The sequence below is a fragment of the Primulina eburnea genome, chromosome 5, assembly GCF_022965805.1.
Source record: "Primulina eburnea isolate SZY01 chromosome 5, ASM2296580v1, whole genome shotgun sequence".
NCBI lineage: Eukaryota > Viridiplantae > Streptophyta > Magnoliopsida > Lamiales > Gesneriaceae > Primulina > Primulina eburnea.
The window spans coordinates 11,581,348-11,653,436 of NC_133105.1; the positions used below are offsets into that span (position 1 = coordinate 11,581,348).

General features: G+C 35.6%; 2 protein-coding genes across 3 annotated transcripts; one reads left to right on the forward strand and one right to left on the reverse strand.

Annotated features, from left to right (window-relative positions):
• Positions 1-34,007: 34,007 nt before the first annotated feature.
• Positions 34,008-35,563, forward strand: LOC140831754 (uncharacterized). Its single transcript, XM_073195499.1, has 3 exons — positions 34,008-34,636; positions 34,750-34,857; positions 35,230-35,563. The coding sequence occupies exons 1-3, from the start codon at positions 34,040-34,042 to the stop codon at positions 35,386-35,388; spliced, it is 864 nt and encodes a 287-aa protein (XP_073051600.1). The 5' UTR covers positions 34,008-34,039; the 3' UTR covers positions 35,389-35,563.
• A 262-nt stretch (positions 35,564-35,825) lies between these two features.
• Positions 35,826-51,001, reverse strand: LOC140833008 (uncharacterized). 2 transcript variants are annotated; one of them, XM_073197368.1, is made up of 9 exons: positions 50,551-51,001; positions 49,919-50,063; positions 48,573-48,892; positions 47,785-47,866; positions 47,407-47,701; positions 45,496-45,554; positions 40,861-40,950; positions 40,252-40,343; positions 35,826-37,515 (listed from the first exon to the last, which is right to left on the reverse strand). In XM_073197368.1, exons 1-9 carry the CDS (start codon positions 50,961-50,963, stop codon positions 36,264-36,266), a joined length of 2,748 nt encoding a protein of 915 aa, XP_073053469.1. In that variant the 5' UTR covers positions 50,964-51,001; the 3' UTR covers positions 35,826-36,263. The 2 variants fall into 2 exon arrangements, with proteins under 2 accessions (XP_073053469.1, XP_073053467.1); XM_073197366.1 differs by having other exon boundaries at positions 47,785-47,862; positions 48,569-48,892.
• Positions 51,002-72,089: the final 21,088 nt, after the last annotated feature.

Consider the following 72,089-nt stretch of genomic DNA (forward strand, 5'->3'; position numbering starts at 1 on the left):
ATGTAATTTTCTTTTGAGATACTTTTACGCGTCAAGTCTTTTTGGAGGCTCAGTTAATATTTTCGAAAACTTTCTTAAACAAGAAATTTTTTCTATATTCTAATGGGCCTATTATACTAAGGTTATCAGGTCCAATTGTCTACCTTATTATTACTACCTAAAAATTTGAATTTCCAAGCCTTAATTCCCCTCAAACTCATGCACACCACCAAGAGTCCTAGGTTTTCTCCCTAGAAACACACGCGCACACACCTACACGTTTAAGCCACTTTCACGTCATTTTAAAGGATAAAGACGCAGCAAGATCTTCCTCGTCTCTCCGGCAACATTCCTTCACGTCTAGACTCGAATTTTCATGCGCAAAGGCACGTCTTATTCCTTTTTTCTCATCATTCATACCATATCATGTGTGAATATATTTGTTTGCATAAAAAATCTGATATCCGTTTTAATATTTTCGTTTTTATGATATATACATGAAAAATATTGGGTTTCTTGCCATATAATTCACAATATTGATTTTGTACAAGGGGCTGCAAGGTTAGGGATGATAGGGGCTCGATTTAGGGGCTGTTAAGGGGTCCTAGATGGGGCTGTACAAGGCTCAAATGGGAGGGCTAAAGGCTGAACAAAATTTGGGTTTCTAAGGGAACTAGGGTTCGGGTTTGGGCTCTTGAAGTGTGTAGGCCGCGGGCTGCAGTTGGGCGTGTCCTGGAATCCTAAGAGGGCAGTCTTGTGGTCCTAGATGGGTTGAGGGGTGCCTGGTGCGAGGGCAAGGGCGTTGGCCACATGGCTTGGCTCCGCAAGCATGGTGCCACGCGCAAGATTGAATGAACCATGCACGATCGCTAGGGTTTTTCCAGAAGCATGCTAAGAGTTCAGTCAAGTCCTAGGAAGATCGGTCAGGGTCTGGTGTTATTGGTTTGGGGGTAGGATCGAAGGAACTTGGGATTTGTTTAGGGCTAGGGTTTGGTTGATATGTGCGGAAAAATTCAGTAGGTCTCTATGCATAACCAATGGTTCTAAATGGTTTGAATTGGTTGAAAAGATGATGGTTAGGTGTTAGGAAGCTATGGTTAAAGTTTGGTAAATTTTGGTTAAGTTTCAAGATGATTTGGGTTAAAACCGGGAATTTGGTTCAAGTTTTAAAATAAATTACAAATTTAGTCAAGGGGCTTAAGTTATGTCTAAGAAATATTTATGGGTGTTTTTAAGGTATTATGGTAAGTTTGGATGGATTTGGGTCGATGTTTTAAGGTCCATGGGTAAAATAGGAAAGTTAGGGTTTCAGAGGCAAAACGGTCATTTTACCCCTGAAAATTGTTTGGAGCCCCGAAAATATCCTAAATGCTGTAATGAATGTTAAAATGTTTATTTTTAAAGGATATTGAATTTTATAATGGATAATGATAAATGCTAAAAAAACATATTGCATACTTGGTTTAAAAGAAAATGATATTTATGCATGTATTTTATAAAGTGATGGAAATGGTGAAAATGTTTTGAATGAAGTGACTTGATTGTGACGGTAAGGAAACGTGGATTCATGAGAGACAAAGCCTCAGTGGAACCCGTTTATGGGACAAAGCTTCGTGGGAACTCAACACCGAATTTCAATAGGCCAAGGCCTATTAATGGAAAAGTGGTTGCTAGTGTCTCCGCCAACTATAGGCCAAGGCATATAATGGAAAAGTGGTTAATATTGCCTTGCAGCTTGGTACCATGATTACAGCAACGATTGATCAATCGACCGAAAGTTGAAAGGATGATCACAATTAATGAACTGATTTTACCCCTAAAAGGACATGTATATGTATATGATGAAAGGAAAATTAAATGATGAAAGAAAAAGTTTAAGTTTATGCATGTTCATGTTAAAGCTATTTATTAAAAGTGTTTTTCACTGTTGCATGTGGGTGTATACATATTACTTGTTATAACGGTTAAGGCATGCTAAGTCATTAGACTCACTAGGTGTGAATGATGCAGGTAAGGATATTTATGTTCAGACAGGAGGGTTGGACGATTGAACTGGCTGGCTGATGGTGAACTGACCCGATGACCTTACTAGTTTTTCCGCACAGTTATTTATTTTACAGTACTTGAAAAAATTTCACAACTTTTGGAAGTAAGAGTGGTTTTTGAGAGAATTTATGACGTTTATGCTACTTTTGAAAAATGCTAGTTCTAGGTTTGGTTTAACGCTTACGATTTTGTGACTTTAACATCGACCGCATCGCCCACCACACTGTTCGGCCACCAGCCCACCTTCCCACAACCATCTTTTCGCTCAACCACCGGTACCATTCCACCGCAGCATCTCACACAGCCGCCACGCCACTCTCGGTGATATCTTTCCTACCCCTCTCATATTTTGATTATTTGTTGTTTATACGGTGTCTTGTTATATTATTCGTTTCACTAGAAATTGGATATCACTGTGTGAGCCTATTATTACTTGTTGTATTTGTGCTTGTGACCCATTTCTATTATTGGTTGTGGGAGAATCGTGTGGAGTAGTATAATTTGTTGATAGAATGTGTCGAGGTTTTCAAGCATCACATAAGAAAGTCGGCAACACAAGTCTTCATCGGGGTGAGCTCACGATCATACCAACACACCTTCGCCGGGGCGAAAAAGGCTAGAATGGAAAAGGGGATGAATGTCTTACCACCTGCCGATTCGGATTTGCATGGACATTTAACCTTCACTAGGAAAACTGAAAAGGATAGGTATAAGTCACTATGCCAAAAAAAATCATCCACTGCAAATATATTCATCACCCGACCTTGGAGGTTTTAAGTATTCAAACAGAGGTGTTTGAGTTAATCAACAATACTAGGTGGGTTCCTTACTTTGCAATCACTTGTCCTGCCTATATTGAACTTGTGGGTGAGTTTTATGCAACGTTCGAATTCATAAAACCTGACAACTTCACGCTCTCCAGCCCAGGGGTAGTTCGATTTTGGTTGATGGGTAACACTTCTAAATTCTCGATCACTGAACTTAATTTTGCTTTTGGTTTTATCATGGAGGACTTTGCAAACACTGATGATTATTTGACTAATTCATGCAATTTTCATGATCAATTTAATCTCATTGCCTTCTATCGAGCTTGTTCCACACAAATGCCTATGACCCAAGTAAATCCAAAGATTATCATCTACATAATCCATCATGGAAATATATTAATAGGTTCTTTGCTTTTAGTTTTTCGGGTTGTAAGTATTCTGTGGTTGTGTTGACGAAAGCTGATTTTTTTTCCTGTGGTGTATACAAAATCGAATTAAAGTGAATCTTGGCTATTGGTTAATTTTCCAATTCTTTGGTGTGGTAGTGCATAAACTTCATCTTATTCTTGGTTCTTTGATAACTGCACTTGATGTTAACTTGAATTTAATTGATCTCAATAATAATGATCTTCACGTCGCTTGTTCTATGGAGCCTTTGGATAGGCGTTGTTTAGAAAATATGGAAAAATTCCATGGATTTTTCTCTTTTTGTCCACCAGGTACTTCTGTGGTATGTTCAGCCATACCCATTATAATCAGATGACTCGCCCGAGCCTTTGGATTCATGTGAGCCTCCACCCACTTCATCCATACCTCCTCGCCGACGTTTTGACATGGAACTTGATGAGATCACGCAACGTTTGAACCCTATGGAGCAAAATCAATTGTAGTTTTATAAACACATGGGATTCGATCCACCATTCCCCCCGCCACAACAATAGGAAGCTTTGCTCTATCATACCCAACAATTTCCAGGGGAGTTCTCTTACTTCCCTTGCGTTTTTATTGTTCACATTGTGCATCTACTTTTTTGTATTATTGAGGACATTGTCACATATTGGTGTGGGAGGGGTATATAGCTTTATTCTAGTTTCAATTTCTTTTCTTTTTTTTTCCCCATTTTTTGCATGTTTATTCAAAAAAAAAAAGAGGAGAGAGTACGGCAAAGTGTAGTTGTTTGATCCATAAAGCATTTAGTGTTTATTCGTTAATTATTCTCATTTGAATCTTGAATGCTTCATATGCGAATCTATGAAAAAAACTGATGTTTTCTTTGTGTGCAACTGATTTTGCATTCTTACTACTGCATATATGAGGAGTAGCTCTTGATGATGTGTTGAAATGATAAGTGTATGGGGTCTATCACACATACTGTTTTCTTTGGTGAGCTTTGAGCATATGACCTCATATCATGCTCTATTTTATTTGATTGTGTGTTAGTGACGTATTGTTGATTTTTCTAGATCTTGCATTGTTATACATGTCTTTGTTGACACATTGTAATTGATTGGGTGCAGAAACAAAAGTAAATGGCATTAGGTTCAAACCATTTTCTTTCGCATCATCAGTGTCGTTCTTTTGAGCCTACCCTGATTCATTTACTTCTAGTGAGCCAAGTTCAAGCCTGAGCCTATTCGTTGGAAAATAACCACGTTACAAGCCATGATAAATCCCTTTTCTTTGTTTGTTCCTCTATTTGAACCTTGATTTGGAAAATCATACAAACTTTTTGTATTTAGCATTGCTTTGAGCCAAGAAAGTGCAAATTATTGAGATCGAGTGATTGATGCTCGAAGTCGTCGTCTCAAAAAAAATTCTTATGCAAAAATGAAAAAAAAATTGAATGAATGAAATATATATATATATATATATATATATATATATATATATATATATATATATATATATATATATAAAAGAAAAAAAGGAAAATAAGAGCAATGAAGAAGAAAAAATGCTCTTGGATGTTATAATGGGATTGAAGATATTAATGTTAGCTGAATGCAATTGTCTCTGTGGAAAGTGTGTATGTGTTTTCCAGTCCCATAAACCGTTGTACTTCTTTCCTACCTGACATGTAGCCATAGTACAACTCATTTATAGTCCTTGTTTGTGCATTTCAATCCATTCATTTGGTGGAGAATGTGATATATTTGCAAGCTTATGGTAAAAATTTTCAATGTTTTGATATGAGAGCTCCTTGATACATACCTAGACATTTACGAGTGAATCCTGTGAGGAGTGTTTGGACTCTATGTATTTTTATTTCTACACATTCGGATGAAAGCAATTGCTCATGATATTGGTATGTTATATGCTTAACAATTAAATTACTTTGGTGTATGAAAAAAAATATATTACGGATAAGTAAATGAAACAAAAAGAGGATAAAAAGTTGAGATAATGGATATAGCTCTTGTGTGCTAGAGGACAAGCATTGTTTAGGTGTGAGAGATTTGATAGGCTCGTAATAGTTTGCATTTTTGTTGTCATATCTCTCATTGTTACCACTTACAACGTGCTTAATTGACACATTTTTGTGTTATTTTATTGAGAAAGAAGTTTTCTGCTCTTGTGATAAATTTGGGCTAAAAAAGATGATTTTATATCAAAATTATAGATGGCGACATGATCTTAGTGAAGAGTTGAAGTATTCATAAGTGGTTTTTGGCCAAGGCGTGATCATGCCTTGTGACTACTCTTCAGCTGGCTAGTGAGAACCAATGAATTTTTATATCAAGAAAGAATACTAGATAGAGTTTTTTTCCATAAAAAAAACTCGATATTCTTAGAGGATATTTTCTAAGTATCTTTTAACTTTAGTGATTAGGTTATTATTTTAGATTATTGGACATTTATACTTTTGGACTCAGTTTTTCTTTTTTGTCTACACAACTCACGTGAAGGGAGACAGCAAGATAAGATTTACACACACACACACAAAAATAATTCTCCAATCAACAAGAACACACGTGAAGAACATGAAAAAAAGGCACAAGGATTTTCTCCTAATTTTCTCCACGATTCTAGAACTTTTCCTTTATTTATTTTTATGGAGATTGTAAACTGAGCCATGCTTGGCTAATTCTATAGTCTGATTTAAGGGTTGTTTTTACTGTTTAATTTATCACTGTGAAGTATTCGTTCTTAGATTTAATATGCTTGTTATACCAAATATTTGTCGATTTATGATTTAATTCTATGAATATTGTATATCGAATAATCTGACAATTTAATTTGATATAATAATTTCTACAGCTAACCATGAACTCAGTTATCCATAATGTTCATGAATGATTGGTACACGAATAGAATTGTGACGACCTGTATTTCGTATTCAATTTTTTCTCGGAATTATTAAAAATTTTCTCTTTAAATAAATAAACTTGCAACGTATAAAAACTTTCGTAAAATAACCCAACGGTTTAACATAAACATAGCAGCGAAAACTGAATTAATGTTTTAAACAATAACCTAAAATGAATAAGAGTTATAATAAGAGTTTGAACATAAACTGAATAACTAAACGTGAGGTCCTCGGGTTCGTACTACCGTCGATCCAAGCTAACTCATTGGTCTCCGCCCTCAGCCTCTGCATCGTCAGTACCTACATCAATCAAGTCTAGTGAGTCTAAAGACCCAGCATGCATATATCGTGAATAACGAATAAATACGTAATAAGATCGCATGCAAAGTAAAAATATCGTAAACTGAATCGTAACGTGATAACATAAGCATGAGTAAATATAGATACATGCACATCATAAAAATCGTACGTAAAAGCTTTGCTCACTATGAGCCATATCATATCATATCGTAATTTTTTCTGTAGAAATAATGTGTCAAAGCAAGTGGCCCATTACATAATCGCCTGATCAGACTAAACCACAGTATACTGGGCGGTAGAGATCACCACAGCCCTTGGACTGGATGTCCGTACCCGTACATAATCCTAAACCGGTCTTAAGTCACCGGGTGGAGAGGTCCCCGGTGACGCATCCCGGCTTCCAAACCCATACTACTTGGAGAGATCCCCGACTGCGTGCATCGGCTTCCAAACCCATAACATAAATGGCCACAAGACAGATCGCATATCTAAAAAATAAAGTGTTGAAAACTAAGTTTCGGCGTTTGACAAAAGTGCGAACCTTCTGTTTATATAAATAACTGAACACGAGAAAAACTGAACTACGCGAATAAGTCTAGCTGAACTTTACTCAACTGACTGATCTCTTTCCAACTGATCAGTTGATTTATTCAGTTGAGAATATAACAAGTGTTTTGCCCAACAGCAGATCATTCAGCTGAATCACGTCAACCGACAAATAGTACAACAGACTGCAACTAGTAGTGGAATGCCGCATTTCAGAGTCTGCAGTGTACCAGTGTCAGAAGAATATTGACGTGGCAAATCAACGGATATAAAATTCAAATAACATTTAATTGTTACCGTTGAAAGGGAAGCCTATAAATAAGTGAAGAGGCCAAAGAAGAAAAGAGACGAACTATCTTTCAAGCTTACTATCACTCTGCTGAAATCACTACGCTCACACTTACTCGCTTATCAGTAGCATTCAAGGCTACATTCTTGAGCTTGTTAGCACGATTGTAATATTTGCTTTATTCGTTAAGTTGTGCTTCATTCAATCGAGAACTATAAAAGCCGTTTGTAACTAAGAGTTTCAGTGTTGGCTGTCCAAACTGAAGTGGGTCGGTACAACTGTTGTATTTGATCAAAGTCTTTTAGTGGAAATCCTATCCTCGTGATAGAAAGGGTGATGTAGGAGTTATTCTATTCTCCGAACATCCAGAAACAAATTGTGTGCATACTATTTCAGTTATCGTTTTTCATTCAGTTATTCTATCTTTCAGTCAGTTTACTTCCGCAACTATTTTTAGTTAAACTGATTGTCATCGACTGACAAGATACCGAGCATCAGTTTGTCACTAAACTGAACTCATTTTTCGAAGAAAATATATAATACGTGAGTGTTTATTCAACCCCCCTTCTAAACACTCATCAGCTTTTCAACCGATCCTTTAAAGTGATATCAGAGCAGTTGTATCTTGTCTAAGAATATCTCAACTAAAATAGTTGATCATGTCTTCCTTCAACAAGATCCCTATGTTCTCCAGAGAATACTTCGATGATTGGAAAATCAGGATGCAGGCTCACTTAGTTGCACAAGACGATGATATGTGGTACGTCATCACTGACGGACCAATGAGGATTCTGAAAGCCAATACAGAAGTCACAATCACAGATGGGGCACCTCATAGAATTGAAAAGTCTAGAGACGAGTGGACTGCTGAAGACAAATGAAAAGCAAATCTGGACAATGTAGAAAAAGTCATACTATACAAAACACTGGACAAGGTAACGTTCAGTAAAATCAAAATGTGCAAGACAGCCAAAGAGATTTGAGAGAAGCTGATCCAGCTTTGCGAATGGAACGAACAAACCAAAGAAAACAAACTTTCTGTTGCTGTTCAGAAGTTTGACAATATCAAATGAGAGCTGGTGAAACGATGCATGAATATGATGAAAGAACCAGCTGCATCATCAATGAATTAAACGCACTTGGAAAAGTGTACACGAACAAAGAAGTTGCCTTGAAGGTAATTAGAGGTCTTCCCAAGGAGTGGGACGTAAAGACCATGGCAATGAGGGAATCCAAGGATCTGAACAAAGTTGAACTTCATGATCTATTTGATGATCTGAAGGCATATGAGTTCGAGTTGCAAACTCGAGAAGGAGAACCCTCTACTCCAGCAGCCACAACTGCCTTAGCTGCTGTTAGAGCATAACCAACTGGTTCAGTAGAGAAGTTTGCTGACCAACTAAGCAATGCTGCCATGTCATTGTTCATCAAAAAGTTCGGAAGATTTATGAGGAAAAATCAGGGAAACTTCCAGAATAAATATCAGAGAGGCAATTCCAAGGAGGAATCAAACGCTTGCTACAACTGTGGCAAACCTGGTCACTTCATTTCTGACTGTAGCAAACCCAAGAAAGACAGTCAAGGCTCAACTGAAAGAAAGAAAAAATTATATGTGCACAAGAGGAGACCCAAAGAAGATAAGAAGTCCTTCCGAAAGAAGCATGAAGTGCTCTTAGCTGAAGAGAGCAAATCAAAATGGGCTGAAACCGACAGTCAAGAGTCAGAGCCAGAGACCTCATGCAGTTCTAGTGATAGTGAAGAGGAAGTGAAATGTCTGATGGCTGATGATACAGAACTGGATCAAGCAGTCAACAGGTATTTGACTTTAGCTCAACTGATTTCACCAGAGAAGAACTTATTTCAACTCTGCATGATATGGTTAGTGAGTATCATAAGATTTCCTTATCTTTAGAAAATCTAGAGCAAAGCAAAATGATCCTATAGACAACAAAACTACAACTGATGCATCAGTTGATGTGTTAAGTCTTAAAGGAGAAATTGCTGAGCTCAAAGCTGAAAGAAGCAGGAATCAATCAATGATTCAAAATTTGATGCCTGAAAATTCAAAGCAAACTGAGCTTCTTCAGGCTTGGAACAAATCATCTGTTGCATTAACTGATATACAGAAATCACATAAATCAGTCACTGATAAAACTGGTTTAGGGTTCAACAACCAAGATGAAATGGCTTCCAATGGTACTCAACCAAAACTGAATAAGGATAAAGGGAAATACATTCACTTTGTCAAATCAGTTATGGTACAAGAACAAACTGAGCAAAGTAAACTGGTTGAACAGCCCAGTGAAAGTACAAACAAGGCTAGAAGATATGGTATTGGTTATAGCCCAAAAGCTTTAGCTGACTCAGGCAGTCAGACATCAAAAAGGTTCAAAAGAAATTATTAAAATGGCTACTCCAATTACTATAACAACAAGCCTGTTCAGAAAAGATATCGGCTGAACAATCAATTGAACAAAGCTAAATCTCATGTTGTCTCATCTGCACACTACACACCGAGCACACACAGATTGAGAAAAACCATCTGGAATACGACAACTGGACAGTCAGTTAGACTGATAAAAGTCTGGGTTCTTAAAGGACTAATCAGTTTTGGACCCAAATAGAAAAGGGTACCAGAATCATATCTTGTGTGTGATTGCAGGTAATAGGTACATGCAAAGAATCAATCTGGTACTTGGATAGTGGTTGCTCACGACATATGACGGGAGATGCAAACTTATTATCTCAACTGATCAAATACACTGGACCAAATGTCAGTTTTGGAGATAATTCCAAAGGTAAAACAGTGGGTAAAGGTATGCTTATCCATGATAGTTTTACAATTAAAGATGTTTTGCTAGTCAAAAATTTGAAGTATAACTTGATAAGCATCAGTCAGTTATGCGACAACAATTTCTCAGTTCAGTTTGACAAACATACTTGTTCAGTTAGAGACTCAACTGATGAAGTCATTCTAACTGGCAAACGTTGTGGAAATACTTACAAAGTAAGTTGGATTGAACAAACTTATGCACCAGTTTGTCTTTTTACTTTCAAATCTTCTGAAAACTAGTTATGACATAAGAGACTGATCCACCTGAACTTTAAATCCATGTTATTTTTGAAGAAAGTGTACTAACTAGAAATCCAACTGATCCAGTTGAGCTATCTGACAGATTTACAGATATCAGTTTAGAGGATAATGATGAAGAGGATAATCATATCATTCGGAACAACCTCCAAACACTAGAACCAGAAATCATAGATCAACCAGCTGATCATGAAACTATTCCAGAAAATAAGTTGAGAGAGACCATTGAGAATATTATCAACTGATGCAGCAGCAACTGAAACAGAAGCAGTTGCTGGTGCAGCTCCAACTGATACAGAAGCAGTTGCTAACATGGATACAACAAATGCTGAATTCAGATCGAAGAAATCACATCCTCCGAAATTGGTGATATGTAATCCATCTGATCCGGTAAGAACAAGAAATCAGATGCTAAATCTAATTATTCATTCAGCTTTTGTATCACAATAAGAACCGAAGCTCTTGCTGAACCAAACTGGGTAAATGCAATGCAAGAGGAGCTGAATCATTTTACTCATAACAATGTCTGGAACCTAGTTCCAAGACCAGTTTCAAAAACTATTATAGGTACAAAATTGGTGTACATGAACAAGCTGAACGAAGACTGTTCAGTTGTGCGCAACAAGGCAAGATTGGTAGCACAAGGTTACAGGCAAGAAGAAGGAATGACTATGATGAAACATATGCACCAGTTGCAAGACTGGAAGCTATCAGAATATTCCTTGCCTATGCCTCATTCAAAAATTTCAAAGTCTACCAGATGGATGTAAAGAGTTCCTTCCTGAATGGCCAGCTACAAGAAGAATTCTATGTTGAACAACCCCCAGATTTCATCAATCATTTATTTCCTGATCATGTCTACCATCTGAACAAAGCCTTATATGGTCTTAAACAAGCTACAAGAGCTTGGTATGAAACTCTCTCAAAATTTCTAACTGATCATGATTTTTTCGTTGGATCAGTTGATAAGAACTTGTTCAAATTTTCAAAGAATGGTCATATTCTACTCGTTCAAATTTATGTTGATGACATTATATTTGGGTCAACTAACCCCAAATTGTGCGAGAACTTTGCTAAGTTGATGCAGGATAAGTTTGAAAAGAGCATGAAGGGTGAACTGACATTTTTCCTTGGGCTACAAGTGAAGCAATTGGAGACTGGGATTTTTATCAGGCAGACAAAATACACGAAGGAGTTGCTGAAGAAATTTGGCATGGAATCGTGTTCAGCTGCAAGCACTCCCATGAGCTCATCAGTTAAACTGGATACTGATCAAGGGGGGATATCAGTTGAGGCAGCACTCTATAGAGGTTTAATATGTTCATTATTGTACCCAACTGCTAGTCGCCCTGATATTGTTTTTGATGTCTGTATGTGTGCCAGATTTCAAGCAAATCCTAAGCAATCCCATTTTTCAGCTGCCAAAAATATTTTGAAATATCTTAAAGGCACTCAAAATGTTGGGTTATGGTATTCTAGGGACTCATCTTTCAATCTAGTTGGATATTCAGATGCAGGATGTAAAGTACAAGTGGATCATGTCAGTTTCTAGGAGACAGACTGATCTCTTGGTTCAACGAGAAACAAACATCCATAGCAACTTCCACAATTGAAGCAGAATACATTGCTGCTGGAAGCTATTGTGCTCAACTGCTCTGGGTTTAGCAACAATTGAGAGATTATGGAGTCGACGCTAAAGAATCGCCCATATTCTGTGATAACACAAGCACGATTGCTATCACCTACAGTCCAGTTCTTCACTCGAAAACCAAGCACATAGATGTCAAACATCACTTCATCAGAGATCATACCTTGAAAAATGACATCAGACTGGAATACGTCTCAACCGAGCAAGAAGCAGCTGATATATTCACCAAACCATTGCCAGAGACTAAGTTTTCTAACTTTCGAAATATACTTGGTTTAATTGATTTATCTTAATGAGTTTTATTGCTTATATATCTGCGGTTAACTAATTTATGTCATCTATCAGTTTGCTATCTTTATGATTCAGTTAGTCATTTGAATTTCAACTGATGAGATTAACTGTTGCAGGAAAATAAAATGCAAAGGTAAACTGAAATATCATTGTATTCACTTAAAGAAACTAGTGCGAATTACATCGTACAATTCTTCCTGAACAAAAGCTCTCCACTTATCTATCCACCGTCTTATATCTCTAGTGGAAGTCTTGTGGAAGCTATCAGACTCAGCTATGAGCTCTAGGATCATCCTTTCCTTGTAGAGCATCAGCTGGTAGATATTGTCTTGCTCGAAAATGTTCACCGTATGAGCTACGTGCAAGCGCTCCCGGTATTTCTCCAGTTTTTCAACCAGAATGGGGGTGATCTCATTCTCCCAAAGAACCTGGAGTTCCTGTAGCTCCTCCCAATAGCGAAGGATTTTATGGAAGACTTCATCTTCCATATCAGCATTTATTTGTTCCAAAGCTGCCTTCATGAATTCTTCAGCCATATCTGGATTCCTTGAGCTACTCGTACCTGCCATTTGTTTAAGCTGCTGAATATTATTAGCTGATATGTTTGAAACTAACTAAACTACTCTTATTTATAGCGCATGGTCAAGGAAGATGAAAGGACAAAGTCATTATAGCAGACGATTAACCTTCTAAGCATAAGATTTAATTTGATTAAGTTCTCATAATATGCATCTATTTAGGGGGAATATTGGTTTTAAGAGGTTAACTGAGAAGACAGTAGTTAGTAAATCTTCAACTGAAAGGACACAGTTTCACAACTGATCATTCTGTTGGTTATGTTACTAATCTTCTCACGTAAGTTAACTAATTAACCACATTATATTCCAAATAAAATGAAGTGACTGATTGCTATCTCATAATGAATAGCAGTTTCAAAAACGTGGACGCATTTAAACCGCTTAAATTGTACACACGCTTACAACACACGTACACACGTTTTCATCCGAAATTTTTAGGGACTGACACGTGTCCCGAATTTGAACAGTCACGTACATATGTACCATTCCCCGCTTCAATTCAGTTTTTCCTTACGCGCATAACAATTTTACAAATTCATACACTCAGAGCTCGTTTCTTGCAAAAATTTCAGATGCTCATATTATCAGCAATGGCAAACCAGATTCCCGCTCACGTATTGAACGCTATGGCTATCAATTTTGGATCAGTTCTGTCAATCGGAGAAGCAGATGTCAAGAATGTCTTTCTGAAGCTCGAATCAGCTGGGCTGAGGACATTCTTGGGGCAATCTTCACAGGAGATTTACCCAAAGGAACTTCAAGACTTCTACTCCAATGGCTACATCAATTCTGAAGAAAAAATCATTTCTACTGTCAATAGTCAGTTGTTAACCATCTCTGAAGACTCTTTTGGAGAATTTTTCTTGTTGCCTTCTGATGGATTGGCATACCTTGCTGATGTGAAAGCATCTGATGTTGAAGAGATGCAGACCCTACTCTCTGCTGATGGACGGAAAATCAAAGTTTTCGACTGAAGCACGAAGTTCAGTTGCTGGCTGATATTGTTGCCAAGGGGCTACAGGTGAATGCAGGATCTTTTGCTGCACTAACTTTGGAGAAATTCCAAGCCATCACTGTTATCATGGCTGGACGACGACTTAACTGGAAGCACCTTATCTTCAACACCTTGAAGAACATGTTTCTATCCACCAAGCAGTCCAAAGGTTTTGCAGTGCAGCTCAGTTATTTGATAAAAGTCAAAGGGTTGGTGGCTGATGATTCAGAGAGATTATCGAAATTCAAAATTTTCAATGCCAAAAACATTTTGCCACCAAAGACTAAACTAGGCTTCTCTCCTGATCAATTCGTGAAGATCAAAAAGGAGATTGGGACGCAACAGGCCGCTCCCAAATCATTCAAGAAAGCCAAGATTTTGAAGACTACCAAGCGGAAATTGATTGTGAGTGAATCTGATATAGAGAAGACTCTGTCTCCTCAAATCATCAAGAAACCACGGACATTGAAGACCAAGCCTGCTGCTACAGTTAATGTCATACCAACTGATAGTATGATGGAATCAACAGCTCAACAGCCAATCCAGGTTGTTCCGTTAAAAGCAGTCCCAACTGCATCCTCAGCAGAGGATCAGTTACCCTTGTCCACCAATCTACCGCAGAAGACAATCACTGAACCTAGTGATCATACCAGACTGGCTGGAGTCAAATCTCCTTTAATAACTGTTTCTCAATACATTCCTCTACCATTTGCTAGACCTACAGGGGTGGTGCTCAGAGAGGGAGTTGATGCAACTACTTCTAGATTAAACATCCCTCATATTCTGACTGACCCCAAGGGCAAGAGTAAAGTACAAGAAGAGCCCAGACCAATTAATGTCATTCAAACTCATATTGATCTTATTTAGCAACAGGTCAATGAATTTTCAGTAGAGAAACTCAAAATCTATGACGAATGTATAAGATTCCGAGGTCATGTTTTCGCTAAGGAGCTCCAGAAGATATCTAAGCTGAAAAGATTTATTGAGCTGGAGAAAGTGGTGTTGAAAATGGTCAAAGCTTCCTCGATCTCTCAAGCTTTGGAGAGGAAGAAATATTTATTTGATCTTACAAGAGAGAAGAAGCTGCAGAAGATTGTTGCTGAGCTGCGACAAAATTTCAATCCCTCAAGTCCAACTGCATTCAACGATAAAGCAGTATATGCTCAAATGGAAGCAGATTTTATTGGACTGCAGACAGAAATTAAACATTGGGAAATGGATCAAGAATTAATCGTTCCAGCAGTGTCTCAAGAGTTTGTGACTGAAGAGCTAGCTGAGCAGTCAGCTGGGGAACCATCTAAGGACTATGTTGCTACTTTTTCGCAAAAAACAGCTAGTCCTTCATCTTCAGTTGATCCATCTTCATCTTTGTCAGCGCCTTCTTCCAATGATCCAAATCTTTATTCAGAAGCTGACTTGACAGTAGCTCATATTGATGAAATTATTCAGTCAGTGGTTCAAGAAGCTACAACAGATGAACCTATTTCAGTTGATCACTCCGCTGATCAACAGGTCAAGAGGTTCTCATTTCAACTGAAGAGCCAGTTCCGCCTCTGGTCACTGATGAAGCAAATAATCAAAATGTTGTGCCTGCTCAATCACCAGATCATCAAATTGCTGCAAATATGGAGGCTCAGTTGCTCATTTCTTAAAATATTTTAACTGACGAGCCAGCCCAAGTTTCAGCTGAATATCAAGCAGAAGCACCAGTTCATGATCATTCATCTGTCAATCCCGAAGATTCTCATCTTCAGCAGGAAAGTTCAGTTGATGCTCTGAATCAGTCTTCAACTCATCCAATTCAAATAGAAGTAACTGAAACATATGTTCCCGAACAGACTGTCTCTGAAACGGTATTATCTAACAGGACTTTGGTGGTTTTTGATCAAGTCTATCAGGAACCTGGAACATCTAGACAATCACCTACTCATTCATCTACAGATCTTGAAATAGTTCTTGAAGAAATTCAGGAGATTCAGAACAACTTGAATAAAATGATCACTGACATGTACAAGATTCAGCACACTCAATTAGAGCACACTCTGAAGCTTGAACATTCTGAAGAATTCAACTCCACGAAACTGAAGGCAATTCAAGAAGCTGTAACCTCTCTATCTCATACAGTATAAGAAATTCAAAAGAACAAAGGTTTGGCTAAGAGTCTCTCCATAACTCAAGACTCTATCAGCAAACGAGTTGACGGTTTGGAGACGCTCGTATCCAGAAATATGGACTCGCTGCAACCACAATGACTTCTGTTGTCTCCAGCATTTCCACTATTGTCAGCGTCCTATCAACTGATGTTCGGAGATTATCTGTTAAGATGAAACTGTTTGACAAAAAAGGAGAAGAGATTAAAGAGATGCTAGAACAACAAAAGAAAAGCAGTTAGTTTCGAGTTGCTACTTTTGGAGAAAATATCAGTTGATCAAATTCTTATATTATCTAAATGAGTTCAGTTCTTCAGCTATTATTTGCTTAGTTTTGTCAAACACCATAAATGGGAAAATTGTTGAAAACTAAGTTTCGGCGTTTGACAAAAGTGCGAACCTTCTGTTTATACAAATAACTGAACACGAGAAAAACTGAACTACGTGAATAAGTCTAGCTGAACTGTACTCATTTTTCACTAAACTGAACTTATTTTCGAAGAAAATATATAATACGTGAGTGTTTATTCAACCCCCCCTTCTAAACACTCGTCAGCTTTTCAACCGATCCTTTCATAAAGCATTTTCATATTTTGCACGTAAATACACTTACAACCCTTATGCTTGGCTTAGTTGGATCGTTTTCCAGGCTCGCTGTGACGTAAATTATCGTGGGACTCGTGGAACCCTAATTTGACCTAAAATGCACCCGAATGAATTACGGTGACTTAGGGACTTCCGAACTACTTGATACTCGAACCGTACTTAACCAACTTAATAAGTTATTGAATGTAATGCACAACAATAAAATATCATGTCTGAACCACAATCAATGAAATTGATGATATACGGCCATGCATGCATCAAAACCCAGCCAAGCTAGACCATGAACTCTAATTTCAACCATGTCTCCGAACCAACCCGAACCAACATCGAACCAACATCTAGACATGATCAAAATATGTTTAAACTTACTGTAATTACACAAAATTTTACTGGAAATATGAATTAAGGTTCAAATGACCAAAATCGTGAGGCGCTCTTACGAGAGTCACATTGGCACTTCGCACCGTAATTTCTTGTTCGACTTCTAAACTTAACCAAATCATGAACGGCCAAAAACACGACCTCTATAACACATTTGGGCGTGTCTTAGTCCAGGGATAATGTCCACAGGCCAACAAAGTACCAAGAACAAGACCCCAAGGGCCGAAGCTCACTGCTGTCAAGAACACACACTGGAGCAGCTTGTCACTTGCTGTCAAAATGCTATTAAAATCTTGACCATGGATCAAAACAGTGGTCACAACACCTTTTTGACATGTTGAGGCATTGGTTAGTCCTTATCTAAGGGCCTTAGGCCAACCAAGAACCAACCAACCCCCTTAGAACAAACCAAGGACCACCCGAGAGCTTACTGTCATGGGACCGTGACCTTCCTAGTTTGATTGCTGTCAAATAATGGATCTGATGGCTTTGAGGCTAACCATAGTCCATGCTAGACATGTTAAGATGTTGTATGAGTCATGGCTAAGGGCCCTTGGCCAACCATGAGCCATAAAAACCCATAGACCAACAAAGAACCACCCACGCAAATGCTACTGTCAAACACGACCAACATGAGTTGTTTCTGTCCAAACGATTTGGGACATGGCTCAAGCCACTTAAGGCCAACTTGACCACGTCCTAGGCTTTCTTGGGAAGGGTCCTAGCCAAGGCTACCGGCCCTAGGCCAGCCATGGCTCGAACACTATCCTACACAACCCATTGACAGCAAAAGAACCCCTAATGTGACAATTGTTTCTTACCTACTGTTTTGAGCACTTAACTTACGGTTTTGGGGCTTGAACCCTTGATCAAACTTGACCCTAATACACCCTAGGACATGACCATTAGCAGCATTGGGAGCCTAGGAACCGAGCCAACCTGCAAATCAACAAAACAAGCAAGGAACGTGACCTGCACAGGATGGCCGAGAATGGCCTATGGTTCTCAAAAATATTTTCTTGTGGTTTCTTGCTATAAAATCGAAACCATGCACATATATCATACTAAAAATATGTAGTACACTTGATTGATGAGAAAAAGGAAGAAAATACACATGCCTTAAGTTGTTTTTACAATAAACAACATGATATGTCGGACCGGGAGACAAGGCAACGGAAATGAAGAAACCTTGTTATTGTTGATGTCTTGGCCGAGAATGGGAGCTGCTAAACCTCTGAAATTTCGTGCTAGAAGGAGTGAAGAAGGTGGTGAAGGCTTGTGGTTAAATAAGGTGGTGCATGGGTGAGTAAATGATGTCAAGTTGGGGGGAACATGCATGATGAATGGGTGTCCTTTGTTTTGTTGTTGGGGGAGTTAAATGGTTTGGGATTGTGTGGAGTGTAAATGACCGAGAGTTGGCTTTCCAATTAGTGTAGGATTTTGTTTATGTTTTGCTAAGTAGAATCCTATGTTAGATAAGCTTTGATTAAAAGGTTAATTAAGCATAATCTTGATGAATTAAGAAGCCTACAATTAAATTGGCGATTAATTAATTATAGTAGACTTAAATCCACTTGATTTCATTAAATTAAATTATTTCTTAGCTCGAATAAATTTAAGAATATTTTTGGATCATAAAATTCATCTCCGATTTCCTATCTCCGGTCCGGTCTCGCGTATATATCTAAAAAGCTAAAATTTGAAATATGTGATTTAAAATCATTAAAAATAACATAAATGATTTAAATGCAATTAATTCAACAAATTCTTAAAATAATAACCATTTAAAATTAAAACATAGAAATTATGCACATATATACGCATATTGGTTTTTCGGTACTACAAGAATAGATTAGATGTGTTGTGCTATCATAATATATTTAATATAAATAAATTAACAAAACCAGATTTATCAATTGCAGCTATCTCGGTTGTTAGATTTCAAGATTAACTGTTTTCAGAAATCTAAAAGCTATCGTTAATTAATATGGAATGATATCGTGTCCAGTTGGTTATTGATAAGTTTGACAGGATACTGTGTTCGATCAATTAATTTAGGAAAACACAAGAATTTCAGCGGCTATCCCTATAATTCTAAAGTTAATTCCTTGGAACAATTTGAATAAATTATTTGTTAGCCGATGAACAGAGATATAATTAAATAGTATAACTCCCTTGAATCAGATATTTTTCATATTATATTCTTCACTTTATTCTAGTTGAGTAATTATCATTTAAATGTATTGTTTTCTTTTTTTGGATAAATTTAGTTTAGCATTTTATTAAATTTTTATCCCAATATCCCCCTGTATTTACATTTTTCTCAAAAGAAATCATCTCCGTTCCCAGTGGATTCGACCATACTTACCATTATACTAAATTTATTTAGATAGTAAAACAAATATATCAATGTCATCATTATTATTGTTGTTCTTATTATTATTATTATTATTATTATTATTAAGAATAAAATGAAAACATATGTAAACAAATTTTAGTATGTATCATTTATTATACTCCTTATTTTCTTATGCAGTTGTAATTTAAAAAATTATTATCAAATTTTTTTATCTAATTAATTTTTATGTAAGAATGGATAGTGTGTCTGTTATTTTATTCGTAGATGATAATGTTATTATAGGATATCATACTGTAAAATATAATGTCACTGCGTTGACGGCAACACGAGTATCACAATCTATTAATTTTCGTGTATTGAAGGAAATAGTGTACCGGCTGACAAATTTTGAAAGTTCAAAACTTAACTTAAAATTGTCAACAAAATATTTTGTAAAATCCTAAAATATATTATCCTGTAATTTGACATATTAGAATAATTATTGAGTTATAAATTAAAATAATTATTTATGTCAAATAATTTTTAAAAGCGTGTTAAAAATATGTATTCTAGAATATCGGAGAATTAAACGATATAAAATACGTATAGAGTTAAATAACACAAAAGAAGAAAATAAATGCAAAATGGGGATAAAAAGAGCATGAATTACTATTCTTATAAACTAAATTTCTTTATATTACATACCATATACATACACCCAAATTACCTTATAGAGAAAGAGAAGGAAAGAAGAGAGAATAAATTTTTTCCCCCAAACTCCCGTCACCACTGTAGTAGCTGCAGTAGAATAGTTGTAACTTCTCCGTCTGATGTTGAAACTCAAAAATTCTTTAAGGGTTCTGTTCCTAACTATCTAAGCTTCGATTCAAGACATAAATCAGTAATTTTGAGCAAGTATTCAACGAAGCTGCTGTTTTTCAGCTCGTTGTTGAGCAGCTTCTTGTTTGATTCAATGAGCTTTTGGCTTTTATTTCTTGGTTTCATAATGGTATATATTGAGATATTGTAGTCATGACCTAAATAGAACTTGTAGTGCTTTGTGTTGTTTGTCCTTGGCCAATGGAATAATCGAATTACGGTTAGTAATGGATTTGATATGAATTATCGATCAAAATGTGTCAAACCCACATTGTGTCTGAAGTGTGTAGCAAAGCTATTGTATTTCGGGCATAGGACCTTTGTACATTCGGATTCTGGATCTTTGGTTCTAATAAAAGTTTTATATCTATAAGTTATCTGTGAAATGCGACTAGAATTGTTTAATTCTATTAAGTATTGAAAGAGCTATGTCTACTTTCTTGACACTGCTCTGCTGCTAAAAATCTGTTCGTGAACAGATGAATCTATTGGGTTCAATTAAATTTTGGTCACAAAAGATTGAGAATTTGAATGTGGTTTAAACTAGACAAATTTAAATAATTGAGTGTATTTCATTTCCAATTGGTGGATATTTACTTGAGTAAATAATGAGTTAGATATGAATTTTATGCTCTTAGGTGTCGAATCTGGAACTGTAACAAAATCTAATTTTTATTGTTTTTGTTTTTGGGAATTTTATCGTGTCGAGACAATCGAAATTCTTGTCGAGGTCTTCTGATGAAATTTGAAAAATTAAGTTAGGATTCCAACTGTAGGACCGAGTGCTTACCGCTTTACCAAAAGCTATAGCTAGTGGTAATGGTGCAACTCAAATCTTTTAAACCGCACAGCAGCACAAGCACCACGGTTCGATCACTCTACCAAGTAGGGACAATTATTGCACCCAACAATCTCCCTCCCAATAATTGCAATCCTTGCAATCAATGGGAATCGAACCCGTGACCTTGGCTCTGATACCAATTGTAGGACCGAGTGCTTACCGCTTTACCAATAGCTATAACTAGTGGTAATGGTGCAACTCAAATCTTTTAAACCGCACAACAACACAAGCACCACGGTTCGATCGCTCTACCAAGCAGGGACAATTATTGCACCCAACAATCTCCCTCCCAATAATTGCACTCCTTGCAATCAGTGGGAATCGAACCCATGACCTTGGCTCTGATACCAATTGTAGGACCGAGTGCTTACCGCTTTACCAAAAGCTATAGCTAGTGGTAATGGTGCAACTCAAATCTTTTAAACCGCACAGCAGCACAAGCACCACGGTTCGATCACTCTACCAAGTAGGGACAATTATTGCACCCAACACCAACCATATATTTTAAGTATATTTTGGATAAGTATCTGATGAGTTATGATCCAAAAACCGAGCCTAGGTAAAAGCTGAAAATGGTAAAATATAAACTTTTGACGAAGAGTTGATTATATGGAATTTCTTAGACTTTAAATATGATTATAGAGTTAGAAAAATAATCGTAAGTGGAAAAATTGAATATTTTGGATAATAAATGCGTCGAGTTTAGATTTTAGAAATAACAGTTGAATTATTGGAATTATTGTCGATGGACTGGAAATTTACTCGAATTTCTATTTTATTAAATTTGTATGTCAAAGTGATAATTTGGAAGTTAAAGCTGACTATTTTTATCTTCGTGGATGGATATGTATGTTACAATCCAGTAACATATAATGGTAACACTTAAATTATGTTTTAAGCATACTTATGTGTTGTTATTTTTGTTTATGTGATTATGTGAATTGTTTGAGTTGTTGAATGCTTAATTGAGTTATATGTATTTATTCTAGGGCATACTGTTATGACATAAATGTTAAGCACTATTGTTCTTGTTGATAAGTTACTGTTATTCATTGTTATTCGACACTGGTTGTTCTATAACTTGGGATCAGTGTGTGGATGATAGGCGTATATTGATACACATGAAATCATATTTAAAATTGATCAATCCCCTTGTTAATGTAGCCCCCAGAGTGAGCGCTAGGATTGTGATATCCAGTTCTGTTTGTTTCTATCATTCATGTTATATACTGTTACAGCTGTATGGAGGTCGAGTTGGGGGTGTTGATTAGCACAGTATGGCATATCTCATATACTTAGTAGGGTGGTTTAGCTGCATGATGATGTAACTCCCCTATGTGTTTCTCGAACATTATTCTTGTTTATCATATAATTCTTTTGGCTCCATTTACCCCGTTGATATTGAGCCATGTTCACGCATTTCACATTTCATCTACATATATATGGATGCATGATTTATGTTATGGATATGTTTGTAGAACTGTTTCACACCAGAATCCTAACTTCAGTTGTTTACTGGAGAGAGTGGGCTGATGTGGTTGCTTTTGGGCACCAAAGTAAATCTCCCGGTGGTTTTGCAGCAGGCAGAGATTCCGCTGATGGAGCTTGTGGTTGAGGTTGGATTATTTGGTTTTGGTTCGTGGGAGTCAATCATCTAGCTATATTTATATATTCTGAGTTTTGGTAAGTTTTTGTCGCGTTTTATTATCCGAGGAGATGTCCCGTGTATCTGTATTAGTATTTGGATTGATATTTGCTTGTTTGAATTTAATTTGTGTTGTTTGGGAGCCTTGTCGGCTTATTTGAACTATTGCATGTGATATTTATGTTTTGTGCCTGGTCGGTACTTGCATGTGTTTTTTTATTAATACCTCAGCTTCGTCCTTGATTTATTTTCTTTAACAGGTATTTGAAATTTTTTTGGTATGTTCTATTTACTGGGAGGTCATGTCAAAATTTTTCCAGGCCTTGGGGTCCATTTTAAATTATTTAAACCATTTTTTCGCTGCAGATTAAAATAAATAATTTTTTTCATAATTAAACGTAATTTAAGTTATTGGGCCTCACATATTCCTACATGGACAAGTCATGTTGTGTAGAAGTGCATCTTGACATCAATGACAACAATTTACAGTTTATGCTGCATTCTAGTAACGAAATGTGATGTATTGAATTTTATATTGAAACAGATTTCATCGAGCATAATGTACATGTTGAAGTTCCTGAATCATACATTTCATGTATAACTGAAGGGTTCAATTATGTGAGATTTAATGATGAAGCAGATACTTCTACTGTTGTTTTTTCCAAACCAATAGATGAAAATCATTCTAATTCAAAGTATTGTACTGAGGAATGAGATTGGTATATTATGGGCACCGTAGAAGAAAATGTTTGTTGGCCAATTTCCACACGAGGATGAGATTATGGTGCAAGAGGATGGTACTTAGTTGACGCAAATCATTCAGGTATTGATTTTTCATTGAATGCACATACTAGTGGTTCGGGTCATGTATTGACGCCTGTCGTACTTGAAGAACAAATATCATGTGAGTTGTCATTAGATATTCACCTTGACGCCACCAAGATAGTTATTGAACCCGATACAACTGCAAGTGAAACAGATGAAGATGAGTGTGATGATGGGAATGCAACATTTTCAAATATTCGTGCATCTGCCTTACCTGTTGATCCATCCGTATATGATGCACCTCAATTCTTTAGTACAACACATGATGAGCAATGTCTGATTCTGTTGGAATTCAGTCTGCTTCGAATTTGAGTTATTATAACACAAGATAGAGGAGAACTTTGCACAACATGATTTTTAAAGATAAAAAACATTTGATAGAAGCATTTAAAGAAACAAAATGGAAGCCTCCCCCCTTGGGACAGTTGCGACTTGATGTTGATTTTGGTTTTCAGGAGCTCCTCGGTAATTATAGTGTGGGTGCTTTGATTCGAGATCTCTTTGGTACTATATGCTATGAGTATCCGCCAACCTAGAGCAGTGGTGGAAGCAGAGATTACAACTATTCATTTTGGTATGTGGCTAGCAATGCAAGGTAATTTTAATGGTGTGTGGGTGTTATCGGATTCTTTAATTGTTGTCCAATATGTTACTTTTTTGGTCTGAAATCTTAAAGATCAATGATTGTTTGTGTCGAATATTTTGGATATACTAGCTTCTAGTAGATTTAGGAATTAGGAGTTTTGATCATGTTAGTAGATGTGCGAACGAAATAGTCTATATACCTATAAAAGTGTGGATGAAGGGCATTGTTTTCCAATTGTGCAATGATAAAATTAACCTTCTATACACACTTCAAGATTAGAATGTAACTCCTATATTAATTTTATCAAATAACTCATCTTTATACTACATTTAAATGTTTTATCCTTTTAATTCTCTCTACATGTTTTTCCAATGATTTTATTTCTCTCTACATGTTTTTCCAATAATTTTATTGTACTTTTGTAATTATATTTTTATTGAAATTTCTATTAAGTAATAAATTATAATATCACAAAAATATATATGAACATCTATTTCTTTTGTTATATTTCAAATTTTAATGGTTAAAATCATATAGTTTCAAATCTATATTTAATGATTTTTATATGAGTTTATTTGATATTTACCATTTAATCTTATTTGAATGCACGTTTTTTTAAATATATTGATTTATTTATTATTTTAAAACTTATTTAACAAGAAATTAACAGTCATCAATGTTAGTTTACGAAAGATCGATATATAGAATTTATTATCCATGATATATAGAATTGTAAAAATAAAAAGTAAAAAAAAAGTTAAGAGATTAAATTAAATATTATGAGTTATATTTTACTATCAATATTACTGTAATGCCCGAGAATTTGATTACTGTAATCTGAAATGATTTGAGTATAATTACTGTAATCAAACGTTGATTAATTGCTAGAATTGTGATTAGCAAATATCACAGGAACCAAATAAGACATGAGAGGTGAAGCCGGGCGTCGGTACATTATAAGCTAAGATGTTGGACAGAACATCTGGCGCCCGAGCGGTAGAAAAGAACCGCCCGAGCGCCAATGCACCATAATTATAGAATTTGGTCAGAATGTATGGCGCCCGAGCGGTAAAGAATTACCGCCCGAGCGCCAATGAATGACAAGCGTGGTCTCGGAAAAGAAGGCTCCGCGCTCGAGCGGTATATTTTAACCGCCCGAGCGCGAGTCATGCAAAATGTAAAGAAGCCACGTTTGTATACAGGCGTGAGATGTATATATATATATATATATATATATATATATATATATATACAAACGTTGATCGAGTCATCCGGAAGAAATCGAGAAAAGCTTCTGTATATATATTGAAAATCCTTACGCCTTTTGCGAGAAATCCGTCCGTCTGATTTTGAATCCGAGTACAGTACCGAGTTCCTATCGACGTAGGCTACAACTTGACGTAAGTTTTGCTACGTTTTGACATGTTTTGAAATTAGACTATTGTCAGAATTGAATAGAATTCATATATGATGTTCTTGTCATGTTAGACATCATATAATCGAAGTCAGATTGAGAAACAGACTGATTATGTAATTGCTATGATTTTCGGATGCAATTTGACTGAGAATTCATATCAGATATGTATTGTTATTGAGATTATGACTAATATCGATATCTATTATGAGTTCTGGTATTATATCTGTGATGTTCGGACTGACGGGGATTATCGAGACTGTGTTGTTATACCGTCGAAACATCAGTTGGTTGATATTGATCAGATTCGGTATTGATTTAGATTAGATTGTGATACCGTATGTCGATTGGCATTAATCAGATTATGTGTTTTGATTTGAATATTGATCAGAACAGGTTCTGAATTGAGTTGTATATTGATATTATATTTGTTCGGTATTGTTATTACCAGATTGGGAATGGACCGAGATAGAGTCGGGATTTCTTCTTCTTCTGAGCGAGAAGATAAAGGTATAAATTAATGTTGAGTTGGGATTGCACAACTCGAGTGAGGTTTGACTCGAGTTTCCCTAAATCACATACTTTACTTATTGCATTGATATTTGCATTGAGTTGATTGATATACTTGTTCTCTTGAATTATAGATAACAGGTGTTAGACGAGTAATCTTGTGACAGAATTGCCTGATAGTGGTAGGATTACCACGGGCACATTGCACGATGTCATGAGATAATGTATTGGCGGAAGTGCCATAGTCTGTCAATGGGTAATTGGCTATCGATGTGGATAGAATTATAGCTCCTTCTATTACTGATGATCAGTATTGTATCGATGTGGATAGAATTATAACTTCTTCTATTACCGTTGATCGATGTTATATCGATGTGGATAGAATTGGAGTTTCTTCTATTACTGGTGATCGATACTATAATGATGTGGATAGAAACAGAGCTTCTTCTATTACTGGTGATCGATACTATATCGACGTGGATAGAACTGGAGTCTTTTCTATTACTGTTGGTCGATATGGAATGCCAATGTCTGGAAACCGGGATCCCTAGGCTAGGACTGAGTCTAGTCTAAAACGTAGAGTCACGAGTTTGAGTGACAGTTATATTGATTTGTATTGAGGGATGTTAATTTATGTTCCTGAATATGGTTCATGTTCCTTGCTGTTCCTGATATTGGTACAGGTTTAGAATAGGAATTATTCTTGATATTGATTATGTTCCTGAATAGGGTACATGTTTAGAATATGATTTATTCTTGTTATTATTTCATGTCATGATTTTGATATGGGATATGATTTTCTGTTATATGCTTTTATATTGTTTATATGATTGCATGTATACATGATTTATACTGGGATATGTATATCTCACCGAAGTTATCCGGTTGTTGTCTTGTTTGTATGTGTGCATGACAACAGGTGGGACAGGATAAGGGTCAGGAAGAGAACGAAGCTGGACTAGATAGCGTGGAGATCCGGGCTTCAGAAGCAACTTAGGATTCAGTAATGATATGTAATTGAACCTAGTTGAATTATTATAGATAACATCAGATTTGTAGGTTTATGTTTAATATGTAATTTGAATTTAATTACATTATGTTTCCGCTGTGTAATTTAGAAAAAAAAAAATTTAGACCATGTTTATTATATTTGATTATTTATTCCTAAAGACGATTAAGGAATGAATTAACGTCCGGGTCCCCACAACAGGTGGTATCAGAGCTTAGGTCCTTGAACTGTAGGTTCCTTAGCACTGAGATAGAGGAGAGTGAGCGGGGTAGAATGAGTTTTCTTTCCTTGCATGTGGTTGCTAGCATGTGATTGATTATAATGTGGAATTACATTGTGTATGCTAGCATGATATTATGTTTTACTGCCTGGACTTATATGGCATATGATTGAATATAATGTTGAAACTACATTATATATGCTATGATTTCAATATGTTTTACTGTTTAGAAAGCTACATGTTACCTGAATATCTGAGTTGATTTGGTAATATGTATTATTTGAAACTGGATCAGAACCAATTCTTGATCAGAGGTAAGCTGATCAGGATTGGGATTGAGACGGATTTGTCTCCTATTACTACTAACGTCTGTGATTTTCAGATATTCCTCCTAGAAGGATTCCAGAAAGAGGTAGTACTTCGTCTGATCAGATAGATGCATCAGAAACTCAGATGGAAATAAAGCTGAGAGAGTTTCAGTTATTGCAGCCGCCGATTCTGAATGGTATCGAGGCATCCGAAGATTGTCAGAACTGGTTTGATGACATAGAAATACTGTTTGATTTACTGGATTGTACAGATGAACAGAGAGTTAAAATGGTACCTTATCAGTTACGAGAAGCCGCCAGGAGTTGGTGGATTACCATTAGAAGAATGTGGGAACAGAAAGGTACAGTGATTTCGTGGGAAATATTCAGAACTGAATTCTATCGACGATTTTTCTCAGTCTCGTACCGAGAGGACAAGAAAGCAGAGTTTAAGAATTTGAGCCAAGGTCAGTTGAGTATTGATGAATATACCGCCAAATTCTCTACTCTACTGTATTTTGCTCCTCAGATAGCTGGTAATGATGAAGCTATAGTAAATCAGTTCATCAGATGGTTGAATTCGGAGGTAGTTGCATTTATGAATCTGCAGCGACCTTACCATTTTGCTAACATCTTGAGGAGAGCAAAGAGAGCTGAGGCAAGTCTGATTAGACAATTAACAAGGTTGTGTGTGATGCAACCTCAGACACAGCAATCCCCTCTCCGATTTGATCGCGGCAGCACGAGTGGGAAGCAGGATTTGCTGAAAGCTCGAAAGAAACCATTCAAGAAGTTAGGGAGTGGTTCATCTAGCTCTAGCAGTTCTAGTCCGAGTTATACTGGAACCTATTGCAGGAATTGCGGTGGAAGACATTCCACGGAGCAATGCCGGGGAGTAACTGGTAAGTGCAATATCTGTAAACAACAAGGACATTTTGCTAAAGCTTGTCCACAGAAGGGTCCCCGAAGATTCCAGGGAGCAGAATCCTCTGGTGGGAGGGATCGAGAAACAGACCCAGGACACACTTGATGATACAGTGACAGGTACTGATCTTTTATGAATATGTTGCATATGTATTGATATATACTAATGCATTCCTTATGATTATACTTGATTGAGTTGCATTGATATATGTTTTACCTGTTGGGTCTGTAATTACTATAGTATTGATTCTTTACCTTTTGAGGAAAGAATTTGATATCAGTGATATTCTGTGATATATTGTATACTGTAGTGAGTTGAAAATGAGATTGAATTAGACTCGATTGTACTTGTATTGTTTGATGATGACTGCATGATGGATATTGATATATCGAACAAGTACAGAGTTATTTTAGATCCTTGCCAGGAGATGGTAAGAGTCGGACCTGAAATGGCCAAAGAATGAATGATATACGGTAAGGTTTCTTGATTTTGAAGTCCTTGATATCCGTATTATATAAGATTCGATGATTATCGAAAGGAATGGAGTAATTCCTCATATATTCAGTTGATTACTGAAGATGAGCCTATCAGGGATTGATTTACTAGTAGCAGGAAGTTTGCTATAGTCTTGCAGATGAAATTTCCGGTTTGTCCTGTATCAGGGAGAGTGATTTCAGCCTTGATGTGATTCCAAGTATTGGTTTCATTTTAGAATTTCTTATAGACTGATACTGATTGAATTGAGAGAATTGAGATATCAGTTGAAAGATTTATTGTCTGAAGAGTTAGAGTTACATCTGATTGTATGTTTCTTTGTAAAGTATTTCAGTTCCAATTATGGGTTGATAAATCCTGTGTTCAGAGATATTCTGATGATGTATGCTCGTGTTATCTATGATATTTTGATATATTCGCAGCGTATGATTGATTGAATCAAACAGTGGAAATTGTATTTAATATTCTGGGAACCGAGATTGTTATATATAGAATTGTTCGGATATGAATCGGGATCAGAATCTGTAATATTTGAAGATAGTATGCTGATTGAGTATAGCCCAGTGAGACCGTGATCAGTGGCTGAGAACGACAATGAATATGGCAGAATTTTCGAAATATCAGAAATGGCGTTCTATGCAGTTATTAGATCAGTATTGCGTATTGATATTTTGAATCTGATCCGATATTATTATCATTCTGAGTCCGTGTTTGATACCGATTGATATGAACCGTCGAGCTTATATACAATTCAGTCGAGTCAGAACTGATTTTGAAGATTTAAGCAGTTCAGAAGTTTGATCAGACTATTCAGAACTTAATTTTGATAGTCGGAACCGAATACCAGGTAGGTATTTCTCTTTAATTTATATTATTAGCTGATTTGTTTGTGTCAGATATTCGAATTTGAAATGACAGGTATTGTCAGATGCACACAATAGTAGATTCAGTACTATTCTGGTAACAGGAAATGTGTGATAATTCGAATAGACAGTTTTGAAGTAAACAGATAAAAATCAGTTATGTCAGAATTTGTATTGAAATGTCTAAATCGCTGACAGATGAAGACAGAAAGATAGAAACTTTTAGATTAAATATCTTGATTATTGATTTTTAAATAGAAATGGGAGTACATTTCTATGGATGGTGTGATGACACTACTGTAACCTTGCCAAGATAATGGTTATGATTGAACGATTGTTCAAATCTGCATAGGTTATATTATACAGGATGACGTACAAATATGACCAGACGACTGAGAGGTATGTCAGAAACGGGAGTCAGATTGTATTGAATGCCAGAGTTGATTTTATCAGACTGTGATTTTCGTTTGATTTTACACTTTTGGCTGGGTCTATAGCATGATTTTTGATCTATGATTTACAGATTGACGGATAGACGAAGTGAACTATCCTAATACTGGAGGATATCCAAGAAAGGTAGTGTTGGATTATAGCACTAATTGACATGATTCATTGTCACTTGAGAAATATTGTACAATAATCGCTATCAGATGAATATCGAAATAGCTTTAGTCGAGGTATTGTACAATGAGAACTGTGAATTTCCTTCGTATGGGAATGATATTACAGTGATGCTTGAGAGCAAATTTGCTAAGATCAGTGATCTGATAAAGAAAATTAAACTGATTCAGAAGAAAGGAGGATAGCTCAGAATACATAAACTAATAAGCCAATGTAGGACGATGACTGTTGGTATTTGAAACTGAAGATTGAGTATATCTCTGACTGAGATATTGATTGTTATGAGTTGTTGATGGGTATATACAGATGCTGTATAGCCATTGTTCTGAAATTAATTTTTATCACGAATGATGTTGTTGATATGAGCTTATTGCAGTTTCTGTATATCTCCTTCCTGTATCTGATTTAAGATATGATCGGATTATCTGTATAACACGAGTTGAGTGTTTGTGATTTCGGGGACGAAATCATATCTTAGAGGGGGAGAAATGTAATGCCCGAGAATTTGATTACCGTAATCTGAAATGATTTGAGTATAATTACTGTAATCAGACGTTGATTAATTGCTAGAATTGTGATTAGCAAATATCACAGGAACCAAATAAGACATCAGAGGTGAAGCCGGGCGTCGGTACATTATAAGCTAAGATGTTGGACAGAACATCTGGCGCCCGAGCGGTAGAAAAGAACCGCCCGAGCGCCAATGCACCATAATTATAGAATTTGGGCAGAATGTATGGCGCCCGAGCGGTAAATAATTACCGCCCGAGCGCCAATGAATGACAAGCGTGGTCTCGGAACAGAAGGCTCCGCGCTCGAGCGGTATATTTTAACCGCCCGAGCGCGAGTCATGCAAAATGTAAAGAAGCCACGTTTGTATACAGGCGTGAATTGTATATATATATATATATATATATAAATATATATATATATATATATATATATACAAACGTTGATAGAGTCATCCGGAAGAAATCGAGAAAAGCTTCTGTATATATATTGAAAATCCTTACGCATTTTGCGAGAAATCCGTCCGTCTGATTTTGAATCCGAGTACAGTACCGAGTTCCTATCGACGTAGGTTACAACTTGACGTAAGTTTTGCTACGTTTTGACATGTTTTGAAATTAGACTATTGTCAGAATTGAATATAATTCATATATGATGTTCTTGTCATGTTAGACATCATATAATCGAAGTCAGATTGAGAAACAGACTCATTATGTAATTGCTATGATTTTCGGATGCAATTTGACTGAGAATTCATATCAGATATGTATTGTTATTGAGATTATGACTGATATCGATATATATTATGAGTTCTGGTATTATATCTGTGATGTTCGGACCGACGAGGATTATCGAGACTGTGTTGTTATACCGTCGAAACATCAGTTGGTTGATATTAATCAGATTCGGTATTGATTTAGATTAGATTGTGATACCGTATGTCGATTGACATTAATCAGATTATGTGTTTTGATTTGAATATTGATCAGAACAGGTTCTGAATTGAGTTGTATATTGATATTATATTTGTTCGGTATTGTTATTACCAGATTGGGAATGGACCGAGATAGAGTCGGGATTTCTTCTTCTTCTGAGCGAGAAGATAAAGGTATAAATTAATGTTGAGTTGGGATTGCACAACTCGAGTGAGATTTGACTCGAGTTTCCCTAAATCACATACTTTACTTATTGCATTGATATTTGCATTGAGTTGATTGATATACTTGTTCTCTTGAATTATAGATAACAGGTGTTAGACGAGTAATCTTGTGACAGAAGTGCCTGATAGTGGTAGGATTACCACGGGCACATTGCACGATGTCATGAGATAATGTATTGGCGGAAGTGCCATAGTCTGTCAATGGGTAATTGGCTATCGATGTGGATAGAATTATAGCTCCTTCTATTACTGATGATCAGTATTGTATCGATGTGGATAGAATTATAACTTCTTCTATTACTGTTGATCGATGTTATATCGATGTGGATAGAATTGGAGTTTCTTCTATTACTGGTTATCGATACTATAATGATGTGGATAGAAACAGAGCTTCTTCTATTACTGGTGATCGATACTATATCGACGTGTATAGAACTGGAGTCTTTTCTATTACTGTTGATCGATATGGAATGCCAATGTCTGGAAACCAGGATCCCTAGGCTAGGACTGAGTCTAGTCTAAAACGTAGAGTCACGAGTTTGAGTGACAGTTATATTGATTTGTATTGAGGGATGTTAATTTATGTTCCTGAATATGGTTCATGTTCCTTGCTGTTCCTGATATTGGTACAGGTTTAGAATAGGAATTATTCTTGATATTGATTATGTTCCTGAATAGGGTACATGTTTAGAATATGATTTATTCTTGTTATTATTTCATGTCATGATTTTGATATGGGATATGATTTTCTGTTATATGCTTTTATATTGTTTATATGATTGCATGTATGCATGATTTATACTGGGATATGTATATCTCACCGGAGTTATCCGGCTGTTTTCTTGTTTGTTTGTGTGCATGACAACAGGTGGGACAGGATAAGGGTCAGGAAGAGAACGAGGCTGGACTAGATAGCGTGGAGATCCGGGCTTCAGAAGCAACTTAGGATTCAGTAATGATATGTAATTGAACCTAGTTGAATTATTATAGATAACATCAGATTTGTAGGTTTATGTTTAATATTTAATTTGAATTTAATTACATTATGTTTCCGCTGTGTAATTTAGAAAAAAAAAATTTTAGACCCTGTTTATTATATTTGATTATTTATTCCTAAAGACAATTAAGGAATGAATTAACGTCCGAGTCCCCACAATTACTGTTTCATTTGTATTAATATGTTTTTAAGAGTTAGTCATAGTGATTTTAAATTGATAATTATTTGTCTTTAGTACGCTTCGTTTTTGTAGATTATGATTTATACATTGGTAAAATACATTATTTGGTTGATTTTTAGGTTATTATGATTTATACGTTGTGTTTGAATATATAATTTTTTTAAAATATTTTGTTTCAGTTCATTTTGTTTTATATATTATGTTTATTACAATTTATTATATAACATAAAATCAACTGCTTGAATTTTAATCTGAGAAACAATTTTGAAAGTAAGTTATATAAGTTCTTATAAATCGTCTAATATGATAAGAAATTAAGCTCAGATAAATAACAAAATGATTCAAATTATTTTTTAGAAAATCATATTTTTTTAATTTTTATAATATAATTGAAATTACGTGTAACATACGTGCATCGTGATAGTTCACTTATATGGCACATTACGTTTTGTCTCAACCTTCATCTTCGTGTTGGGTTGATGGTTGTAGCTACTTCTCACTTAATTAATACATAAATTTTTTGTTCCCTGCAAATATATATATATATATATATATATATATATATATATATATATATATATATATATATATAACAAATGCATGCAACGGACGATCGCCATACCCACACACGTACATGTGTATATATATGTGTGTGTACATATATGCTGACTAAATTTTTAAACTATATCTGATTTTTTTTGGAACAAAGCTGAGCTGAAAATCTGCAGAGAGAAATCAAGATGAGTGATCAAGAAACGATTCTCTTCCATGAAATCCAACAGGAAGACACCAACTTCGAAGCCGATGCTTTGAACCGCCTGCACCTCTCAACCGCCGTCCATCACCATCACCCCACAACCGCCACCCCGTACCAAACCGCCGCGGAGCCGCCTGAAAGCTGCACGACATACAGTAACACCAAGAAAAGACAGTTCCTCCCTCCAACGGTGTTTCAAGAACCATCTAAAAGGGCCAACCTCCAATGCTCTTGTCCCCACGCCCCCAACGCCGCCGCTAACAACAACAGCAGCACAAACCCTTTTCTTGGTTTCACCGCTCTTCCGCTTACACTCCCATTTCCGAGTTCTCCTTCACTTCCTCTTCGACGCACTATCTCCGAGCCAACTCATTTTTCTGGCAATATACTGAACCCGCCATTGCAGGAGGGCCCCGTGATCAATAAAAAGGAAGCGGGGTCGTCAACAATTCTCCGGACAATATCGGATCCCACCCCTGTTGCCAATCTCAAGGCGTCGAACGCCATCACGCCGCCACGCCCGCCACCGTCAAGGAAGTTTATGGATTCTCTGAGCCTCGGGGAGAGCCCTGATACCATGGTTGAATGCTCTGTCGAATCTTTTCGATTTGACCGATGATCGTTTGTTCTCCTAGTATAATTTCATCTCTTTCTTGATTAGGAAGTTCTTATAATAATTACGTTTTATTGCAGAGATTGAAGAGAATTAAAGAGAGGTTAAGTGAGATGAATCAATGGTGGAATCACGTCATGTCTGAAGAGGAAGAGTATCAAGAAGATGAATGTAAAAACATATCGAAGGTTTCACCTTTTCTGATCTTTCTTTCTATCATAAATTTTTCGTCTCCTGAATTTGAAGTTTGCTATATTTTACAGTTTGATGCTAATATTTACAAATTATTCATTTTTTCTTCGGATTTTTTGGATATTGATGTTTTTGGATTACGGGACAATCTCGAATTTCTGGGATTTTTTTATACTCTGAATAGATAATATAGTAATCTTGTTTATGCATGATGCTGAATATTTGAGCTTATTCCCTCTTTATTTTAGTAGCATTTTCTGATCCAGCAGGCCATTTTTTTATCTCGGTATAACTAGAACCCTTCAGTAATATTTGCCATCTTTGTCGAATTTCTGATCACGGAAAGTATGTATTCGATAATATTCCAGGACGAACCCGAGACCGAAACGGAGAAGCCTCAGGAGGAAGCTGTGTGGGTGGAGCAGAATGGGAACTGCTTGGTTCTCCATTTCAAGTGCCCCTGTGGAAATGGCTATCAGGTTCTGCTAAATGGAAACAACTGCTACTACAAATTGACAAGTTTCTGATCTTTTCTGCATCCATGTTAGACAAGAACCAATGGTGCTACTGCAAAATATTAGTCACTATTTTTCTGTTTTCACAAGAACTAGCTCAGTTCTTGCTGTGCAAGTTGAAGAATTTGACTGCATTTTCTGTACTCATTTTTCCAAGATTTTTTTAGTAAAACATGAAACAAATTCGATCCAAAACCATTTGTGCTCGTACCCGTTGTTTGGAGGAGATGTTCAGCGCTAAAACAAAAATTTGCATTAATTTAACTATATGAAAATAAGACAAATTTGACAACCCTGAATTGTGTGGGAATTTGAAAACTCAAAAATAACAAAATCAAATATGGTGAAACTGAAATATGCAGTCTCAAGGGTGCGTGCATGTCCTTTTACACACAAAGTTCGTTAATGTATAATATATACTAACAAGTGCAAGTCTTCCAACAAGAAATGAGCAATTTTGACATGACCAACTTTAAATACTACTATGAAGACCTAGAGCATCGCTACAAGATTTGCAGTACAAGAATAAGCTCATACATGCACCTTATCTCAAAACAACTAGCCTTTTAAGTAACAAACAGAAAAAAATCTTTGGCCAGCTCTGCAAATGACCCGATGTTATAAACATATTGTACATGAACCGAATAAGTAACACAAAACGAACCAGCACTCCTACATGTAAATAATTTAACTGTTGAAGAATCCTTAAAAACAAATTATTGAATGTAAATACGCACCTATCCGATCCAGGGCCAATCTCGTGAACTCCCCAAATGTAATCTCAATTTCCGAGGACTAGCTTGTGTCTGCGTATACCATTATTGATAGGACATAGTGGGGAAGAACGAGTAGCATTAGTTAGCACAAAAAAATGTTTAGGTTCAGCTTCATGCACCAGGCAATGAGGTAGCTTTCAATGAACATTGCACCTTTTCGAGCAAAGAAGTCAGATCTCTATATTCTTTAGTGTCGGAAAAACTAGCAGCTTGCTTAATTGTACTTTTTAAATGCATCTCAGCAGTGAAGAGTTCTTTACGGCTGGAGCCACGCAAAGCAAGTTCTTGATATACACGACATAGTTCCAAGGAAGCATGAGCAAATTTCACAAATCGTTCCCTATCTTTCCATAGATCGGATCCCTGGTACGATCTAACTTGCTTAAGAAGAGCCTCTGAGCACATTGTAAGATCCCCTTTCAGTTTGTGCCACCGCGCATATAATCCCCACGAGTCCGCAGTCCCGCCACTTTGAGCAATTTGTCTTAATACTTGGCCCAACAGATTAATCAAATGCTCAGTTTCACGAGTTGATGATTCAGCTTCCATTCTTGTGGATTCTTTGAGTTGATCCACAAGTGAATCAACCTTGATAGAGTCTATATTCTCACTATCATCATTTGGCACAGGGAACTGAACAGGACTGGTCGAAGCCCGCCCTTCAATATCTAACATAATTCTCTCCAACAACTCAGAATCTACTCTTTTCTTTTTAGTCATGTCAAGCACCTTTTTTACTGCTTCTAAGGCCTGGCTGAAATTTCCTATATCTGCAGCAACATGGCTAAAATTCTCCCACATTTGCCAGCTGTCACGCTTCCATTTTAGAGCTTCCTTAAACGCGATAAACGCCTCCTTATTTCTCTTTTTTATCATATGTAAACAAGCAATATTATTCCAGGCCTCCCCATTGTCGGGATCAAGTTGAACTGCTCGTGTAAAAGCATCTAGTGCCTTGTCCACATCCCTAGCCTTTAAGGAAGCAGCGCCAAATGCAAACCAGCCCTCAGGATGAATGGAATTTAAAGACATTGCTGATTCCCATAGAAGTTTTGATTTCGCATAGTCTCCGCGGTTGTAGGCAGAGCGAGCAAGAGAGCGGAAAGCTCGAGCAGACCGATTTCCTGAAACTTCCAGGGCTTTCTCATAGCTAGCGTCATCATTTGTACTATCACCAAGAGAACACCATAGCCTGGGGTCGGATGGATTTTCAGATAACCGTGCTCTAATGAGTTCAACAGCTGCTGCTTTCTTATCCATTAACTGGTAACAATATATCAGATTATCCCAAAGCTCAAGATCCTCATAAATTTTAACAGCTTCTCCTATTAAGCCACAACTGACTAATAGATCACCATACTCCCTGAATAACGTAATGATGATATGCCGGTCAAATAATGTGAAAAGTTCTTTTAAGTTTTAATCTATATACCTATAAAAGTGTGGATGATGGTCAAAGTTTTTGAATTGTGATTTTACTACATTGCCCAAAAACTATACATTGTTTGTATTAATTGCATGGGCATTGGTGGAAAAAATATATAAAATTTAGGGACAAATTTGGGATAATGGATTTGTAATGTATTGATTATGTATTTAATTGAGGTATTTATTTTTTTGAACTCATTAAACACATGAGGATCATAGTGTTTTTATTTTTTTAATAGAAAATTATAAAATAAGAAATTTTGAAAATAATATTACATAAAAATTGAATCGATATTCGATAATAAAAAATATATTAGAAAAATAATATTTTCTTCATACATAATTCTTACAAAAAATATTAAAAAGAATATATATTTAACTATTATACTTATAAAAGTACAAAAAGAATAACAAAATTTTCCTTGTAAATTTTCTACTATTCTCATAAATTGTGTATTGTTAGATTAATTGCATGAAAATTACACAATCATTAAATACATAAGGATTAAAATAGTGTTTTTATTTTTTAATAAAAAATTGCAACATAAGAATCTTTGAAAATAATGTTACATAAAAATTGAATAAATATTTTATAATAAAAATACATTAGAGAAATAATATTTTCTTGATACATAATTCTTAAAAAAATATTAAAACAATAGCTTTTTTAATTTTAAAAAATCACTAAAAATATTACAAGAATATATATTTAACTATTATACTTATAAAAGTGTACAAATAATAACAAAGTTTTTCATTGTAAATTTTCTACCATCCTCTTAAATTGTGTGTTGTTAGATTAATTGCATGAAAATTTTCTCATAATTTATGGGAAATCTATGCATTAAAAATGAATATATGTTTGATAATAAAAATATATTTTTTTTATCTATAAACCTACGTAAGTGTAGATAATTGACAATTTTTTCAATTGTCAAAAGATAAAAATGACATCCTCATCAATACAAATCCAAAAATTCAATAAAGTTATATTTGTAAATTTCTAATTGTTGTAAGTGTAAAAAGAAAATATCAATTTTTTTTATTTATTCCACCTAATATATAATTAATTAGTAGCCTAATTATTCCACATCATATATAATTAATAGTCTAACAATTGCTAATGAATTATCACTACAATATACATTGATTGTAATAATTTATATCACTTCAAGAATAAAATGTAATTCCTAAATTAACTTTCTCAAATAATCCATCTTTATACTAAGTTTAAATATTTTATCCTTTTAATTTTCTTTCTACATGTTATTTTATTATTTTAATGCAATTTTGTAATTATATTTTAGTGTAGTTTCTAATTAAGTAAAAATTATAGTATCACATGAAGATATAAGAAAAAAATAATTATATATGCAATAGTACAATAACATGATAAGTATATAATAATATAATAATATGAAATTTAATACTAATATATTTCATTATTTTTTAACTAAGAATTGAAAGTAAAGAATTTAATAAATTATTTATTAGAATTTATATCAATAATTATGAATTTTAATATACTAATAATATCATAAAATACGAATCTGATAGAAAAATTAAAATAGTTAGCTATAATAAGAAGTTTAAATATTTTAGTCGCACTTATAAATATATATATTTTTATATATATATAAGACAAAGTCTTTTAGTGGAATCCTTTTTACAGAGGAAGGAGTGACGTGTGAGTGTTTTACATCCATAAAATTCTCGTGTCTCTACTATTCACAAGTTTTTACATTTCAAACTAGGCAAAAACTTGTATGAAACGGTCTCACGGGTCGTATTTGTGAGACGGATCTCTTATTTGGATCATCCATGAAAAAGTATTACTTTTTATGCTAAGAATATTACTTTTTATTTGAATATGGGTAGGGTTGACCCGTCTCACGGATTAAGATCCGTGAGACGGTCTCACATGATACTAACTCTTCAAACTATATCTTGTTGTTTAGATTGTCAACTGGTTGAAAATATCATTAGAAATATTGAACCGTCTTTCACACTTTTCACGTGGTTAATATTTATAACCGTTTGAGAAAATCTTTCAACCGTGTAAAAATGATTGAAAACAAATTTTAAAAGCAAATTTTGAGTATTATAGGTTATATTTTATTATCAATTATTATTATTTCATTAGTTTTGATAATATTTTGACGAGTTAGTCATAAATATTTTAAATTGACAATTATTTGTCCTTAGTGTGCTTCACTTATATAAATTATGATTTATGCATTTATAAAATCCATAATCTGGTTGATTTTTAGGTTATTATACCTTATACGTGGTTCTTAGATATATATATTTTCAAAATTTGTTTCAGTTCAATTCATTCTATATATTATGCTAATTATAATTTATTATATAAAATAAAATTAACGACTTGAATTTCAATTTGAGAAACAATTTTGAAAGTAAAGTATATAAGTTCTTAATTAATTTATTCGTCTAATATGACAAAAGACTAAATCAATATAAATAAAAAAATGAATCAAATTATTTTTAAAAAAAATCAAAATTTAATTTTTATTAAATAATTAATATTTACGTGCATCGCACGTGCTTCTTGCTAGTAGCATTAAAAGTGCAGGAGAAAGCAGAATGATAGACAGATGCAGTACAAGTGAAGCTTTGCTTTGAGATGAGTTAGAATGAAAAAGTTACATACTTGCGTAGTGCAGGAACTGAAGGCATATTAACTCCAAAACAGTAATATATTCTTTCAGCTACTCCAGGAGAAAAGTTATGGATGTTCTCCACCTATAATTGAATGACTTGTGTTACAAAAAACGAAAGGAATGCTTCCCCATCATGTGAAAATCGAACAAAGTATATAAATTATCTGAAGACAATGTTGCCCCAAAACAAAATTTACAAAAAAGAATTCCCCAATCCATGCAGACAATTAGCAAAGGCCTAATAGTTTAGACCCAAAAAAACAGGTAACCACCTGGCCACTCAATGTTGTTTCATAAATGAGCTGGACAGACCCAGTAAGATTTTGCTACACATGTCAAAGTACGCTATATGCCACAGAGCAAGGAAGAAACAATAACATAGCAAACAGGAGATACACACAAGAGTTAAACACCTAAAGGGCCCTTGTCCCCATATATCCTATTGGGCTTAAAATGTGAGTCTCATTCAATTGATTACTTGAAAAGTTTTAATACGAAGATGTCACAAAATTATATCAACCATACCTAGAGGTTACAGAATATAACATGAGGTAAAAAAAAATGCTGCCACAAATGAGAGAAATGACTGATAAAACTACCACTTTCTCCATCATCATTAGTGCTCGCTGCTTTGTTCTACCGCGAGTGGACTCCCACCGGATACGCAGTATGTTGCAGAAACATTGAAGCTGAAAAACATAGAGTTTCGATTTTTATTAGCAGAGATCTAAAGCAAATAAAGTAACAAAACTTTATGCAGGTGTAAGCGAGTCGTTTTCTACTCAAGAAAAGCAAAAGATTAGGAAGTGGAAATGGAATCCAAACAAACTCGGCAACCTTTGTTCTTTGAAGACATGATTCTCAACTAAAACTGATATGCATATATAGGTTCATGTTGAATGATAATAGCTAGTCACAGAGAGAATTTTTTAAAAATGCTCTCTTCTTCGTGTCACCTTTTTTCCACCGTCCAACTCTCTTTTCCAAACAGTGCCCCTTGACCTCCATCATCGTCGACCACACCTTCACCACTGGTCCCGGCGCCGAACACCGGTTGCCGGAAAACTTTTTTCAATTTCACCGGCTTCGTCTTCTTCTAGTCGGGGTGGTTTATTTTCTGTTGTCTTGTTCGCGACTAAACTCTAGCTTCACTCCTGCATATTTCCGACGAACCTTTTCTCTTGTTTGTGCCGCACGCCGGTCATGACTGGTACTGGAATAGCTCACCGATTTAACCTCGTCAGAAATGTATGCTACGAGCAGATGGAGAACGCCCCTGTATCTAGGCTAGTAGCACGGGACGAAGTGATAAAGATTGCACACAAAGTATTCACGCTGCAGTTGGGAAACGGGGGCTATTCGATACGGTAGAGTGAAAGAACTAGGAGATCGAGTTACATGCTGGACTTTTACCGTGAGTAGGCATGCTAGATAAGCCTAAGATTCAAGGACTTCATCAATAATCCCTATTCAGGCTCGGACTTTCATCGATATTGGGGCTTTCACAGTACAGAGAATTACCAACAAGCGTGGAAGATTCCTTGAGGTGTCCAAATTTTGTATGAGGGGCAGAAAGCAAACCACAATTGTGCCCAACGGATACAATTCAAGGGGATGGAAGAACATATGATTACCTTGGAGAAGTTACTGTCAGGGAGTTATCAGAGGAGGACTCAACAACCTATCCTACATCACGGTTCAAACCCGCTGAGAATCAACACAGTAAAACAGGATGATAGAACAATAAAGAGGGAGCCTAAACGAGGGTAGTAATTGAAAGCTATGGAGGACAATTGTAGGCTAAGAACGGACGTGAAGTGGCATGAAGCAATATTGTGTCCCTCGAATTCGGATGAGTTGAATTCGGAGGAGTTCAGCACACCTATTATTCTCCACCTCAACCCCTTTGGAAATTTCTCTCTCGGAACCCGACAAGACATCTACCCTCACTGTCCCTCCTACTAATAGACCACCAGACAACCCCCGGACTAAGAACGACGCCGGTAAAATAAAATGGATCTTAAAAGAGTGATTTGAATGAAGAGTGAATACCGGTTAGTACCTGTCCCACATTAGGTTTCGCATTTTCTGGTTGATGTGGCTCGCTGATAGACATAAACCCCGATGGTGAGAACAGCCCCTCCATTACCGCTGCCTCTTCTGCAGTTTTAGTTGACTCCTCTGATCGGAAAGAAACCTGACTATCAAACTCTGAGAAATCGAATTCAATCTCCAGCAAATCATCTTGTGAATCATCAAACTCGATTTCTACTCTGTCATCTAAATCATGTATCCCCAACTTCTTGTTATCCTCCCTGTTAAAGAGGCCTGAATTTGTTATCCCATCTTCCCCGTGACCCGCATTTTCCTCGACACTGCCTCTCTTGTGTCTTCTGCGATAGATTTTCCCATAAGTAGGCACTAGTTGATTATTGCTTGCAGCACCCACCCTATTGTCTTGCTCCTCGGCGTCTGTATTAGTCATAGAATGAATTGGCGAGCCTCTGAATTTTGTTGCTTCTTTTGGGACGACTTTCCTCAATATCTTGAACACTTTTCCCCCCAATGGTGGTGCCGAAGTCTTGCTCTTTCCTGCTGATCGTTTACGTTGTTCCTTGAAAGGCCTAGAACTCTGCGTGTCTTCCATCCTTTCCCCATTGTTCCCAAATCCAAATCCTATCCTCCTGTCTTCCGTGCTTATTGGTTGAGATCTAGTACAACCCCCGATTCTTTCTTTCCTTTAATAGGACAGCTTATGAACTCCGCCTTCCCTATCTATTTTCTGTGGATGTTTGTGTTGCCCCATCCAACCAAGGTCCTCTTGCCATTCAACACAACTTGGGCATATGTTTGCCGTTCATACTGCTCATAAGCTATAGGATCGAAGGATTCTACCCGAATTCTAATCTCTATATTCCCTCCTTCCAATGGAATCTATATCCCAGCTTTGAATAACTCTCCTTCAATGCCCTTCACCTTAATCTTAGCTGCTTCAAGATCACGGAAAAGTAATGTATCAGCGCTAGCTATTTTCTGTGGCTGTTTCTGGATTTTGCGTTACAAAAGAAAAGGTTCGGAGATAGATGGAGGAGGTGGATTATGGGGTGCGTGTCTAATATTTATTTCTCGATTTTTATCAATGGAAGGCCACGGGGAAAATTTAAAGAGGAGAGAACCAGGACAATCTATTGGTGCATTGTTCTTTTTCAAGTGTTGTTCTTTTTCGAGTGGTATATGGAAGAGAGTTGGGCTTTGAATGGACTTTTCCGAGTAAGGCACAAGACATGTTCATTGTGGAGACAGGCCTTCCCACCGGAAGAAGATTTACGAGATTCTGGTATCTAGTAATCCATTGCATTTTTTGGTCAATATGGCTGTAGAGGAACAACAGAATATTCGCAGATTTGTCGGAGTCCGTGGATGACGTCCGGGAGAAGATCGAATTCAGAGTTGCGAGTTGGACGACTAAGCCTAGGGGTGAGCAAAAATTCGGTTAAACCGATTTAACCGACCGAACCGAATTAATTCGGAAATTCGGTTCGGTTAAATCGGTTAATTCGGTTTCGAAATTTTCAAATATCGGTTAATTCGGTTAATTCGGTTCGGTTTCGGTTTTTGTAAAAAATATCGGTTTAACCGAATTAACCGAATTATTAAATAAATAATTTTAATTTTATTTTATTATGTTTTAAATATAATTTATAATATTTTTATATTTAATATTGTATATTATAATTAATTTTTTTATGAATAAAGTGTTTTCTTATGATTAAAATAGAATATTAATTATTAATTTTATATATAATTTTTAAAATTTTAATTTTTTTAGAATATTAATTATTAATTATATATATAATTTTTAAAATTTTAATTTTTTTTAAAAAAAATCGGTTAATTCGGTTATCGACCGAAATAACCGATTTTAATTCGGTTCGGTTAATTCGATTTTTGTGAAAATTCGGTTCGGTTCGGTTAGTCAAAAAATTTTCGGTTAAATCGGTTTTCGGTTAATTCGGTTCGGTTTGTAACCGAATTAACCGAATACTCACCCCTAACTAAGCCGAACTAGTTTAATCACTTATCTATTTCAGACTTAGTTATGAATTGGAAATTTATATGGTCATGACGATAGTATGATAGTGTTTTTTCGATTTTAACAGTCACTCGTTTTGCGGATTACTCATCCGCTACTATTGTAACGTTAAATGAATAAGGGCGTGCTTATCGGGTGAGGAGCACAACCGATAGAGCTAGGTCTTTCTAAACCAATCCAATATATGTATCCCGTATGGAACCGTTGTTCTTCGTCAGCGTATCGTTACCGACATTGATTATCCTAAACAAGAAGCTCGTAGCTCCCCCGGACCACTTGTGGCCTTCATGATGTAGGAATCAATAATAGCTGCCTTCCTGTAGCCTATCTATACAGTCACTAGTCTGAATAGATAGGTGCTCTTGACTATCATTATAAGATAATACAATGCATAAGATCAAGTTAGGACAAAAGCAAGTAGTGAAGCAGGATGGGATCAACCTAAAAAAATGATATGCATATATAGCAAGCATATAAATCAATGAATAATATGAAAGAAGTAACTTGCAGAATATGGGGGACACTTTTGGACTCTTCTTTAGCAAGGTACAATTAAGTATTGTCCAAAATTCTAGGAAGATCCAGCTGCATAAGCTGCCAACATTTTTTACTTAATGAAAAGTTTTTTGTTCTCCAACACAAAAAAGTAAATGGGCTCACAGAGACTCGCTTCAATAACCAATAAGACAACACATAGGATTCCTGAATTCAGAGCATGCTATCAACACAACTTTTATACACCAGTTTTCTTGGAATTCTGATTCAACGGTCTCACTTAAAAATGAAAAAATAAAAAGATTAAAACCTACCAGTGTATAATGTTCCATTCCCGTCTACCACTACTGAAAAACTCAGCCCAAGATATGTTCCAATTGGTTATAGTAGAAACTATCACCTTAGTCAATGGACACATCATAACAATAAAAGCATCTTCAGTGATACCAAATTGCCACTTCCAAGAGGAAAAAATAGAATTCTTAATTGAAAAAAGCTAATTAGACTTCAAATTTAAATCCAACACAAAAATTATCCAAATAAACAGAGATTTGAATCAAAAGTTGTGCAATTAAAGCCAATAAACATCAAGATCTAATAAAATCAAATGATGTAAATTCATAAATATAAGCATCATTTTACTTACAATGAATGGTGATGAATTCTGAGAATCAATAGCCTCTATATACGGAGCCATTTCCCACTCTAATACAAATAAAAAGAACAAGTGAGAAGAGAACCCTATATGAAGATTAAGCACGGTGAAAGATATGATGAAAACTACATCGCAATACAAGGATGCCACAATCAAAATGGTCTAAAATATCATGAGTCGGCTTGCTACTGGCTCTATCATGCACACACAATATTAACAACCATTACAAATGGCTTCTGATATAGGAGCCTTAAAGATAAGATCGTTACTTTGGAGAAGACTGGTTACCGTGCATAGCTAAATGGTGGATACAACTTATTTTTGTTCCTCAAGTTTTATTGCTTTAAATAAATCATATACACGAGGTAATCAATTTCATCCTTTGATTTATGTTTTGCTTGAAAATTCTGGGAAAAATTGTATACCCTGTCATGTGATCAAATAACCTTGAAATAACCAAAAATAGGCTCTTGATTGTCTATCTCATCCTTGGTTTTATAGTTTCCGTAACAATTTCTTAAGATTGATGATTAAAAAATGATCAGTTTTGGTAAAGTTTTACCTATTTTTGTCAATTCTTGGTTGGGCAAAGAATATGAATACTGCATTACAAACATTAAACAATAAGTATTTAAACAAAACAATATAAAGGTTTTTATACTGAACGAAGTTAGAATGGAAATATCAATTAAATTGAAACAGCGTAATTTTAAATATGTGGTCTCTTAATTAACAAAGTACAATAAAAAACAACTCTTCTACTTTCATGAAGCAATAATTTGGATATTTATTAGTAGCATAAGAATATGCTACTTTTGTCGATTTGGAGTACATTTACCATAAGCAAAATTACGATATCTTGCAATTTAAAAACTAGATGTACGACTATTTTTCCCCCATAAATTTTCACTGTTTTATTTCCCTCCCAGCACTAAAATGCTAGAATCTCAATTGCATGAACAATATAGCTGAATGCATGGTTGTTTATAGGTACAATACTTCATAATCCATTTCATTGGCCATAAGAACATATAGTAAATTATCCTTAAAGAATATATATTGGGCCAGACAGTTTGCTCAATATCTATGCTTCAAATTTGCCTCCATATATTTAGTGATAAAGCAGATATATTAAGTGATCCAATCGTTCTCAACAAGTTTGATGACTTATTGCCCACATTGAATCTTAAGACATGATGATTTTCTTTTCATGGGTGCTAATGTTTTGAGCAAGGATGCAGCTGCTTTATGCATAAACATGACCAATAATTTTCTTCAATTTTGTGGGTAAAAATCCAAGATAAAATTGGCTAATTTAAAACAAATAGAATGCACCCCTTTCTGGTCGGATAATGGAGTGGAGACTTTTTTTTTTTTAAATCAAGAGTTGGTTTGATATTTGGAAATCATTTTGCAGACTTCTAAGAGGTTAAGAAATAAGTAACGCACAACTTCATGCTTTATTTCAGAAGAAGAAAAAGCAAGGAAAGGCACTACATTACTAGTATCTTGCTCACCAATGAACCTTAACTTTATTCATCTCGTCTTCCCCTGAAGCTCTCGCACTTTGTATTACCCTCTCCCCTCATTTCAGGTTTAGAGTTTTTTTTAAAATTCTGCGTTTTAAGGTCTTTAACTGCTATTACCGGCCAATATTCTTGAACAGCAAAAAGAATTCATGTAAAATAATATGAGTTTTCCATGATACATAAAATTTTTAGGGTTGATCGTTGAAATTATTTGCATTGGATAAATTGTGTGGTTTGAGGTGTCAAAGATAGATCTTGTCAGTTTACTCTAGGCTGTAAAACATGGTTGTTCGATTAAGTGATGGGTTGTTTTCCCGACTACAATTACTTAAAGAATAACAAGGAGAAACTCGTGTTTGAACTGACTACTTACTTTGAAAATCATCATTACGGGCACTTTTCTGAATTGAAAGACAGTTGGCCAAAATCATAGCTTGGTGTACTGCCTTCAATTGGGTGGCAGCAATTGCATGATTTTGAACATCATGTTCACTACTAGCACTACTGCTCATATCTGCTATGAATTTTGGGGTCATCAATACATCGGATGTTTCTTGAGGTGGTTGATATGGAGATTTGTCAATAATGTTTGACTTGTGGCCCAAAGGAGCATATGCATCTCCGTGATTGGTTCCTGCAACAAGGCGAAGCTGTGGCTTTGGTTCCACCTGTACCAAAGGTGTCATTAATGGATGCATAAGAAGCCAACCATTGCCAACAAATTTCAAGCGATCATATATCAAACGAATACCTGATGCACGGTCCTAAAACCCAGACACCCACTGACAAAAAAATTGTAATTGGATATCCCTGCAGCAGATTCGAAATGCTTCCTGTAATTTGATACAAGCATAAGATAGTCATTATGCAGCCTATAGTAAAAAATGCAATGCTTCATAATTGCCTCTTAAAAAGAGCTTCAAAATACATAGCATCACACTGCACAAAGTAATGCCGCCCAAGACAGGCTTAGCAAAAGATGGTTAGCAATAAGGTTAGTAAAATGCATTGAAATAGAAAATAAAATGAACATGGAAACGGTGACATCAACAGGAGGAACAAAGGAAAGGGAGGAGCAAGACCGCTGGGCGGCTTCATTCATATCCATGTGAACACCAATGAAATCCTTGTGTTCTATGATCAAACTGCAAATAATCGTGAAACAGCACAATATTTCATAACATTTATATGTTTTCAAACTTCAGTGATAAAGAGAAATGTTTCGTGCAACCATTAACTTTTCATGTCTTTGATGTTTCCAAACACAAGGACCATTGCCAGTTAAGCTATACTTTCATGGGTTTCACTAAAGAGCCAGTCCATGATTTACCAATTCTTTATTAATTGCACCACATGCCATCTCCGTGCTATTTTACTAGAATTTTATAGAAGACATACACCATCCTTCTCAGAATGCAAATAAAACTTAGATACATTATATCTATTCTTAAATTCTGATAGGCGATTCATAAACTAATTATATGGGCAGAGATGTAAAGTAAAACCTAAAATTAGAAAATATAAACCATGACTACTTGCCTGAAAGAATCCACGCGCCCATAATATAGTTCCATTATCCCCATTTCTAAATGGAGCATTGATAGGATAGTCAAAGAATCATCACTAGTGCCCCAATAATCTTTTAGATTCTCCAAGCTGCCCATATTACAGAAACTTTCACGCATAAAGACTTGTAACAAATCAAACACGAATGAGGAATGCTCAGCCAATAATCTCTGTTGCAAGAATAGAACTCTGGCTAACCACCATGTGATGGTTCTAACTCCGTCTATTGAAGAAAACTTTTCAAATAACAAATCTTTTGTCCTCATTAGCAGAGTTTTCGCAAAAATTAAGTACTGCAAAGAGAAAAACGAATCAAAACATAATTCCATTTGCAACTGCAATATGGTAACAAGAATATTTACAAGAGTCTCATGTTCAAACAGAAAATAATTATCACTAATCTAAGAGTCAACAGCACCAATTATAACGATACATGTAAAAACTCAAATGTTTTTCCTAAAGATAAGACATAAATGAAGGTTAAGGATTACAAGTCAAGGGTACATAGCGACCACCAGACAGAAAAGAGCAGACCTTAGACATAACCAAAACTACATCAAACTTGGACGTTTCCGTCTCAGTAAATTGAATTCAAAAGCCCACGAGATGGTGAATCGGAATTATGTAAAGAAATCCAAGACTGTAGAAAGACAATAATAGATACCCAAAGTGAACTACAATTTTTAGATCATCTGGATCTTGTATTATGATTATTCTAACCTTCTAAGCTACATAATTATTTTCAAAATCACCAGAATTAGTTATGACTGTGACAGATTTGATGCATGTATTGTAGGTGATTCAAATTAAAAGGAACACCAGCCATGGGAGCATAGCCCATTGATGAGTTTAAGATCAAAGCTAATTGCATAATAAAAAGTCATATGGGTCCCAGATGAAACTGACATTTCTAAGAGGTAATAAACCAATCACGGAGTTAAGCTTATGATGTTTGCATTTCGCCGTCAAGCAAAAACAAATAAAGTTTCTTCATTACATACATGAATAAAAATAATTCATCAAATCTCTTCTCTCATCTGATTGCAAATCCCGACATATTTTTGGCATAATTTCCAAATAAGACAAATAGATATAGTCGGGATTCTTATCATACATCCTGAACTATCAAAGCTGTCAAAATAATTCAGAAATTCAAATTATGTTCATACATTGTCCACTCCAAACATGTGTACTTCTCACAAGTTAAAAAGGAACCGGTTCAAAACCTAATAATATAATTTCTTTTGCATTATAATATAAGTCTTTAAACCGATAAATAAAACAATGGTGAAAATACTTGATAAAAACACATGAAGTACCTGCAAGTTGGAACATTTTCCATGCAAGTCAGAACCAACAGACATCATTTCTTTAACTGCCCATGCTTCCCAATCACAACATTCTGCCTTTTTTCCTACATTCTGCAGCCCCACAAGTGGCATCAAGGGAAGCTTATCTTGTGGCCTATTACAAGCATGCACCCAAAAAGAAGGTGAACATTGATTCACCATTTAACACAGGTATAATAAAACATTTATTCCATAACTAGCTACTAATTAGCAAAGATATCGGCATGGTCTTTCTGCATTGTTTAAAAATCATCAAGTGGTCCGAATAAAGGGTTTAACTGGATCTTATACATCAAACTTAATAAATTGTGTATGACATCCACATATAAGAAGTACATCAAGGATATAAGATAAAACTAAATAGCGTCAGGCTAAAATTAAAAAAAAAAACCATGCAAGGAATCTGGAATATTAGTTTAACAACATTTAAACAGAGCAATCCAGTTTCAACATTGTAACAATCTTGTACATAGAGCTTTAAAAATCTAATTTTTGCACCTTTTTATTGCTTATTTTTATAAACGACAAATTAAGAAAAAACAAATCATGCCAGAAATAGAATATGCCGAAGCACGGATGTGTGAAAGAAATAAGAAACAGACCCAGTAACATTGCACTGTGTAAAAGCAAGCAAAGCCGCAACACCAACAGCCACCACAAGCAACGCTTTACCAGACGTCTCCTCCCAGCTTTCTTCTTTAACATCAAGAAACGAGTTTGCACACTGGGGTAGCAATTCGGAGTAGAATCGTTCAGCAGATTCACACGAGCTGAACTTCAGACTGGAGAATAGAGTTTGGGAAGCGGAAGAGGAGAGGGCTTGCACATATTGTCCGGATTCAATCAGCGTGACGACGTCGTTTATGAGGGGGAGCAAGGAAGAAACAGCCGGCAAGGATTGGGTGGGGGATGTCGGAGGCGAGGGGTGGTCGGACGGCAGAGAGCAGCGGAGCAGGCGCAGTTCCAGATGACGAAAAGCTTGGATTTTGTTCAATTGACGTTCATTTGCCGCCATTTTTAGGGTTCTGAAGAAGAGCAGGGTTTTTCTGGGGAATTTAGGCGTATAACCATGGACCATTAAATGACTATTTTACCCTCACTAAATAATTTTTCCTTCATTCTGTATTAGTTAGGGGGATCAAATTTTTTTATTAATCATGTCATTTGTCTTAACCGAATTGCATCACACAATTTTTTTTAATATTTTATAAAAATCACGATTAAAAATAATAATCATAGACCTCATCTCATACATAGTTCGGTTAACTTTTTTTACCAAAAACCGCGCCTATCATACCGCCTAAACCGATTGACATAATATTTCATTTAGAATTATAATAATTTGTAAACAATATATTCAATTAAAGAAGTCGTCGTTTATTATATCTAAATTATTCTCAAGATTATTACTCCTACAAAGAAAACTTATTTTATTCTTCATTATTTTTCATAATAGTCTTTTATTAAAGTATTTATTTATTTTACCACAATAAATTGTTTGAAGTTTGAAAATTAAAAAAAAAAAGATAAAATTGTATAAATGTTATTTTTGTTGTGAGTGTGCTGTGTTGTTAAAGTATTAACTTAGTTTTAAATATTGATTATTATTTTATCTAGTTTTATCTTTATATGATTTGAACTATATTTTATATTTGAAGATACTATATTTTTGTTGTTTTCAAATAAATTACAATATAAGTTCTAACATTTTTTCATTAATTAAAAAAACCGTAAACCGACCGCGACCGTCTGAAACCGTTCAAAACTATAAGACTAATTCTACATGTAAAACCGTGATTATTTTTTTAAAATACTAATCGACCGTATATAGCAATTCGGTTTGAATTTTTTTTTAAAAAACCGCACCGTGATCACCCCTAATCTTAGTTATTATTTCCTTGATATATTCTATAAACTTTTTCGCTCATTTCTTCTTCTTGTATATTTGTTTAGGCGTTATTATTGGGATGGCTGGGTTAAGATTATTGGGTGCTGTTTACGTGTAGAAAGTGAAGTTGAGTTTATGTACGAATATCATTTCATGGTTTTTTTCAATAGATTGAGGTTGAAGTATTGAGTTTTTGTACATTATATTTCTCATACTCACTCTTAATTGAATTTTTCTGGGGTTAGTTATTTCTCATGGCGTATTTATTCCAGTAACATGTAAATTAGCTTGATTCTTCTCAAATATCTTCTTGTTTTTGATTTATTTATCTTTTATAAAAAAAATTATGCTTGAATTCATTTCTTAATTTTGATTCTCTTTAATACGAGTATTTTATAAGTGATGTTGAAATAACATTATCATTCATTCAATTCCTTACCTGATCGACCAGCTTTTGCTTAGTTCCATTGAAATTCTCCATCAATCAGTGGTCAAGATCATCGATCAATAACCATTTAAATGTATATTTCAATATATCATAAAGACAAACTATAACTAAAATGGTAAGAGGAAGAAGTTAAAAAATTATGCTTGAATTCATTTCTTAATTTTGATTCTCTTTAATATGAGTATTTTATAAGTGATGTTGAAATAACATTATCATTCATTCTTCTCCTTACGTAATCGACCATCTTTTTCTTAGTTCATTGAAATTCTCCATCAATCAGTGTACAAGATCATCGATCAATATCCATTTAAATGTATATTTCAATATGTCATAAAGACAAACTATAACTAAAATGACAGAGGAAGAAGTTTGGGTAAGTTTATCTTTTTATATAATTTTTATAGACTTTTATTTAAATTTATTTATGCGTAATTGCGTCTTCTTCCTAAATTTTTTCTTATTAATCTCTAAGTGATAGATTAATATAATATTGGTGCTTGCATAGAGAATTTGTGTTTAACATTTTATTTGTGTTTGTATATCTTTTACATTATTTATTTTGTTGACATATAGGTAAAATTGAAATATCAGTTATTCAGAAAGAAACACTTCGAATGTAAGTTAAGTTTAAAATCTCATTTCAAAAATGTAACAGAGAACTATTAAGAAATATGTCAATGATAATTTAATTAAGTATGCATTATATTAAAACTTATCCAGCCCAGATTATTTATTCTTAATGGGCTAGACAATCATGTAAGACTACTAATGATAAGTTATGGATGGTTATGACGGTCATTGAGATTTCGAAAATTGAATATGCACTTATAATTGGGCTTGATTATTCCAAAGTCTTTCCTGAAGTTAGAGAAATGATGGAATTTCGAGATAAACATTTTAGTGAAAATGAAAATGTGTATATTTAAGAGGTGGCAGAAAAGCTAAAAGAAATAAGAAAAACATGATAAGTGAAGGATCGATTGTTGGTGTAATGCCCGGTTACTCGTACAAATGATAACAATGCGCTTATGTCATTTATTATGCTTTACATGTTGATTGAGGCATCGCTATTGAGATTGAATATGATTTCTAGATTGTCAACTGTGTATTGAGAACGAATATGTGTCTAAATAGTGATATTATGATGTGTAGGTAAAAGTAGTGTAATGGAAGTTGATAGAAAATGAGATGAAAATATGGCAGCTTTTATGGGTTTTAGCATAATGATTTGAATATTTATCTAAATGATATGAGGCCACAACCATTAGAAAGCTAAGATATAATATTACAACTTTCATGTTTAACACGTTTTCAGATTATGAAAAAACTAGACGTTTCTGGAGCGATCTTTGGTGAAACAGTGTACAGGGGCAGAATGGTTGGCACCCGAGCGGTAAAATATTACCGCTCGAGCGCCCCTATGCTACAAATTCAGTATTTTTCCAGAGAGACCGCCCGAGCGCCGCCTTGCATAGGAAAAGATAAGTTTCGACTTCCTTGAGTTTCTTTACCATTCCACAACCTCATTTCATAGCTAAACACGAAAGATAACAAAGAAATCTTCCTCCAAAAGCTCCTTTCATCCTTTCCTTCATTATTTTGAAGTTAGAACTTAGTTATCCATCACAAGAACTTCCTAAGGGTGTAAGTTTTCTTCTCTTTTAGTAGTTCTACATGTAGAGAGGTAACTTTCACCTAGTATAGACATAGTAACTGAATTATTGATACATTTGACAGTATAGGAGCGAAAAACATCTTCTCAAACCAGTATTCATACGCTTGGACTGTAAGTTGGCATGTTCTTGAAGTAATACATGAGTAATATTATGATTTCAAATGCTTTCCATTGATTATTGCTATATGTATATTGTTAGTATGTTTTTGATGAAAACATAGCACCATATTCCATTGTTATGTATTAAATATGAAAAGAACTCGTGAATATTGAAGATGAGTGTTATGTCATGAACATGAAAGGAAAAAGGACTTATTTTTATATGATATATAGCTTGTTGACATCATGGGTGATTTTAAGCCCACCAAACCTATTGGCTAATATATGTTCATGGCGCGTGGGGCTGTCAAAGGTGCTCCCTAACGTCCAACACAGTAGTAGCTATAATAAAGCAAGCACAATAGTACAAGTCAACTAATGAGGCTCAAGTACAAAAATGAACATGAATATATGGTATGATATGACATTGTTTAAAGATTCATTGTTGATCATGACTTGATATGTACGTTCTTTCTATGCATATTGATACATATAAGTGACAACTTATTGAGTTTTATAAACTCACAAAGCTCATGTATTACAAGATCAGGTAATGGAGATACATAGGATGCTAGTTCGCCAATGGATGCTTGTGACGTGCCTTACCTCGACAAGAACATGGATGTCTTATTGTATAGCTTCTGCATATGTATTATAGTGGATTGTATGTCAGGGCAGGGTTCCAAACAAGTTTCACGCCGTTTATGATCATATGTATAACGATACAATGTATGTTTGAGTATGATTATATGTATGTATAGATATTGTTGCTGGAGTTTGGCTATTACAAAATGTAGCCAAAAATTTTAAAAACCGTTAAATTGATATCCCTTGTATGAATTGCTTCATACTATATGTATATCATTTGAACCCTATTTTATTACAAGTATAAGTATTATTAATCATGTTAAGATTAGAAGAAGGGTGTGACAGTTGGACACCTTGAGGTGCTTCAAAAAAAATATTCTCCAAGAGCTGCAATAGCTCGTGTTCTAAGAATGTTAACACTGATGAATTAAATCGAGTTTGGTTTAAAAACCAAGCATAAGAATCTCGAAGTAATCCTTCGTGAAGAAGCCTGTTAAGTTAGAAAACATTTTAACTTATGTAAATTGAATAACTGAAAAACAAAGAATCAGTTGTCGCATATGTTAGTTCAGTTATGGTATGAACTGAATTAGCTGATGCTCTAACTGATCAAGTCAGTTTGAAAACAATAGTTAATCAGTTAAGTACACAAGATATGTTTATGGATGTTCGGAGACTTTAACTGCTCATACGTCACCCTTTCTACCACCTCGGGTATGATTCACTAGAAGACTTTGATTTATACAACTACTTGTACAAATCCACCCATCTTAGAACTTACCCACTGCCTAACTGAACTCCTAGCCTAGACTGAAGGCAGCACCTTCCAGCTAACACTTCTTTAACGTCTATGTGTCAAAGACTACACAAACAAGTTTATTGTCTTTGTGCAAGACTGTATTTGAGTGGTGGTGTGTGCGCATGTGTGAGAACTGAAGAATGAATACACCAGAAAGGTGTTCTCACACACTGAGGGAAGAGAGCTTCTAAACTAAGCTGATAATACTTGAGTATTCCCTCTGGGATGAATGCTTCTTGAAAGCTGATAGACAAATGAGTGTGCCCTTTCTGTTACCACACTCTCTCTCGTGTATCTCATATAGTCTTCACTAATCTTCATCTTCTATTTATAGGCGCGAAGCTAGATCGTAAAGTGAGACTCAATTATTGTATCCGTTGCATTTTGAATTTGTTCCTTGGACTTTGTGTCTCGACTTTTTGACTACCCTTTTGGAACATTTGTCTTTAATGCTCTGATACAACGTTCATTATTGTTCTTTGACTGGACAATTGATTTGTATATTTATGTATAGCTGTAATCCACTTGAATGAGCTTGTCTTGATCTACAATTGAAAGATTCAAACTGATACTCCGAAATAGTCAGCTGAACTGATCTTCAATTTGGCTGGTGAAATCAGTTGACTCGTCAGTTGAACTTATTTCATTCTTGTTCAATTAAACTGGTATGTTGGGCTCTTCATCAGTTGAACACTCCTTCGGCTGGCCAGGCTTCTGAGATTCTCCTGCTGAACCACCTATCGTCTGGACAGTCAGCTGAACGGCTTGTTTGACATATCAGTTTGACTGATTCAGTTTGTGCAAGCAATTGGGTCTTCAGCTTGCGATTTAGACAACTCTTAAATGATCCTAGCTTCTGTACACTAAGGTAAATCATTAATAACAAAATAACAAGTTTTGTTAACATCAAAATCAAGATTGCGAACTTGAAAAGTTCAAACAATAAGATACTATAAATTTGGAAAAATTGAAATTTGCATGTTCGTATTTTGATGATATTGTACATTGGCCAGCATGATAAAAGATTGTTCCTCAAGTTGACAATATGCTTTCGAGTTTAGTAGAGGATTTTTATTTGTTTAACAAATATCTCTGGGGTATGATAGTCTATAAGGAAGTGCTAAAGAGTTGGTCAATCTATTGCAAGTAAGAAAGATATTTTATTGTTTTGTATTTATTTAGTCAACATATTTCATGTCAACAAAGGTGGATGATGGTAGGGACAAATTTAATTTGTTAGTTAGATGTTGGTGTTTAATGAGGTGGAGAACACGTTTTTTGGCATCGACTTTGAAATATACATTCAAGAGGAATTGCATCATTCCTTCACAATTTAAATATCCCATTCATCGAGTTCTCTCTCTTATCTTATAGCATTTGAGTGTTTGGTTCTATAATATTTATGATGTGTTTGTTCTCATGTATTAAGAGAGTATGTGATCTCTTTGAAAACACAGTGAATGATTGTACACCATAAAATCTTATAGTGAAATTTTTTTTATCTTTCCCGTGGTTTTACCCTAATAATATTTAGTAATTTTTCACGTAAATCTTGGTGTCCGATTTTATTTTTTATTTTCATATTTATATCTCAAGTTGCCGCACGTGGGATCAACAAGTGGTATCAGAGCCTTGGCTTAAAATTTCTTAAAATTCTGAGTATGCTCTATGGTTGCAGCCTTATTTGATCTTCCATATCAGAGAAGATTTTTTTTTAGATCTTTTTAGTAAGGTGGAATTATTTCGTCAAGTCTGTTAAATTGTTGTAGACATAACGGCGGACATGTACGAGATAAAAAAATTCAATGGAAGCAATTTTATGATGTACAAAATAAATATACAAGCAGTTTAAAGAAATGATAATTGCTTGATGGCTTTTGGAGATAGACCGATGGAAATGACGGACCATGGAAAGTGGATAAGATGAATGATAATATTATTGCCAATTTACGTTTGGCTATAACAGACGAAGTACTGTCAATTATCTCTAAGATAAAAACAAGATAATCTGGTAAAGATTTACGATGTCAATTCACTACACAACAAAATTTCCTAAAGAGAATGCTTTATACTCTTCGGATGGCGGAATCCTCATAGATGACCGACCATATTCATACACTAAATACTCTATTTGCCCAAATCACTTCACTGGGGCATAAAATAGAGGAAAATGAACGTGTGGAGCTTCTACTTCAAAGTCTACTAGATTCATATGATCAACTTATCATCAACTTAACCAAAATGTTCTTATGGGCTCTCTCAAATTTGACGGCGTCTTAACTGTGATTCTAGGAGAATAAAGTCAGCGCAAGAACAAGGAAGAAAGGTTGATAACATCGAAGCAGACAGTGTCTTTACCGATGATAAGAGGAAGATTTATGGATTGTGACTCCAGTGGGAGCCAAAGATGAGGTAGATCAAAGTGGATAAGCAAGAAGAAAAATATTTACTGTTTTGGCGGTAAAGGGTGTAGGATCGAGCGCTTGCCGCTTTACCAAAAGCTATAGCTGGTGGTAATGGTGCAACTCAAATCATTTAAATCGCACAGCAGCACAAGCACTACGGTTCGATCGCTCTACCAAGCAAGAACAATTATTGCACCCAACAATCTCCCTCACAATAATTGCACTCCTTGCAATCAATAAGGATCGAACTCGTGACCTTGGCTCTGATACCAATTGTTGGATCGAGCGTTTGCCGCTTTACCAAAAGCTATAGCTGGTGCTAATGGTGCAACTCAAATCTTTTAAACCGCACAACAGCACAAGCACAACGGTTCGGTCGCTCTACCAAGCAGGGAGAATTATTGCACCCAACAAAGGGCACTTCAAGAAAGAGTGTACGAGTATCGAGAAGAGTTCTCAAGGAAATGTGGTCAGTACTTTAAGCGGTGGTGAAATATTATTCAGCGAAGCGGCAACAATTGCAGAAGGCATGCACAAATTTTGTGATACATGGATTATGGATTCAGGAGTACCATGACACATGATGTCTCAAAGAGAAATGTTTGGTCATTATGAACCTGTCTTAGGAGGATCTTTATTCATGAGAAATGATTATGCCGTGGAAATCTCTGAGGTTGGTATTATCAAAATAAAAATATTTGATGGAACTATTCGCACCATACAAGAAGTACGACATGTGAAGAGACTGACGAAAAATATTGTCTTTGAGAAAATTGGATGATATCGGGTGCAAAAACCGTATCGAAAATGGGATCATGAAAATTGTGAATGGAGCGCTTGTAGTTTTGAAGGCGGAAAAAGTATCTGCAAATCTGTATGTACTTTTAGGAGAAACAAAAAAAAAGACAGAACTATCTGTTGCATCAATTGGTTCAGGAGAAGAATTAATAGTGTTATGGCATAGAAAGCTCAGACATATGTCAGAACGAGGGTTGAAAATTCTCTCAGAACGGAAGCTGCTGCTGGGACTTACAAACTGTCAATACCTTTTTGTGAGTATTGTGTTACCAGTAAACAATACAGATTAAAGTTTGGCAGTTCTAATGCCAAAATCAAAAGCATAGTGGAGTTGATTTATTCGGATATTTGGCAAGCACCGGTTGTATCCCTAGGAGGGGCGAGATACTTTGTCTCGTTCATTCATAATTTCTCTACGAGATGTTGGGTGTATCCAATCAAGAAAAAATCAGATTTGTTCAGATTTTCAAATATTTCAAAGCGTGGATTGAACTTGATTCTATAAATAAAATAAAGTATTTTAGGACTAACAATGGAGGAGAATATATCACTGACGAAATTGATGTATTTTTGTCAACATGAGAGCATCAAAAGATAGTTTACAACGACTTATACAGCTCAGTGGAATGGAGTGACAGAGCGGATAAACATGACCTTTTTGGACAAAACAAGAGCCATGTTGGGGATTGTAGTTCTAGATAAGTAATTTTGGGCCGAAACAGTTAAAACCTCTTGTTATACTATCAATCATTCTCCTTCAGGACCGATTGCTCTGAAGACTCCGATGGAGATGTGGACTCAAGAAATATCGAATTTGGATTCGAAATCTAGAAAATGTATCTTCTTGAGTTATGTTCATGGAGTAAAAGGATTTCACTTGTGGGATACTACTGTCCACAAGCTTGTTATCATCAGAGATGTTATATTCGAGGAAGATAAAATAAAAGGAGACAAATGCACGCTGAATTCATAAATTACTATATTTGAGGTAGAAAATAAGATGGACGAATGTCAAATTTCTTGTGAAGCAGTACCAGAGCACGAAGAACAAGAAAATGTTGAGTCTGAGGTTTCCAATATGAGGCAGTCAAATTCAGATAGAAGACCACCAGGTTGGCTACCAGATTATGTCACTAAAAACAATATTTCATGGTTTCTGTTATCAGATGATGGTGAGCCATTGAGTTTCCACGAGGCTACTCAAAGCTCGGATGTATCCTTGTGGATGATAGCAATGTAAGAAGAGTTGGAGGCATTATACAAAAATAAAGCTTGCGATATTTTTGCACTGCCGCAAGGGAGGAAAGCCATTGGAAATAGATGAGTCTATAAGATCAAGGTGTGATGACAATATCCAAGTGCAGTGGTATCATGCTAGATTGGTGGTAAAAAATTAAGCTCAGAAAGAAGGCATTGACTTCAATGAGATATTTTCTCATGTGGTTCGGCTTACAACAGTCAAAGTAGTGTTGGCATTGTGTGCGGTGTTTGACCTACATCTAGAACAGTTAGATGTTAAAACTGTGTTTTTCATGGAGATCTTGAAGAATAAACCTATATGATCCAACCAGAAGGTTTTGCGAAAAAATAAAAGAGAACTTAGTTTGCAGATTGAACAATTCTTTATACGGTCTCAAATAGGCGCCAAGGTCCTATATCATGAGCATTGGATATAACAGATTGAGTGTAGACTCTTGTACTAATTTCAAGAGCTCCGATGATGATTATATCATTTTGATGTTGTATGTGGACGACATATTGATAGCAGGCCCCTACAAAGATCAAGTCGAATGATTGAAGGCACATTTGGCTAGAGAATTCGATATGAAAAACTTGGGACCAGCAAACAAGATTCTAGGGATGCAAGTTCACCAAGACAGAAGTAAAAGAAATATTTGGATTTCCCATAACAATTATTTGAAGAAATTCTTGCAATGCTTCAATATACAAGATAGTAAGCCAATTTCGACCCCTCTTCCAATTAACTTCAAGTTATCCTCCGAGATGTGTCCTAGCAATGAAGCAGAGAGGATGGAGATGTCTCGAGTGCTATATGCATCAACAGTGAGAAGTTTGATGTTCGCTATGATCTGTACAAGACCATACATTGCTCAAGCAGTGTGAGCAGTTAGTCGGTATATGGTGAATTTTTGATGAGAGCATTGGAGTACACAACAACTTGTGCAAACCCACCAAACTTAGGACTTACCCACTGCCTTAACTGAACTCCTAGACTATACTGAATGTAGCACCTTTCAGTCAACAATTCTTTAACGTCTATGTGAGAAAGACTACAAACACAAGTTTAATGTCTTTGTGCAAGATTATATTTGAATGGTGGTGAGTATGTGTGTGTTTGAGAACTGATCTCTGAAAACTACCCAAAGGTGTTCTCACACACTGAGGGAAACATGCTTCCAATCTAAGCTGATAACACATTGAAGTGTTCCCTCACAATTGGGCTGAATGCTTCTCTCTTAAGCTGATATGACTCTGAAGCGTGCCCTTTTGTATCTGTGTTATATTCTCTACATTCTTCACTGGTCTTCTATTTATAAACGGGAAGAGTGATTGAATAGTGACACTCAATAATTGTATTCGTTGCATTTGAATTTGTTCCTTGAGATATGCGTTGTACTCCCCGACAATCTTTCTGGAACATTTTGTCTTTAAGTTCTGATGCAACGTCGATTATTGTCTTTTGACTGGACAAATGTTTTTTACCTTTGCGCACAACTGAATTCCACTTAAATCAGCTTGTCTTGATCTGCAACTGATTGCTCCAAACTGATATTCTGAACTGGTCTTCAGTTGGGCTGGTGAAATCAGTTGACTCGTCAGTTGAACTGATTTCACTCTTGTTCAGTTGAACTGATCTCCAGTTGGGTTCTTCATCAGTTAAACACTCCTTCAGCTGTCCGGGCTTCTGAAGTTCTCCTGCTGAACTACCTATCAACTGAACAATCAGTTGAACTCTTTTACAGTACATCAGTTGAACTAGTTCAGTTTGGTTGATCAGTTGATGCTTTCAGTTGGCGTCTTCGACAGCTTCAGTTTTACCTCACTTAACTGATCAGTTAGAATCCTGATCAGTTCCTAGATACCTACGCACTAAAGTAAATCATTAGAAACAAAATAACAAGTTTTGTTAACATCAAAATGAAGATTGCGAACATGAAAAGTTCCAACAATGGATGTTGGAACTTTTCATGTTCGCAATCTTGATTTTGATGTTAACAAAACTTGTTATTGTGTTTCTAACATATTTACTCAAGTGTGAAGTTGCAAACACAAGAAGCTAGCTGAAACTGAATTTTGCACAAACTGAATTTCTGGCGAGCTTCGGTATTTTGATGATATCTCTCAACTGGATTATCCAAATGACAATCCGCCAACTGGACAGATTAGAAAACTCAATTTGGAACAAATCGTATTTCACGTCAGTTGGGCAAAATCGGAATTTATCATGGTCTAACTGATCGCTCAATTACCGAACTGATCACACGAAAACAGCAATCAGTTGTGTTTGAGCAGCTGCCGTATTTTGGTCATATCTCTCAGCTCGGTTATCGAAACGAAGCGATTCAGTATGCGTTGGAAAGCTAAGACAAAGATCTACAAATCATTCGTATAAGTCAAAGTCTGAATCGAAGCTTAAGATGCTGATAAATGACGATGAAGCTACTGGTTCTGCACAAACTGAAATCAGCTACACTGATTTCAGCACACCTGCTGAAACTGAACCAACTGCTGACCAGTTGCTGACCAACTGAAACTGAACCAGCTGCTGACCAACTGAAACTGAACCAGTCCAACTGAATGAACAGTTGAGTTGACTAGAGTTGACCAGTTGACCAGAGTTGACCAGTCGGGAAAATGTCCAGCAAGCTGAATTTGACCGTTGCAATCTCGGAAACAGTACAGAAACTTTCCAACGGTCATATTCTTGTGTCTAACGTATATATCAGTGTTGGAGCCTATAAATACAACATCTTGAAGATCAAACAAGAGCTTTTGAAGGGGATTCAAAGCATGAGCAGTTAGCATGAAGAAATCAGCTAGTTGAGAGCACAAGCCCTTGTTAGGATACATTTGAGATGTACATTGTAACTGATATATTCCTCACACACAATCACTCACATATATACAAGAGAGTTGAAGTTCAAAGATTAGTTGAGTGAGTCTTGCACAAAGACGTAAAACTTGTGTATGTAGTCTTTGCATATGGGACATTAAACAATATGCTGATTGTGAGGTGCTGCCTACAATCTTGAGTGCTAGGAGTTCTAGTTGGGTGCTGCCCTTCCGGAATGAGTTTGTACAAGGTGTTGTATAAATCAAAGTCTTCTAGTGGATCCTTCCCGAGGCGAAGAAGGGGTGACGTAGGAGTGTTTGAAATCTCCGAACATCCATAAACAAATTCGTGTCTATTTGTTTATTGCATTTACTTGCCATTTTCATAGTTTTAAAGATGAATTGTTGAAGCATTTTATGTGTTCTTCAAATACCAAAATATTGTTTACCAAGTGTTTGATAAAATGCTTCAACTGAAATACTTTTACTCATTCAACTTGCATATATTTTAAATGCTTTACAAAATATTTAATCGGTTTCCACGAAAGATTATTTCGAGTATCTTCCGCTTGGTTTTTAACCAAACTCGATTTAATTCATCGGTGTTCAATATTTCAAGAACCGGGCTATTGTAGCTCAACGGTGATCCCCCTAACCGATCCCAACAAGTGGTATCAGAGCGGGTTGTTCTTGAAAGAACATTGAAATTGATTTTGAAGTTTAAAATTCGAAATTTCAGATTTTTTACACATATATATGCAAAACTGAATTTTCGCGCAGCTTGTAGCGACCATGGGAAAAATGGCATATCTCCTTGCTCGAGTGTCCAAATGACGAACCGCTTTTTGCGTTGCAAACTATACTGGTAGAGGTTTACAGCGGTATAAAATTTGCAGCCTAATTATGCACGAGAAAATACAGTTTATTTGTTGAAGACAGAGCATATGTGCTGCAGCAGAAAATGAGCCATGAAGAAAATTGGTTAGTTATCCCTCCTCTTTTACATTTTTCAAAATTTCAAAAATATAGGGGGAGAACTCATTATAGCTTTAATGAGTAGATTATTTTTAGATATTTAGGGGGAGAAAATTTTGTTTAAAATGTCTTGAAATATGACTTTTTGATTCACACAAAAAAGGGGAGAAATATGTTAGTTGAGTTGATTGTTTATCCAAGTTTTGTGATCATAAAAAATGGGGAGATTGTTGGAACTTTTCAAGTTCGCAATCTTGATTTTGATGTTAACAAAACTTGTTATTGTGTTTCTAACATATTTACTCAAGTGTGAAGTTGCAAACACAAGAAGCTAGCTGAAACTGAATTTTGCACAAACTGAATTTCTGGCGAGTTTCGGTATTTTGATGATATCTCTCAACTGGATTATCCAACTGACAATCCGCCAACTGGACAGATTAGAAAACTCAATTTGGAACAAATCGTATTTCACGTCAGTTGGGCAAAATCGGATTTTATCATGGTCTAACTGATCGCTCAATTACCGAACTGATCACACGAAAACAGCAATCAGTTGTGTTTGAGCAGCTGCCGTATTTTGGTCATATCTCTCAGCTCGGTTATCGAAACGAAGCGATTCAGTATGCGTTGGAAAGCTAAGACAAAGATCTACAAATCATTCGATAAGTCAAAGTCTGAATCGAAGCTTAAGATGCTGATAAATGACGATGAAGCTACTGGTTCTGCACAAACTGAAATCAGCTACACTGATTTCAGCACACCTGCTGAAACTGAACCAACTGCTGACCAGTTGCTGACCAACTGAAACTGAACCAGCTGCTGACCAACTGAAACTGAACCAGTCCAACTGAATGACCAGTTGAGTTGACTAGAGTTGACCAGTTGACCAGAGTTGACCAGTCGGGAAAATGTCCAGCAAGCTGAATTTGACCGTTGCAATCTCGGAAACAGTACAGAAACTTTCCAACGGTCATATTCTTGTGTCTAACGTATATATCAGTGTTGGAGCCTATAAATACAACATCTTGAAGATCAAACAAGAGCTTTTGAAGGGGATTCAAAGCATGGGCAGTTAGCATGAAGAAATCAGCTAGTTGAGAGCACAAGCCCTTGTGTGAGGATACATTTGAGATGTATACTGTAACTGATATATTCCTCACACACAATCACTCACATATATACAAGAGAGTTGAAGTTCAAAGATTAGTTGAGTGAGTCTTGCACAAAGACGTAAAACTTGTGTATGTAGTCTTTGCATATGAGACATTAAACAATATGCTGATTGTGAGGTGCTGCCTACAATCTTGAGTGCTAGGAGTTCTAGTTGGGTGCTGCCCTTACGGAATGGGTTTGTACAAGGTGTTGTATAAATCAAAGTCTTCTAGTGGATCCTTCCCGAGGGGAAGAAGGGGTGACGTAGGAGTGTTTGAAATCTCCGAACATCCATAAACAAATTCGTGTCTATTTGTTTATTGCATTTACTTACCATTTTCATAGTTTTAAAGATGCATTGTTGAAGCATTTTATGTGTTCTTCAAATACCAAAATATTGTTTACCAAGTGTTTGATAAAATGCTTCAACTGAAATACTTTTACTCATTCAACTTGCATATATTTTAAATGCTTTACAAAATATTTAATCGGTTTCTATGAAGGATTATTTCGAGTATATTCCGCTTGGTTTTTAACCAAACTCAATTTAATTCATCGGTGTTCAATATTTCAAGAACTAGGCTATTGTAGCTCAACAGTGATCCCCCTAACCGATCCCAACATCCATGCACAAATAAAAGCTTAAAATTTCATAAATAATCCAGTTATAAATCCATGACACAAACTGAAAGCTAAATATTTAAAATATTCTTACAACCCCATCTAAATATCATAATTAAAAATCCAACATAACTAATAAAACCTCACCTTTCCAGAACCTGATTTTGTCTAGTCACTTCCTTGTATTTCTAGTTCGTACAACCTAATACATGTTCCATGATAATAAAGTGTCCAAGATCTAAGCAAGGACACGAGCAACCTAATCTCCCAATACATAAATTCAAGTATACAAAACATATGAAAATGCATGAAATTATGCTCCCGTAATCAAGGATTAATGTAACGATCATGGGCCATTAGGCTGAACTAACAAAGGCCTCGGCCCATACCCACGCACCACTACTGGTCATGGGTCGTTAGGATGGTACCAACACTTAGGAATCTAGGTACTTATCCTGGAGGTCCTAGGTTCAAGTGTTGGGGAAGGCGAAAGAAACCACTTTCCAGGAGTGGGATATTCTGTGAGTGGCGGTGCATGGACATGGGCCGAGGCTCATGCTGGACCATCCTAACGACCCATGACCAGTAGTGGTGCGTGGGTATGGGCCGAGGCCTTTGTTAGTTCAGCCTAATGGCCCATGATCGTTACACTTAGGAATCTAGGTACTTAAGCCTGGAGGTCCTGGGTTCAAGTGTTGGGGAAGGCGAAAGGAACCACTTTCCAGGAGTGGGATATTCTGTGAGTGGCGGTGCATGGGCATGGGCCGAAGCTCATGCTGGACCATCCTAACGACCCATGACCAGCAGTGGTGCGTGGGTATGGGCTGATGCCTTTGTTGGTTCAGCCTAATGGCCCATGATCATTACAATTAAATGCTCAAATGTCATACTCAATCTAGAGGTACCTGTGTTTGTAGCAAGCTGATCCATCGATTCAGTTGGTGGCTCAATAATCAATCAAGACTAGACCCACAATGTCCTGGGTCACCATAGAACGCTGATATTTTGAATATTTGGGTGCTTACTAGTATCCCAAACCGTCCAAGAAAAATTTATTAACGACCCTACTCAATCAAAGTTTATCTCAAAAGATAACGTGCTCAACATGATTTCGTGATATGCATTGCAACATATATATCATGACTAAGAAATATGCAACACACAAGAATGTATAGTCATTGGATAGCTCAGTACTTATGTATCTCTAAACAGTCTTGTAACTCGTAAGATCTGACCCTATGCAAAACAACCAAAAATAATAATATTATTACTTGCCAAGTTACACAATCTTTCTTTTACAAAAAACTAATATAGATTGTCAGCTTGTCTAAGATTATTACGAGTTCTAATATTTCAATTTCTACTATATTCCCAATTATTACTAGGTTTTCGAATTATACCGTTGTTTATCATTATCCTTTTAGGGACGACTTGTTTTGTCAACCACTTGTCGAATTGTAGCCTATTTCAGAAGAACTTTGCAACTCGACTCGCAGATTGACTAGAAAAGCTTAAAATACTTTCTAGAGCCAAGAGAGAATAAATTTATATGTTGAAATCTGGGGAGTTCGAAAGCTCCGAACTAGCACACCTACTATGTGTCGACTTCTCACTTATTGATCTTGCACATCATCAGATGATAGAATTCAGAAGGTCTGATCTATGTTAGGAAGCTCCGATCACATGGTCATGTGTCATCGTCTGGTTTCCTTATCCGGATTGGGAGATCAGAAGCTCCAAATTGATTTTTGGAAGGTCTGAACTGTTTGGAACATCATAACTGATATTAGGAAATTTTGAACTAACTGATGTATAATTACTTAAATGATACCTTAATCATCGTTAAACAATAGTTATTCAATAATAAGTACTAGGCCATTACAGTTCTTTAATCTATTGATTGGGTTGATATAATTTAAATTATAATGAAAGCTAAAAACAATATTTCACAATTAATTTCTCGTCTTAAACCATCTTAAACTCGTAAAACTTGAAGTTTAACTTGGACACTTCGTCACAGTTGACGCTTTTTACAGTCTTACTCATAATAAAATGATGATATAAAAGAATGGTGAAAATAATTCATATTTATCGATAAAAAATGGTTATTTTACGGCCAATCAATTTTTTGTACTTCTCAAATTCATAGGTAGTTCTTTTCTTTCAAAATTTGAAAGGAATATATTATTCTTTAGTTATTCTACTATATTGATAACTTCAATTTAGAGTTTTACCTTTTTAGAATATGATATTTGATTCGATTTATATCTAGATGCTCCAATTTGGTATCCTTGATTAAAAGAGTTTTATTGCTAATGAAACTCTTGTTTCCATATATTTTAGGATTTTTTTTTTTTTGGAATAGACTCTAAGTCAAATAAAAGATATAAATATAGAGAGCTAGGATGGCCGCATGATGTGATTTTCACAGAGAAGAAAAACGAAGTGCTGAACGCTTTTGAGAAGAAGAATTTTGGTGATAAATTTATCATTTTGATGTGTTTCTGATCCATGTTGAAAACACTCGAAGGATAACACTCGTGTGGAGTGGTGCTTGAAGATTTTTCGGTGCTTTCTATTTTAAGCGTCATAATATTTGCATCTGTGATTTTATTTGGTTTATTTAGATGCAATTTATTTCTTTTGGTTGTCAAGAAATATAGTTTTTATACATGGCACTAGTATTGGGTTTTGTAAACGATTTATAAGTTTTATAGTGATAATTTTGCTCTGAGGCATTGTACAAGTATAAATACTTGTACATTATTTAATCTGTCTTATTCTGATTATTAAAGTTTATGTGTGTGATAAACAGTACATTCCACTGCATGTTGTGAACGGTGTTGACAACACCGAAACATAACACCAAATATGATACAAAATAATTTATTGTTTTTGCACTTTTATGTTAAACAACCCCTTACAAGGGGTGTCAGAGCCAACTCTTAATACACTAAGTGATTGATTCTGGTTATTTTCTTGTTTATACAACCAAAAGTGCAATGGATGTGTTTTCGGGTAACTCTTCTTTTCGACCACCGATTCTAGATGGATCCAATTATGCACTTTGGAAAGTCAAGATTATTTTTCACATTAAATCCATTGATGAAAGGGCTTGGCGATGAGTGTTGGATGGTTGGTATCCTCCTAGAACTATCGATGTTGACTGAGATAGTCGTATGAAACCAAGTGCATGGACAATCGATGAAGACCAAACCTCTAATTTAAACTCGAAGGCTCTTAATGCTATTTTCACATCTGTTGATGTCAACATGTTCAACCTTATCACCAACTGCATCTCTGCCAAAGAAGCATGAGATATCCTTCAGAAGCATTGCGAAGGATCTGAGAGTGTACGGAGAACCAAATTAAGGATATTGACCTCAAAATTTGAAAGTTTGAGAATGGAAGAGAACAAAACTATTGTTGAATATGATCGAAAACTGCGTGATATTGCGAATGAAGCTTTTAGTCTCGATGATCCTATGTCAAATGAAAGACTGATCAACAAGGTCATGAGATCCCTTCCAGAATGCTTCAACATTAAAATCTATGCTATTGACGAGTCTAAGGAAACCTCTACGCTTAACTTGGAGGATTTGATAAGCTCGCTCAGAACATTCTAGATGAATCTAGACTTAGAGAAAAGAGATAAAGGGAAGGCTGTTGCACTGCAAGTTTCTGACGATTCCATCGATGAACTAATTCAGGAAGTTAATGAGTCTGACCTATGTGAAGATTCGATCTTGCTGATTACAAAGAAGTTCTGTGATTACTTACCTAAAATGGATGAGAGACAAAAATAAAACCATTCAACCACCAAAACCTTCGTATGTCATTTTTAAAATAGTAAGAGACCTACACTTTCTCAAGGAAAGCTCAAACCGAGGAATGAACTGATGGCTTGTCCAGATCGTAAGAGACTAGATTCGGTCCAATACAAATAATGTTCTGGATTCGGCCATTATGCAAATGAATGTGTCAACAGACTTATTAAGAACAAATACATGATAGTTTCCTTGAGTGATGATGACTCGGAAGAAGAACTGAAATCCAGTAAAAGAGAAGATCACTCCTCCTTGTCTATTGTTTTGAAAGAAAAACACATCTGCAAGTCAACTCGCGAGGTGTTGCCTCGGGTGTTGCAACACCGGGTCGAAACACCACCTCAAAATCTTTGTGTCTCAATGCTAAAACTTACGGTAACACGTGCAATCAAGAAATCCAGGATGTTGATTATGATGAACTCACCTTAGAAAGTGTGCAGACCATGTTTCAAGAGTTGTACAAAGATTAGATCAAAAGAAATAAGATAAATTTGATCCTCTCAAAAGAGAAATAAGAGTGTGTCTCGACTTGAAGTCGTGCTAAGTAAAAAAGATCTTGAGCATTGTAAATTTGAGGATGATCTTAGAAGGCCTAAAAAATTCTTGCAAAATTCACTCGAGTTCAACAAAATTTGACTAAATGCTAATGATGAGAAAGGACAGTAGAGCAATTCTTGGATACATAAAAAGTACATATGAACATGGGGAAACTTCCAACTCTGGAGCACAATCTACTGTTTTTGTAAAAAAAAAAAATTAAAGTCACTACGTTCCCTTTAAAGATTGATCCTTTGGTGAAGACTCCTCCAACCAAAAAACGGATTTAGTGCAAAAGCCAACACAAAGAAAGAGTCTTTTTATTTGTCACTACTGTTATAAGTCAGGTCACATCAAACTTTTTTGCTTTAAACTGAGATATGACTACATGAACTGGAATACAAATCGGGTGTTGTCCAAGGTGTTGTCCAACACCAAACACAACACAGTAGTCAAGAAACCTCATGTGAAGAAAGTTTGGGTACCCAAAATTGTAATTCAATTCAATGTCATTTATACGTCATTAAAAACTAACATTGCAAGTATGTGGTTGAAACATACACTACTCGTTTTTCTTTAAAATGTATTAGAATTTTTTTCTTTCCTACGATAACCGGCCGTAACATATCTATACATATATACATATTTTTGACACCATTTAAAAATAAATCAACCAACTATTATTTGAAAAATCAAAAAGAAACAAGTTCAAAGCATAAAATCGTAAATCATCTACCAAACCTAATTTTAACATTTTAAAAAAAATAACTTAACTCTAACATCCTCTCAAACCTCTCAAAATCATCATAAGTCATAAAATTTTAAAAGTAACTCAAATCATTTAGCATAAGTCATAAACATAAGTGCGGAAAAACTAGCGCTGGTCTTCAGGTTGTGTGCACTTCCAGTCCAGCAAGATCAATCATTAAGTCCCTGATTAACATCAACATCATGCTCACCTACATCAATCACACCTAGTGAGTCTATTGACTCAGTAAACCTTAACCATGATAACAAGTAATGCATATACATCCACATGCAACAATGAAAATATTTTTACTTAAAATAGGTTTTTAATGAACACGCATAAACTTAAACAATTTTCCTTTCATCATATATATTTTCCTTTTCATCATATACGCATATGTTTTGCTTTTATTGAATTCTGATCATTAATTGTGACTTTCGTATCAGCTGAAGATCGATGGATCCATCTACAAGTAACCACAGTACTGGGCGACGAATACATCAGTGACACTCTCACCCGTCAACTGGGCCTTGACCTTATATATCATCATATCATGTCGATGGAAATACGTTCGTCGGGCTCCCTCTGGGGCCTTCTCCTATAACCGGGCTCCTTCCGGGACTTTTTCCCTCACGATATCTCGAATCATATCATCGTATCATCGTATTAGTCACAATCACTTCACCTCCTTCAACTTTTCATATCTTCATCACTTATAAAAATTCATGCATATAGAAATCATTTTTCTTTTAAACCAAGCATTCAACATGTCTTTTAGCATTAATGTTTCATCATATAATTTCATAAACATTTAAAATAAACATATTAACATTATTTACAGCATCCAGAGTACTGCCATGACGTCTAACATTTTTTAAGTATAGAATGACCGTTTTACCCTTGGACTTAGAATTTATTGATTTTGATTTTTTTTTTTTACTTTCATTGACTCTAGACCATCCCAAATAATTATTTGGGCTTAAATTCAATTTTTAATATTTTTATTTAGCTTAAATTTGAGGCTTTCGATTTAATTTTCTATTTATTAATTCGTAAAGAGTTTAATTCTCAATTAATTCAAACTTTAATATTTTAAGCCCACACTTTTATCATGAACATTTCCTACCTAAATTACCCTAGTGAAGCACAAACCGACCCCCGTGGACCATGGTTCGACCCCTTAACCATTCACTTCAAAACCCGAACCCTAGCTAGTTTCCCCTCGAGCCATCTTACGTTTTCTTCGAGCCACCTCAATCCAACCCCTGCCTAGACCACCTAGGGACCCTACTGAGCAGCCCTGCCCCTTTAACCAACCCCTAGCGCACGCCACCGTTACAGCATGAGCCGCGACCGATATTGCACTCTATGACTCTCAACTCGACGAGGACTCCTCACCCGAGCCACCCCCCGAGCCCAAACCCTCATGACCCTCACTGGACCACCCTCAGACCTATCCTGGACCCCTTTATGCACAGCAGCGGCCCTCGATTGCATGGGAAGAGTC

Bases quoted from the DNA above. Each gene is read 5' to 3' on its own strand.
- LOC140833008 (XM_073197368.1), bottom strand. From the start codon at position 50,963: ATGGCGGCAAATGAACGTCAATTGAACAAAATCCAAGCTTTTCGTCAT. The intron at 48,893-49,918 runs GTACTTCATGTG...TTCTCTTTGCAG, and splicing joins GAAAATGTTCCAACTTGCAG to TACTTAATTTTTGCGAAAAC. The intron at 45,555-47,406 runs GTAAGTAGTCAG...TATTTGTATTAG, and splicing joins CCGTAATGATGATTTTCAAA to AGTGGGAAATGGCTCCGTAT.
- LOC140831754 (XM_073195499.1), top strand. From the start codon at position 34,040: ATGAGTGATCAAGAAACGATTCTCTTCCATGAAATCCAACAGGAAGAC. The intron at 34,637-34,749 runs GTTGAATGCTCT...GTTTTATTGCAG, and splicing joins GGGAGAGCCCTGATACCATG to AGATTGAAGAGAATTAAAGA. The intron at 34,858-35,229 runs GTTTCACCTTTT...ATAATATTCCAG, and splicing joins AATGTAAAAACATATCGAAG to GACGAACCCGAGACCGAAAC.